At 43.2% G+C, this 72089-nt stretch overlaps 1 protein-coding gene across 1 annotated transcript; it reads left to right on the top strand.

Moving 5' to 3' along the window:
- Window positions 1–34913: 34913 nt before the first annotated feature.
- Window positions 34914–67178, top strand: LOC119772791 (opioid-binding protein/cell adhesion molecule-like; the record flags this gene model as incomplete). The annotated part of the gene is made up of 3 exons (XM_038269435.1): window positions 34914–35235; window positions 64274–64506; window positions 67017–67178. Coding segments are annotated over exons 1-3 (556 nt in total), but the record flags the coding sequence as incomplete, so codon positions are not given.
- Between the last annotated feature and the right edge of the window lie 4911 nt (window positions 67179–72089).

The raw sequence follows: 72089 nt of genomic DNA, 5'->3' as shown, positions 1-72089 counted from the left end.
GGTCAACAGATCCAGCCCAGTGTTTCTAATTCAGTCGACTCCAACGTACCCGTCGTCCCTCTGAGACGCGTTTCCTCGTCAGCCACCATGAGCTTATCTTATTAAGCAGCATCATTTTGAATTTTTAGTTTTAAGTGACTGAATGAGACTGTAAAGATATTAGATTGAAGAAATGAGGGCTAAGCGTGGCGCACCGTTCATAGACTGAATGGAGAGGAGTTTCATCAGTCAATCAGTTCCTTCAGAAAGAAACACAGAGGACAAGTCAAACATATTTACTCTGGACTGAAGCCATTATTGGTGAATAAAAGCATGATTTACATCAGATCCTGGTTTCTTTCTGTTCTCCTCTGTGCAGGGAAACACAGAGACAAACAATCATTCACATTCACACCTAAGGAGAATTTAGAGAAGCCAATTAACCTAACATTCATGTTTTTGGTCTGTGGGAGGAAGCTGGAGTACCCGGAGAGAACCCACGCATGCTCAGGGAGAACATGCAAACTCCATGCAGAAAGACCCTGGATCAGGAATTAAACCTGGAACGTTTTTGCTACAAGGCAGCAGTGCTACCCACTGCTCCACTGAGCAGCCCTCTTATCGAATCCTCTGTCCTCCATTTTCTTCCCTCTGCTCTGCCTCCTTCTGCTGTTTATCTGTCCTGGAAAACCCCAGGGTCCTCTCTGCGATTCCCTGCAGCTTCCTCAGCTTCCTGTAAAAGGGACCAGGAAAAGATTGCTGTGATGTCATTGTGATATTGATGGAACCTGGGGGGGCGTGGCCTTAGCGTCCTCCATGCGTCTGTGGATCCTGGAAAGACTAACCTGGAAATCTGTGTTTACCAGACGACAGACTTAGGGGCCGTTAGGCCTGGACTCATTCAGGTAATATGAACCCCTATCAGAGGGGCAACAGTCAGCGCCACCCCCTAACAAGAAAAAAAAACATGCCCTCAAAAAAAGTAAGAAAAGTTCCCAGTAGTTACAAAAGTTACCATTAATGTGTTCTGGGAAATCATTTAGATTTTTTGGTTATACAGCCAAAAATCCACTTTCTTTACTAATTTTTATTTTTTTTAGGGACTCAAAAGTGCACTTCACCTCCAGGCCAGCAGTTGGCGGTAGTTGGACACCAACAAAATCACCAGCTGTTCAAGGCTTGACCTTGTAGATCACAGAGATTTGAGGTTCAAATAAACCAAACATCACTAGTTAGAAATCACCGGACTTAATATCTGTTTAACTTCCTGTTAGTGATGCTCCTGACGTACTGCGAGTCACGACCGCCGGGTCAGATGACACATGGCAAGGAAAGATGGACACTGGGCCGAACTTTATAATTAATCCACATTTTGATGAACCGAGTAGATGTTTCAGGTTTAAACAGCTACAGTATCAGGTTGGGTGGAGGTTTGAGGACAACCCAAATGTAGAGACTGAAGCTGAAGGAGGTTTCTGGCAGATTTAATGTCTATATGGGCAACAGAAGCAAAAGTCTACTAACAAAATACTTAAATCCAGGAAACAGACATAAAGGTCAAAGAAATTACAACAAACCAGCAAACAGTGAATGAATAGGAGGTGTATATATGGGAGACAGAAACAAAGACCAGGCTAATCAGCAGATTGGGAGCAGGTGTGGACAGAGGAACCTAGAAGGAGCTAGGAGAAGCAGACTGACACAAGAGGGCAGCAGAGAGCAAACAAGAAATACACGTCCTTCTGATAATATTAGCATATTGTGATAAAGTTGATTATTTTCTATAATGTAATGATCAAACTTGAACATTCATATATTTTAGATTCATTACAAACTAACTGAAATATTTCAGGTCTTTTATTGTCTTAATATGGATGATTGTGACAGACAGCTCATGAAAACACAAAATGTCTATCTCACAAAATTAGCATATTTCATTCGACCAATAAAAGAAAAGTGTTCTTAATACAAAAAAGTCAACCTAATTCTGTACATTTATGCCCTCAATACTTGGTGGGGAATCCTTTAGCAGAAATCACTGCTTCAATGCGGCGTGGCATGGAGGCTATCAGCCTGTGGCTTTGCTGAGGTGTCATGGAGGCCCAGGATGCTTCCATAGCGTTTAGCCTTTAGCTCATCCACAGTGTTTGGTCTTGTGTCTCTCAACTTTCTCTTCACAATATGACAGATGGCCGCTCACACTGAGCCTGGTTCTGCTGGAGGTTTTTTCCTGTTAAAAGGGAGTTTTTCCTCTCCACTGTCGCTACAAGCATGCTTAGTGTGAGGGATTGCTGAAGAGTCAATGAGTCGATGATATCAACTGGTTTTCCTTAGATAGAAAACTTTGTATCAATTTGACTGTATGATCTGGTGAACTGGAAAGTGCCTTGAGATGACGTGTTGTGAATTTGGCGCTATATAAATTGAATTGAATATCCCACAGATTCTCTATGGGGTTCAGGTCAGGAGGTTGGCAGGCCAATGAGCCCAGTGATACCAGTAAACCATTTACCAGTGGTTTTGGCTCTGTGAGCAGCTGCCAGGTGGTGCTGAAAAATGAAATCTTCATCTCAATAAAGCTTTTTCAGCAGATGGAAGCATGAAGTGCTCCAAAATCTCCTGGTAGCTGCATTGACCCTGGCCTTGATAAAACCCAGTGGACCAACACCAGCAGCTGACATGGCGCCCCAGACCATCACTGACTGTGGGGACTTGTCACTGGACTTCTTGCATTTTGGCATTTCCTTCTCCCCAGTCTTCCTCCAGACTCTGGCACCTTGATTTCCAAATGACATAAAAACTGAGCAACAGTCCAGAGCTGCTTCTCTGTAGCCCAGGTCAGGCGCCTCTGCTGCTGTTTCTGGTTCTAAAGTGACTGACCTGGGGAATGCGGCACCTGTAGCCCATTTCCTGCACACGCCTGTTCATGGTGGCTCTGGATGTTTCTACTCCAGACTCAGTCCACTGCTTCAGGTCCCCCAAGGTCTGGAATCGAACCTTCTCCACAATCTTCCTCAGGGTCCGCTCACCTCTTCTGGTTGTGCAGCGTTTTCTGCCTCTTTTTCCTTCCCACTGAGGAGCCTTGATGCAGCAGCACTCTGGGAACAGCCTATTGGTTCAGAAACATCTTTCTGTGTCATAGCCTCTGGCGTGAGGGGGTCAATGATGGCCTTCTGGACAGCAGGCAGGTCGGCAGTCTGACCCATGATTGGGGTTCTGAGTGATGAACCAGGCTGGGAGTTTAAAGGCCTCAGGAATCCTCTGCAGGTGTTTAGAGTTAATTAGTTAATCCAGATGATTAGGTGCATAGATCGTTTAGATACCTTTTTCATGATATGCTAATTTTGTGTGTGTTAGTGTGCAATGAATCTAAAATATATGAATGATCAAGTTTGATCATTACATTATGGAAAATAATGAACTTTATCACAATATGCTAATATTTTGAGAAGGACCTGTATATAAGAACTGAAATACAACCAGAAAACACCACAAAATAGAAATCACAGAAAAACTTGAATCAAAGTGAAACGGAAAACTCAAACAGAACCAAAAAGTGCAGGATTGGGACTTACAGTCTGTCTGCAAACATTGGGAGAGATTATTTAGTCACAGAAAGTCAAATCAAACTTTAATCACAGCTGTTCTACTCTTCCACCATTGCACTTTAACGATCCTGGCCCCCACCTGTTGTCCCTCAGAGTATGGACTCTGTAGACGAACATACTTGGTGAAACATGGAGAGGAAACACAGTGAGGGTTTGAGAAGCTTGTGATAATCCTGAACGTTCCTTCAAAGGAAGAGATAATAATAATTCAATCATTAGCAGCTTCAGTAACCAGATAACCTATGTAGTCATGGGAATGTGCAGTGATGAGAGAGGGCTGGTTATGGGGGCAGTTAGCTGCCAGATATCCCACAATGCTTCAGTTTTCAAAGGTGAAACTTTCCCTGAAATCAAACTGCAGATTTATTGAACTACCGTCTCCTGAGGAAGGATTGGTTCCAGATGGACAGTGCACCTGTCCATCTGTCCAAAGGTTTATTTTTTATCTTATGGAATGGTTGCACAGTGAGACATGGTTTCATTGAAGATGACTGCTTGGGGAGTCCTGCAGTTCCTGAGCTTTTTCAGTAACATAAGAGGGATCTGAATGCGTGGCTGAATTTTTTTAAACATCTCCAATGCTTCACTAGCGTTATCTTTGCTCTCATTGTGGACGTTTGTGAGGCTGTGACTCCAGAGTTTGAACAGGACTCTTCCTGCAGCAGCTCACAGGAAGCCGCGAGGCTCTACGCCCAGACGCCATGTTGGGGTTAAGCTTTCAGCTCTGATCTCTGACAGCATCCATCATCACCCTCCAACCACAGAGGGGGTCCAACACATCACCACACACAGGGACAGGGTCTCCTCTTCGCCGATGTATAAAAGGACAATTCTAGTTTTTACGGAAACTGGTCCTTTAGTTTCCGTCTCCTCAGTGATAGTGGAGGCGGCGGTCTATGTAGGCGTTCGAGGCGTCCTGGAGGGGACATTCAAAGCTCAGATGTCACTCTAGGACCCTGAGTAAACCCTTCAGAATAATTAAAATGTATATGAATGGGTGTCATCATTTTGGATTAACTATATTATAAAGTCTTCTATCGAGTAACCCAGTGCAGAAACCCGTTCGATTAGACATGTAAGAACATCAGAACATCCCACTGTCAGTTCTCTGGTCGCTCTTCATCCTTTTGTTCTTTGGTTTGGGGTTTTTCTGCTCATTTTGAGGACTGGATAATAAAACGATCTGATCAATCTGTCAGGATTATAACATCAATTATATAATTATTTTTAGTAATCTAGTGAAGGATGTAACATCTCTCATTTAAATTAGGATAAAGGCTGAGTACTTTCATAAAGAACATGGAACTAATGAAACTCATTTGTATTAATACTGTTTCTCTGGGTTTCCTGATCCATGCTACTCTGTCCTCACTGGGGGAGTCAGGCACTGCAGCTCCTGATGACTTTCTGATTTCCAAACAGTTGTTGCTTTGACTCAGCCTCTGCTGGCCTACAGGGGGACATGCTCACATGTTCAATGGAATTAGACTTTCCTCATCTGCAAGATGCAACCAGTAAGGAGGAGCAGAAGATTCAGCCTCAGAGGTTGGAGGAAACGTCTCTGTTCAGCCCCATAGCTGAAGGAAATCCTCTGCAAAGCAACAGAAGGAGCTTTTTCTGAATGCAGGGTGTGAAATCCCCCCACCCCCACCCCCCGGATGTGAGGCATGATGGTACCTCATTTCAAAGACTAAAACAACCAGAAAATATCTGCAATACTGAGAGAAAAAAACAGCGAATGGGTCAGATGTCAGCTTGAGCTGCTTTAGTTCTGTATTGATTTGAGAGAAGCTGCTCATAACTTCATATGTTTAATTGAGAACCAGCGTGACCTTGTCTGCTTTACATGCAGGAGAGATAAACAGAGAATATAACCATCCAAGGCTGTGGGAAAAATCAGCATTCAGCTCCAGGGGGATGTTTAGAGAAAGGCACAGAGGTCATCCTCCACTATTGTGTGAGGTGTTAAAGGGAGATGTAATGTTCATGTGGCCACTGAGCTCTGACAGACTTAGTTGTGGAAGCCACAGCCATATGTCTCACTCAGATCTGAAAATAAAAAGGTGTCTCATCCATATCTGTTGGGAGCAAACCAAACGGCATCCTGTCTGAGTGGCTGCTTCCTTCACAGTTTTCTCTTTGCCATCTGTTTTTCACATTAAGTATAATATGATAATTGAACTTTATTGATCTCACAATGGAGAAATTTACCTCTGCATTAAACCCATCCACTTGGGGAGCAGTGGGCCCCGGGGAGCAGTGTGGGGTTAAGGGTCTTGCTCAGGGACCCAGTGTCAGTCGGTGGGAGTGGGGCTTAAACTCGGAACCTCAGCATTCCAAACTCTAGGCTGCTGCTCCCCGTCAAAGTGGACAGCTCTGAGTTTATTATGTTTTCTCACAGCTCCGCTGTTGGAAATAGTAGAACTGTGTTCGATCACCGTCCCTTGGTCTAGATCAGATGTTGGTCCTTGGCTGGTCCTTGGCTGGTCCTTGGCTGGCCCTTGGCTGGTTCTTGGCTGATTCCTGGCTGGTCCTCGGCTGGTCCTTGGCTGGTCCTTGGCTGGCTCTTGGCTGGTTCCTGGCTGGTCCTTGGCTGGCCCTTGGCTGGTCCTTGGCTGGACCTTGGCTGGTCCTTGGCTGGTCCTTGGCTGGTCCTTGGCTGGCTCTTGGCTGGTTCCTGGCTGGTCCTCGGCTGGTCCTCGGCTGGTCTTTGGCTGGCCCTTGGCTGGTTCTTGGCTGGTTCTTGGCTGATTCCTGGCTGGTTCTTGGCTGATTCCTGGCTGGTCCTCGGCTGGTCCTTGGCTGGTCCTTGACTGGCTCTTGGCTGGTTCCTGGCTGGTCCTTAGCTGGTCCTTAGCTGGTCCTCGGCTGGCCCTTGGATGGTCCTTGGATGGTCCTACACTGGCCCTTGGCTGGCCCTTGAATGGTCCTAGGCTGGTCCTCGGCTGGTCCTTGGCTGGTCCTCGGCTGGTCCTTGGATGGTCCTTGGCTGACCCTTGGCTGGCCCTTGGCTGGTCCTTGGCTGGTCCTTGGCTGGCGCTTGACTGGTTCCTGGCTGGCCCTTGGCTGTTCCTTGGCTGGTCCTCGGCTGGCCCTTGGCTGGTCCTTGACTGGCCCTTCGCTGGTCCTTGGCTGGCCCTTGGCTGGTCCTTGGCTGGTCCTTGGCTAGTCCTTAGCTGGTCCTCAGCTGGCCCTTGGCTGGTTCTTGGCTGATTCCTGGCTGGTCCTCGGCTGGTCCTTGGCTGGCCCTTGGCTGGTTCTTGGCTGGTTCTTGGCTGATTCCTGGCTGGTTCTTGGCTGATTCCTGGCTGGTCCTTGGCTGGTCCTTGGCTAGTCCTTAGCTGGTCCTCAGCTGGCCCTTGGCTGGTCCTTGGATGGTCCTAGACTGGCCCTTGGATGGTCCTTGGCTGGCCCTTGGCTGGTCCTTGGCTGGTTCCTGGCTGGCGCTTGGCTGGTCCTTGACTGGTCCTCGGCTGGCTCTTGGGTGGTCCTTGACTGGCCCTTGGCTGGCCCTTGGATGCTCTTTGACTGGTCCTTGGCTGGTCCTCGGCTGGCCCTTGGATGGTCCTTGACTGGCCCTTGGCTGGCCCTTGGATGGTCCTTGACTGGTCCTTGGCTGGCCCTTGGATGGTCCTTGACTGGCCCTTGGCTGGTCCTTGGCTGGTCCTTCGCTGGCCCTTGGCTGGTCCTTGGCTGGCGCTTGACTGGTTCCTAGCTGGCCCTTGGCTGGTCCTCGGCTGGCCCTTGGCTGGTCCTTGACTGGCCCTTCGCTGGTCCTTGGCTGGCCCTTGGCTGGTCCTTGGCTGGTCCTTAGCTAGTTCTTAGCTGGTCCTCAGCTGGCCCTTGGCTGGTCCTTGGATGGTCCTAGACTGGCCCTTGGATGGTCCTTGGCTGCTCCTTGGCTGGTTCCTGGCTGGCGCTTGGCTGGTCCTTGACTGGTCCTTGGCTGGCTCTTGGGTGGTCCTTGGATGGTCTTTGACTGGTCCTTGGCTGGTCCTCGGCTGGCCTTTGGATGGTCCTTGACTGGCCCTTGGCTGGCCCTTGGATGGTCCTTGACTGGTCCTTGGCTGGCCCTTGGATGGTCCTTGACTGGCCCTTGGCTGGCCCTTGGATGGTCCTTGGCTGGTCCTTGACTGGCCCTTGGCTGGTCCTTGACTGGCCCTTGGCTGGCCTTTGGATGGTCCTTGGCTGGTCCTTGACTGGCCCTTGGCTGGTCCTTGGCTGGCCCTTGGCTGGCCTTTGGATGGTCCTTGGCTGGTCCTTGACTGGCCCTTGGCTGGTCCTTGACTGGCCCTTGGCTGGCCTTTGGATGGTCCTTGGCTGGTCCTTGACTGGCCCTTGGCTGGTCCTTGGCTGGCGCTTGGCTTGTTCCTGGCTGGCGCTTGGCTGGTCCTTGACTGGTCCTCGGCTGGCCCTTGGCTGGTCCTTGGCTGGCCCTTGGCTGGTCCTTGGCTGGTCCTTGGCTGGCGCTTGGCTTGTTCCTGGCTGGCGCTTGGCTGGTCCTTGACTGGTCCTCGGCTGGCCCTCGGCTGGCCCTTGGATGGTCCTTGGCTGGTCCTCGGTTGGTCTTTGGCTGGTCCTTGGCTAGTCCTCGGCTGGCCCTTGGATGGTCCTTGGCTGGTCCTCGGTTGGTCTTTGGCTGGTCCTTGGCTAGTCCTCGGCTGGCCCTTGGATGGTCCTTGGCTGGTCCCCTACAATTCCTTTTTAAATGTCAACCTTTGTACTAAAATATTATTTCCGTCCTGATTTGTGGACATTAATATTTAAAGAGAAGCTCCATCTCCTGGTCAGACTCTGTAATTCAGTAAAAGGTTGGAGCCAGAGTGAAACATATTGAAGAGGGGGGTCACTCCAGTGGCTGGAAGTTGGAGGGGATTTCGCTGGGAGTTGGATGGAGGTGGGCTGCCATTCGGCACCACTACCCTCAGCAGTGTGGGTATCCTGACTGAGGCCACCAGCTCTGGATACACTGACCTCAGAAACAAGCATTATAGAGGGTTCTAATGATATTGACACCTGTTGCCAAAGCACATAACTGCAGCACATGTCTGCTTGTTCTTGCAGCACACGCTCACACTTGACAATTCCTTTGTTTTTCTTTGAGTTTTTTGAACATTTTTAGTTTCTATTGGTGTCTGCGTTTGGCTGGAGGCCTGTGTTGGTACCAGATCTGCTCGGACCCTGTGAATGCCATTTATGTTACACTCTGTGATTGGCTAAACGTTGCCTCAATCACATAAAACATGGTGGCTGTTCCGGACAATGCTAATAACATAATGAAGATGATAACATAATGTAATTTATAAATGGGAATATCATAAGCCAACCCCGTTAAAACAAAGTGAAATTTGTTTGACCAATGAAAAGTATTTCTAGTTAAACAAATCTATGGCCACAGGCTTTTACATGTCGACAAACACTTCTTAACTGAATAGCTCATCTAACTTTCATTGCATCTAACTAATAATCTAATTTCAATTTGCTCTTATCTTTATTCTAGTCATCACCCTCACTCATACATATCCACTTAAGGTTTTCCACCTGATTGACCCTAACCCTATAGTGATGGTTCTATGAAACCTTTAGTGCTGAACTCACATAGTAAACACTGGAATGAGCATCTGGAGAATACCTGGAAGCTTAGTGAGGATCTGCTCCTCTAACCTCTCAGTTCTTTTAACAACATCCATCCAGAACTTGTGAGAGACCTGTGAGCGGTGGACCATCATCTGTCCCAGAGGACGGTGGACTACCGTCCAAGCTGGTATCCATGGCAATTGAGGACATGAAAGTCTTTGAGCAGATGTTGAAGAATCTGGAGGAAATGGCTGCCCCCTGCTGCCCTGCATGTTGCCCTGCAGAGCAGCAGAAGATGATGTTAACCTGAGACGATTCTATCCAACCCAGAAAACAGCAGAAAACCTTCTCCTGACAGCCGATAAGCAAAATGAATGATAGAGCCGATTCTGAGCTGAAACCAAGCGAGAGCTTCAGTGTTTAGAGTTCGCTTCCATCATTGATTCATTCATTCAGTAAATGTCAGGCTTTGGTTGAGGTTTGAGGAGCCAAATGAAGAGGCAGGGAGGTAGAGAGGAGTTCTTGCAGTTTTAATTGAGTGATCACAGTGAACAGAGGCAGGAATCCAAACATCCAACTTAAAATGTTAAACTAACCAGAACCATGGAGACATCAGGGGTAAACAAACACGAGGAGCCGGGGAGAGACAAGGAGAGACGAGGAACCAGCACTGAGGAACTGCACAGGGAGAGTATTTATGGCTGACTGAACAAAGGGAGGACTAACGAGCTGATTGGGAGCAGGTGTGAGCAGAGGCTTCCAGAAAAGAGCTAAGGAAAAGGAAACAATACAAGAGGGCAACAAAGAAAAACCTAAGAACTCAAATATATATATATAAAAAACAAAATGGCAATTAAATCAATAAAACTAGAAAACAAAGAAAAACACGAATCAGAGTGAAACTGAAAACTTAACAGAACCATAACAGTAAAAACCTGTCCTGTTTGGAAAAAAACAGTCAAAGATTCAATAACCTTGGAAATAAGAATATATATAAAAATGTACTAGCAGTTTGAAAATGACAGAGTTTGATCAAATAAATGTAAATCTTTCTTCTGTAGAGATGGCATCAAAAACGCCTCACGTTTTCTTCTTGTTTAAAGGAATAGTACACCCAAAACATGATTAGCCTTCATTTTCTACTCACCTCCATGCTGAACAACACTCTGAAGTACTTTTTTGATATCTCAAATGCATCTGGAGATCTGGGAGGCTTCTTGCTGTCTGCTGACATTCAAATAATGGAGGTCCATGGCGCCCGAGACAGAAAGGTCCATAAAAGTCCACAAAAACGTGTCAATATTCCTCCATACTGCTCGTCCAATGTAATCCAAGTGTCCTGAGTGGGTAGCATCCAGAATTTACTCGAAACGAAGTCATTTAGAATGTTTTTAGAGCATAAACAGTAGTGTATAGGATTACCTAATAGCGCCCCCATGCGCGCTCGCGATTCTACGGAAGCCGGCAGACCAAACCAGCGCATTCAGCTCGGCAAAGAACTCATGCTCTTCCTCAACACTGAAGTCCTCAGACATTTTTCTTTCGTTGTTTCTTTCTTTGCACAGGTAAACAGCACATTTCTTCTTCTACGCTTGCATTATCGGCAGACCAGACGCTGAATGCGCACTTTCTTCCGGTTTGGTCTGCCGGCTTCCGTAGAATCGTGAGCGCGCATGGGGGCGCTATTAGGAAATCCTATACACTACTGTTTATGCTCTAAAAACATTCTAAATGACTTCGTTTCGAGTAAATTCTGGATGCTACCCACTCAGGACACTTGGATTACATTGGACGAGCAGTATGGAGGAATATTGACACGTTTTTTGTGGACTTTTATGGACCTTTCTGCCTCGGGCGCCATAGACCTCCATTATTTGAATGTCAGCAGACAGCAAGAAGCCTCCCAGATCTCCAGATGCATTTGAGATATCAAAAAAGTACTCCAGAGTGTTGTTCAGCATGGAGGTGAGTAGAAAATGAAGGCTAATCATGTTTTGGGTGTACTATTCCTTTAACCAACTAGAACATTCCATCCACCAACGTCTGTGAGCTGTTATAACCTTTAAAAACATGAGCCATTTTCAAATGGCATATCCAATTATACTCAGTAGTTAATCTTTGCACCATTATTATCAGGTTTTCTAACAGCCTTAATTATGAGGAAAAATACACCACCATGAATCAGATCCTTTCAACACTCCTGTCATGAGGTACGTTTGGTGAGCTGATGGAATAAAACTCATCAAAGCAGTTTATTCAGGTATAAAATGATCAACCAGAGGGAGAATATTAAATATAGAAGAGGCTCAATATGCAGCATGAACAGTTTAAGTCCTTCGATCTCAATGAATGGAGGACTGAAAGGATGAGCTGTGCAGATGTTGAGGAAAAAGAAAAACTGTTATTCTAATGTCCAGCAGGAAAATGTAACCAGATATTCATCAGCAGCTTATTAAGAAAGAAAGAAAAAAATATCGGGCCTCATGGAAGAAGGATTCCTATAGACATATTCATTCTTAAATCATTCATAGGAGTGATTGAGGATAAAAAGCCATTTAATGGGCTGATGACAGAACTATGGGTCCCCCCCCTGCAGCTGGCATGTGGGGATCCAGGGGCCTCTGGTTTCATCAGCTCTCATTCGGTCCAAGCAAAGAACAGCCAGTTAAATGAACTCTGGGTGTTTTTCTGTCTGCCTGCTCATCCAGGAGGAGAGAAACCGTAAAGTCAGTAACTGGATGCAATCAGCTGGATTTTCTTTGATAGAAACATTAAACCTTCAATCTGGCTGGATTATCTGGTTGATTTGGATCTATGAAGTTACCTGAGATGACAGACTGTGTATTGCAGGTGTAAAATGTAAATCCTTTTATTGTCCCAAAATGGGATAAAATCCCTCTCTGCATTTAACCCCTCCCCTTGGGGAGCAGTGGGCTGCCATTGTGCGGCACCCGGGGAGCAGGGTGGGGTAAAGGGTCTTGCTCGGGGACCTCACTCTACTGAGTGTGCCTGTGATAAACCTTACCGACAATAAATTGGCTTTTTAATTTAAAAGCTATTAAAATAAGAAGAAATAATAAAGGGCGATTCAAGAATCACCAATGAAAAGTCACTTAATTACTGCTGGAGGCAGAATTAGCATCTGCCCTGACTAGCAAACTTTTTTTTTCTTTTTCTGAGGAGCAACTCTGAGGCGGGAGTTTTCTGTTCACATCACGTCACGTCTGAAAATGGATAGCTTTTAAATTAAAAAGCCATTTTATTGTCGGTAAGGTTTATCACAGGCACACTCAGTTGAGTTAGACAAGCGCACCCTTTCTGAGGCTGTCGTTCTATTGGCTGGAAAGGTTGCTAGGCGACGATCCGATCCAATCTGAGAGAGAGCAAAAAAAATCGCAAGCAGAGCCTACGGGTTTGCGAGCGTATCTGAGACTCGAGCAGAGCGCGGTTTGTGCGCGAAGAGAAGGAGGCAAGCGAGAGGAGAAAATATCTGTGCAAGAAGCATTAAATCTGAGAGAAGAAAGAAAGATTTGAGAGAGAAGAGAAAATATTTGAGAGAGAGCGCATGTTTGGAGTGTGAGAAGATGAAATTCTTTTCTCAAATTGAAATGATGTGCTCTTGCATTATGGCAGGATAATTCTCCCATAAATAACTCTTAGAAGTGTCCAGGAAAATACCCAAAGCAATTCTACAAACTACCAAACAAGTTTCACAAAAAAAAAAAAAAATATATATAATAATTTTTAGAAAAATATAAACCGGCAAGGATGTAAATGATCATCTTGGAGCAGCACAGTGTAGCCAGTCATTCAATACGCTGTAGAACCTTTAATGAACTTATACTGTCATGTTTATCCAGAAACGACAGAAACGTTGAATTCTGGTCCTGACCTTCAGAGTCCTGCATCGACAGGATCCCTCTGATGTCTACGACTCGATTCAGCCTCACTCTGCTGCTGGCTGTCTGACATCTGCTGAACAGAACCTGTTGATGGCGCCTCCAACCTGTTTTAGGACCAGAGGGGAAAGGTCCTAAAAAATTATTTAAAAACACTCATTTTATCAAAGCCTGCTATGACTGAGTGTGAGAAAGGTGCTATAAATAAACCTTCCTAACTCATTCCTGTTTGGTGAGAATACTGATGTAGAGCTCGGCTGCGCCATATTGCAGTGGCTTTAGAGGAAATGCTCTCAGGCTGATAACATGTGAAAGCCAAGCTTCTTCTGGGAGTGTCTGCGATGGGAACCACACACACGCCTGTGGGGAGCCGGGAATTTCTCTTATCTAACTCACCCAGTCCTAATTCCTCCTCAGCCTAACGAGCCACTTGATCATCCTGCCATCATGTGCTGCCTGATCACTGAGCAGAAGGTTAGAAAACACGCTACCGTTTTCTCTCTGCTGGTCGTGTTTAAAGGGAATTACTGTATCAGACACCGACCCTGGTCTGACCCTGCAGGCCCCTCTGACCCTGGTCTGACCCTGGTCTGACCCTGGTCTGACCCTGGTCTGACCCTGGTCTGACCCTGCAGGCCCCTCTGACCCTGGTCTGACCCTGGTGTGACCCTGGTCTGACCCTGGTCTGACCCTGCAGGCCCCTCTGACCCTGGTGTGACCCTGGTGTGACCCTGGTCTGACCCTGGTCTGACCCTGCAGGCTCCTCTGACCCTGGTGTGACCCTGGTCTGACCCTGCAGGCTCCTCTGACCCTGGTCTGACCCTGCAGGCCGCTCTGACCCTGGTCTGACCCTGGTCTGACCCTGCAGGCCCCTCTGACCCTGGTGTTACCCTGGTGTGACCCTGGTCTGACCCTGCAGGCTCCTCTGACCCTGGTCTGACCCTGGTCTGACCCTGCAGGCCGCTCTGACCCTGGTCTGACCCTGGTCTGACCCTGCAGGCCGCTCTGACCCTGGTCTGACCCTGGTCTGACCCTGCAGGCCCCACAGACCCTGGTCTGACCCTGGTCTGACCCTGCAGGCCCCTCTGACCCTGGTCTGACCCTGGTCTGACCCTGGTCTGACCCTGCAGGCCCCTCTGACCCTGGTCTGACCCTGCAGGCCCCTCTGACCCTGGTCTGACCCTGGTCTGACCCTGCAGGCTCCTCTGACCCTGGTCTGACCTTGCAGGCCGCTCTGACCCTGGTCTGACCCTGGTCTGACCCTGCAGGCTCCTCTGACCCTGGTCTGACCCTGGTCTGACCCTGCAGGCCCGTCTGACCCTGGTCTGACCCTGGTCTGACCCTGCAGGCCCTTATGACCCTGGTCTGACCCTGCAGGCCCCTCTGACCCTGGTGTGACCCTGGTCTGACCCTGCAGGCTCCTCTGACCCTGGTGTGACCCTGGTCTGACCCTGCAGGCTCCTCTGACCCTGGTCTGACCCTGGTCTGACCCTGGTCTGACCCTGGTCTGACCCTGCAGGCCCCTCAGACCCTGGTGTGACCCTGGTGTGACCCTGGTCTGACCCTGCAGGCTCCTCTGACCCTGGTGTGACCCTGGTCTGACCCTGCAGGCTCCTCTGACCCTGGTCTGACCCTGGTCTGACCCTGGTCTGACCCTGCAGGCCCCTCTGACCCTGGTGTGACCCTGGTGTGACCCTGGTCTGACCCTGCAGGCCGCTCTGACCCTGGTCTGACCCTGGTCTGACCCTGCAGGCCCCTCTGACCCTGGTCTGACCCTGGTCTGACCCTGCAGGCCCCTCTGACCCTGGTCTGACCCTGGTCTGAGCCTGGTCTGACCCTGGTCTGACCCTGCAGGCCGCTCTGACCCTGGTCTGACCCTGCAGGTCCCTCTGATCCTGGTCTGACCCTGGTCTGACCCTGCAGGCCGCTCTGACCCTGGTCTGACCCTGGTTTGACCCTGCAGGCCGCTCTGACCCTGGTCTGACCCTGGTCTGACCCTGCAGGCCGCTCTGACCCTGGTCTGACCCTACAGGCCCCTGGTCTGACCCTGGTCTGACCCTGCATGCCCCTCTGACCCTGGTCTTACCCTGGTCTGACCCTGGTCTGACCCTGCGGGCCCCTCTGACCCTGGTCTTACCCTGGTCTGACCCTGGTCTTACCCTGGTCTGACCCTGTAGGCCCCTCTGACCCTGGTCTGACCCTGTCTGACCCTGGTCTGACCCTGCGGGCCCCTCTGACCCTGATCTGACCCTGGTCTGACCCTGGTCTGACCCTGCAGGCCCCTCTGACCCTGGTCTGACCCTGGTCTGAGCCTGGTCTGACCCTGGTCTGACCCTGCAGGCCGCTCTGACACTGGTCTGACCCTGCAGGTCCCTCTGATCCTGGTCTGACCCTGGTCTGACCCTGCAGGCCGCTCTGACCCTGGTCTGACCCTGGTCTGACCCTGCAGGCCGCTCTGACCCTGGTCTGACCCTGGTCTGACCCTGCAGGCCGCTCTGACCCTGGTCTGACCCTACAGGCCCCTGGTCTGACCCTGGTCTGACCCTGCATGCCCCTCTGACCCTGGTCTTACCCTGGTCTGACCCTGTAGGCCCCTCTGACCCTGGTCTGACCCTGTCTGACCCTGGTCTGACCCTGCGGGCCCCTCTGACCCTGATCTGACCCTGGTCTGACCCTGGTCTGACCCTGCAGGCCCCTCTGACCCTGGTCTGACCCTGGTCTGACCCTGGTCTGACCCTGCGGGCCCCTCTGACCCTGATCTGACCCTGGTCTGACCCTGGTCTGACCCTGCAGGCCCCTCTGACCCTGGTCTGACCCTGGTCTGACCCTGGTCTGACCCTGCAGGCCCCTCTGACCCTGGTCTGACCCTGGTCTGACCCTGGTCTGACCCTGCAGGCCCCTCTGACCCTGGTCTGACCCTGGTCTGACCCTGGTCTGACCCTGCGGGCCCCTCTGACCCTGATCTGACCCTGGTCTGACCCTGGTCTGACCCTGCAGGCCCCTCTGACCCTGGTCTGACCCTGGTCTGACCCTGGTCTGACCCTGCAGGCCCCTCTGACCCTGGTCTGACCCTGGTCTGACCCTGGTCTGACCCTGCAGGCCCCTCTGACCCTGGTCTGACCCTGGTCTGACCCTGGTCTGACCCTGCGGGCCCCTCTGACCCTGATCTGACCCTGGTCTGACCCTGGTCTGACCCTGCAGGCCCCTCTGACCCTGGTCTGACCCTGGTCTGACCCTGGTCTGACCCTGGTCTGACCCTGCAGGCCCCTCCCTGATGGGAAGCTTTTACTCAGTAAGCAGCAGCGCCATGTTGTTCTTAGTTTCATTATGTAAATAAAATGAAAGACCCTGAAGAACCTCAGCATATGAGCTTTTATCGCTCCAGAAAACGATGTTGGCCTTGCAAACATTTGATGTTGGTTATAGTTTAATTTAAGGAGGTGGTTTTGCTGTGAGCGAGCTTTTATTCTCAGTTTTCAGCCTTGAATATGCTCATTTCCTTTAACTCAGAGCTATTCTGTTGGTCATTAAAAGTCCTGGTCCCGCGCAGCACAGCATGGACCTTTTTGTTCTTCAGAACCGAGGTTAGCGTCCCATTGGGAGGCTTTGTCATTTATCAGAGCACAATGGAGTCCAATAAGGAGGTCAGATGAAAGGCCTGCTTTGAAAGTTTAAAGAGAGACGCGTATTAATGTGTGCCTCGCATGGAACGACCTCCTGAGACGCTCTGCTTTGTGTTTTTTTAATAAATCCTGAAAAGAAGCAGCTAATGAAGATAGTTTGTTGTTTCTGTCATATCCAGTCACGCTCCACTTCTTTCCTTTGATGAATTGTTTGCAGTCGGTTTAACAAAGGTGCTTCACTCTGCGTTTAGTAAAGTTTTGTTTGCTCAGGTAATTACTCAGAAGTATTTTAGGGATAATGAAGAGAGATGATGGGATTATGGGAGCTTAGTCTAAATAAATAACCAGAAAAATGATGTAGATGCTGCAGAAACAGGATATGTAGAACTTTGGCTGTTTTTTTTTCTTAGCAGGAAGAGACCAACCAGGCTGCTTTGTGTGAGTTTTGCTAATCAGAAAACAGGTTTCCTCTCAGGATTAATGACCATTTCCTCTTTATTTTCCTTTCATAATCTGTCCCTTCTTCTTGTCCTCAAAGGAAAGCATCATAGTTGAGGCCGTCTAGACGCCATTCGGCTGGTTTAATGTCTTACGGTGAACATAGTTTACATTTAGAAGGCCTAAAGGTAAACAATGTAACTTTATTGTAGGTTTAAAGATTTTATTTTTCAACTAACCTTCCTGGGGGCAACAGTGGCGTCAGATGTAGGAGTTTGCCCTGTAAACCATTGGTTGTTGGTTCAAGCCCTGGCTCCGGCTTACACTGTCGTTCTGCCCTTGGGCAAGGCACTTCCCCCCCATTATCTACCGATGGCGGTCAGAGGCTGCTGTCCATGGCAGCCCTGCTTCTGTCAGTGAGCCCCAGGGCAGCTGTGGCTACAAGCTCACCACCATCAGCGAGTGACTGAATGAATGTCTGTAATTCTGAGTTAATTTGCTGTTTTCTACATGACTGTCTGTTCTGATATTCTATATCTGACTGGAAACTAGATTACTGTCAGCCTGCAAACAACACCAGGTTCTCTAACTATCTCTATCTCTACCTGAGCTCTATCTCTGTGATGTTGGAGCTTGGCCTGTTTTCCAGTGTAGTCCTGTTTCTCTGACTGTGACTAACTGGATGTGCTCTCTTCATCCTCTGACATGGGAGCTGGCTCGGAGCTCGTCTGCCTGGCTGTGTGTTTCCTGGACGGGGCCGCCTGTGGAGCTGGTTGACAGTTGCCTTTTGTATCTATGCTTCTTTTTCTATGTCTGCTTCTGTCTCCTTGAACCCCAGTGGGCCTCAGCAGATGGCCGCTCACACTGAGCCTGGTTCTGCTGGAGGTTTCTTCCTGTTCAAAGGGAGTTTTTCCTCTCCACTGTCACTACAAGCATGCTTAGTGTGAGGGATTGCTGAAGAGTCAATGAGTCGATGCAATCAGCTGGTTTTCCTTAGATAGAAAACTTTGAATCAATCTGACTGGATGATCTGGTGAACTGGAAAGTGACCTGAGATGACATGATGTGAGTTGGAGCTATAGAAATAAACTGAATAGAATTGAATTGAATCTCTAGCTGAGGTCTATCTATATCTGAGGTATCTCTGTAGCTGAGGTTTTTATGCCTTTTATCATCATTTTGTATCAAATTAAATACTGGGTGCAGTTTACCGTCCTGCTCATAAAAACATTGTTGCATTAATCAGGTTTTATTCTCTGCAGAAAGGAATCGGACTCAAACAGGTCAGTGAATGAAATGAATTTTGAGGCAGACCTGTTTGCTGTTTTTAAAACCTCACCTAAAACGGAGCCCTAAATAAATAGACTGATTCCTGATCCAGCCTAATGATGGAAGCTCTACTTTCAGCTTCTGCATGTAGAGCAGACAGAAATATCTCCAGGGGTCAGAGAACCTTCAGACTTTCAAAGTAATGTCCTTTATAGGGGACTGCAGTGATATTGGACTAGCCCTCATTAGCCAGGCCTTATTTTGAAGACTAATGATCCTTTACGTCTTTAAGCTGTCTGTGAGACAGGAGGCATTTCTTGGTGGAAAATTGCTCCAATCTGCAGATAATAACCGAGTCTCTGAAGGGTGACAGGTTTCTGTCCAACCAAAGATTCATTTCTAGGATTTCTCTGTCAGATTCTCATCTTCCGCCTACAGATCCTTCACTGCTGCTTTATGTCTCAACCCACCGTCACTGTTTGCTGCTCATGTCTGTTCCCATGATCAAGTCATCACTGATTCCCAGGTGAAGCACCAATCAGAATCTCCTCCCTCCATCAAACGAACATTGGTCAATTATGCTCATAAAATGATTTGATCATCATTTATTAATTAAAATAATGTTTGTAGATGTTCTATGGATGAGTTGCATGGTTTAGATGAAGACGTGTTTCTCTGAGCTTTAGAACATTTACTACATTAACTGGAACTCATGCCTGTTAGAAAATAATAAACAGAATAAACAGGATGATGATGCATTAATTAAGCAGCAGATGAAAGAAGAAACCACCAGTTAGGATGAGGTGTGTGCAAACCGCCCCTTTCTGTCCAGGATGGACCCCCCCTCTCACCTGTAAAAAGCTGGAGAAGCCTCACCACCCCAGCAGGGATAAACATGAAGGAAAATGGATGGATGCTGTGTGAGGGATTGCTGAAGAGTCAATGAGTCGATGCAATCAGCTGGTTTTCCTTAGATAGAAAACTTTGAATCAATCTGACTGGATGATCTGGTGAACTGGAAAGTGACATGATGTGAATTGGAGCTATAGAAATAAAGTGAATAGAAGTGACTGGGCGTGAACGAGTCGCTGAGATCAGGTGAGTCATGGTGAACCTTCCAGAAGGTGGGGGCTCCTCCACCTCAGCAGTAATAAACTTTGAGATGATTAACAGTTTAAGTAGAGGTGAATGTTTCTTTCCTTTTGCAGAGGATCTTCTCTGTTGGTGTTTTAAGCGTTTAATTCTCTCCTTTTATGATTTGCTACAGAATTCCCACAGTGGGGGTGGGGGTTGGGGGGGTAGGTGTATTGTGAAATTGACTGCAGCTGTATTTGACCTTCCCTGGTTATTGCTGAGGGGCCGGGGGACGCCGGCAGCCTTAGCTGCTCATATTCAGATTGCATCTATTAGGCTGATAGAAAAACTGATGCTCTTGCAGGTCCTGTGATGTATAGTTATTGTTGCTCGGGGATTAGTCCTCTGCAAGCATCTGAGCGATCAAAGGCCAAGGACAGATCCAGCCTGATGAAAAGATGAGCTCCTCAGCGTAAACTGTGACCCGGCTCCTCGCCGTGATGCTGGGAGAGTTATTGAAGCGAGGAGGGAAGGAAAGCAGCTGAGGCTGAAGCTTAGTGGGAATATTCTAACCCAAACCAGTTGCTCCACGCTGTGTGTAATTCAGCCCACAGATGATGGCTTTTACAGCCGCTCTGCATTCATTTTGTCCACAGCAGATCTGTAAATCTGTCAGCGAACCAGTCGGCTCCATTTCCCTCAGTAATCTCATTTGCCTCCGCTGGCGGTGGAGCGGCGAACGCCGGCAGCGGCTCCTGTGGTTGGATGAGGCGGCTGTCTGTCTGCCTGAGTTTAGCCTTGGAATAAATCCCACCTGTCCCACATGAGGCGCTCCATCAACCACAGAAATCCATTATCCCAGAATGTGTTAAAGGGGTAATGGAATCCTTATCTTTATTTTGCACTCAGAGAATTTAATTACATGCTGTAATAAAAAGCCCTGCTGGTCCGTCGCTGTATGAATATCTCTTCTCTTTCTTGGGCCTCATGTTGATGTTCCTGGGATGATGTCTGTGTTTCCAGACGGCTGCCAATCACCGGCCGCCGTCCTGATGCCGCATCATCTGTGGCTCCATTCTCTGCAGAGCTCGTTCCACAGATAAGATAAGATGAGGCCTCGTTTCTTTGGGCATATGCTTAGCAAACATTACCTGGCATTGCCTGCAAAGCTGTTGTAAGCTATTAAGATGAAATGAGCTGAAGCTGAGCGCGTCTCATGAAGGAGATGAAAGTAAATATTTAATCATCCTGATGCTTTCTGCATCCTCACATCCCAAAGCTCTGAGGAGTGTTTGGATGTTATGTAACCTTTGATTCTTCACACATTCAGTGACACGCAGGAAGCTGTTCAACAATCATGGAGAAAAGGAAGAATGTGAAGAGAAACAGGTTGATTGACAATAAATCGAGGAGAAGATCAACAGATGTGAGCAAAACGATGAACTGCCTGCATGGAGGAGTTTTCTCTGACGATCAGGCTGCAGCCACCAAAGTTTAGGAAAGTCTCCTGCTGTCAGTTTATTAGCAAATTAGATAAAAAAAAATAAAAAAACCTTAACAAATATAAACTGCAGAAAGCAAAATAAAATTCAATATGTGAATTTTCCCTTATTCTGATTAATAAACCAACCTGCCGTGAAGATCAGGAGATTTTGACCCTAACCTCATCGGCTCACTGAGGTCAGGGTTCTTCTCTCATCCGGACCTTATTTTTTCTGCTGACTGATTATTTATTTGAACTTTGGCATCTTATAATGTTTTCCTTAGTATTTGTATCTTTACGGTGATTATTGTTATTTGCATTAAATGTTTCTCATTGATTTATCATATTTAGCGAACATGGAGCTCCATGAATATTTAAACTGGACTTTTATAAAGTTTTAGTAGAATATTTGGAAAACGATCAGAGTCAAAGCTAAACTCTCTCTAAAGGATGCAGAAAATTTGAAAACTTTTTATAAATGTGTCAAAAACCTGAAGAGGTTTGAATAAAGGAGCAAAGATCTTTGATCTTCTGGTCTGTAGATGATCGTTTTCATCGATGAATCATATCGACGGGTTTAAAGTAATATTCCTGCATCCATCCTTCCATGAATGAATGATCTGCTCTCATCCTGGATAAAATATTTCAAAATGAACGTAGAACCAGACTCTACAGATGCCACCATCTTTGATGACAGGAAGGAGGGAATTGCTGGAAATATTCTGACAGCCGGATGCAAATAAAACAAGTCATGCGTTAAACTGAAGGCCGGCTGCAGTCAGACCCTTGATCTGACTGGATCAACTGGTTGGTTGGTCTCTGTGTTAAACTGGAGCTCCAGAAATAAACTGAATAGAACTGCTGGAGCAGCAGGAGCCTCCAGCATCCCACCAAAACGCTTCGACCGGGATGACTTTAATACCACCGAATGGGTCATAGTCTGAAAAACATCAGTTCCCCTTCATTAATCGTTTGATTTAAAGTTGTTTCAACTAAAATATATTCCAATAAAAGTTAAAAACAATCCACTGGACTTCGTTTCCAAGTTGGACGACATTTCGCTTCCCATCCAGGAAGCTTCTTCAATAAAATTAATAAATAAAACAAATAATAACTATAATAATAAAGAACAATAACAGGATCACTGCAAACCTATGAAGTAAAACTTAGTGAGTTAACCTTTAATCTGAGTCGGTAAAGAAGATAATTTAGCCTTAAATAATTCAATAATATGCACTGAAGATAAGAGGCCGCTGCTAATGTTGATTTTCTTATTTTAAATGTTAATTGTTTTATTACGTCGCCAAAGTGTATTATTATTATTCTAAGAAAGACTGAGGTTTAGGTTTTTGAAACATGTTTGAAACTGATGACAGAAAAAGAAACGTTCTGAAAGAAGCTCCTGTTCTCTTTGGTTCCTGCCGCTGTGAACGCAGAGCAAACCGTTTTCTATCGTCATCAATCCTCTCAGACTTCCTGTCAGGCAGCAGCGTCAATATGGCCGCCATTCTTTAGGTTTCTGCAGACTGAGAGGATCTGTTGCTACAAATCAGTTTTATTCCAGCTGATGCTGATTCCCTTCCTGGTAAAAGCTGCTAGCAAAGAAACAGGCCTGGAAGTCAGAGATTATCATTTGCAAACAATAACACCAGTTTTCATCCAAACAGATGTTTTCTCTCATCATCAGAAAGTGAAGTGAAAACCTAAAAGAATTCAAATATCTTCATAAATAGAACCTGAGAACAAATGTAGGCGGGACTTAGTGTCTGTGATGAACCAGGGGGCGGAGCTTCTCCTGCTCAGCTGATCAGTTCATGTTTGATCAGACGCTTTTATCACATCTAGTTGTGATAAAAAGGGGGGTGTGGGGGGTGTACACTGAAAAATATTAAGCAACTTTTGTTTTGGCATTTACTTAATTATATTTAATTACTTTAAATGATTGTTTCATGTCCTGCTAACAGGATGTTAACGTAACTGAATAATTCAGTAAATGTCAAAATAGTTGCATTATTTTTCTCAGTGCAAAATGTTATAGAAATTATTACAGTAGAACCGAATCAGAAGTAACTTTAGAGCACTGTTATCAAGAAAAATTATGATCTAATTCTTAAATTCCTGAAATACTTTTTTTTTCTAAAATGCTTTAATTTTTTTTTTCTCATCATAGCACAGAATACTTTCCCATCTTTCTTTATTTTATTCTATTCTTTCCTTTTATTTAGCAGTTTGAACTTAGTTTGAACTTGAGCACTCCTTGTTGACCTCTGACCTTCTGTGTCACCTCCAGGATGAGTCATGCTGCATTCTTTGAGTGAAGGTCACTGATTTGCAGTTTTTTTTCTGCAGCCATCTTTTAATGTCGATGGAAAACGTTTCTATACTCAACTGTTTCTCCCCGTTTCTCTACTTCCTGTTGACTGCAGCCGTGCGTCATGGCAACCTCTGAGGATCTTATGCTTCTCACTGCCTGCTTCATTTGGTCAAAACTAGTAAATGGAAACATGTCTGAATTAAATTGTCTTTTTTCTTTGCAAGATTTTAAAAGTTAGCTTAAATTTTGCATGAAAATTATTCAGAAAGATAAAAAGGATTTTATTCTTTTTTGTTCCGATTTAAGGCAGTGAACAGAAACAACCAATCAGAAGAGGCGGTCTGGATCTCCTCAGGCTGCACATAAGTTCTGCTTTTATCTGAGTTATCATCACAGTGTCAGCTGTCCGTCGGCTTCAGCGAAATACTGAATAAGATACCAAAGACCTCATTTATAAATAAATACAAATTCATTTGGAAAAAAAAACATAAAAATCTTATTAGCGGGCCAACCTTTAAATTGCAGAAAGCTGAAACCATAACGGCATCGACTGCGTCCTTATCGGAGGATAAACAGGGATTTTTCCAGCACTGGTTCTCAGAAATCCCTTGCTCAAGGGTGAGGAAGAGAATTTCACCGGCAGCAATCTCTCCATGTATATTCAGGGTTTCTAACCTTAAAGTATTGATTGCTGAAGCCCACAGTAATAAAGTCTCTGCAAACACTGTCTGTGAGGTTTAAAGACGATTATGAGGAACAGAGCAACTTAGAGCGACTCTCCTCTGGACAACAGCCAGTTGCCATGGCAACCGTTTCAAACAGAGCCTGGCCTCATGTCACTGCGGCGGTTTGTTTCTCAGTCATTTTTCATTTGGTACATGAGCCAAAACACAAGTGAAGCACTTTCAGACTCCGCATACGTGAAATTACTTCCAAAATGACTGGAATACAATAAAAATGTAGAAACTGCAGAAGACAGACAGAAATGTGGTGTATCCCTGCAGGCCTTCAGGTGTAAAGGCTCCCTCCACTCAGCTGCTTTCCTGAGTCACTGACCTAATATTTCACTAAGATCTCATCCCATAATAGTTCTCTGAGGACAAAGAGAGACTTAAAGAGGAGGGAGGCCATCAGGAAGTCATCAGGATGAGATCAAGCTGCAGAGAACAGGCAGTCAGTCTAAAAACAAGTATTAGATTTTTCATTGAGTGTAAACAACAAACAGTGCGGTTCAAAAAACCTCTCAGGACTTCATCTGTATGTCACAAAGCCTCCAGTTTGATTTAGTTTTCTGTAGGTTATGTTGCTGCAGCAGAATCAGATGAAAAAGATCATAAATCATCATGATACGTTTTAGGGTCTAACTCTGATAGAAGAGACCAGACGGCTGCAATTCAATTCAATTCAATTCAATTCAGTTTATTTATATAGCGCCAAATTCACAACACATGTCATCTCAAGGCACTTTACAGTTCAACCAGATCATACAGTCAAATTGATACAAAGTTTTCTATCTAAGGAAAACCAGTTGATTGCATTGACTCATTGACTCAAATACAATCCCCCACACTAAGCATGCTTGTAGACTTAGACTTAGACTTAGACTTCTTTATTTGTCATTTTGTATGCACAGGGTGCATACAGAACGAAATTGCGTTACATACAGCTTATGAACGTTGCATTGATATTTCAATTGGCACGAGTCATAGAAAAATACAAAAAGTGCAGCAGTGGTCAAAGTGTGAACAGCGCAGAGGACAAGAGACAGTGTGCAAGCTGCAGTGGTTCAGTGCAAAATGGCATCTGTGCAAAAAATGCGTTATTGAAAAATACAATGAGATGAACAATTTAAAGGGCTAAAAGTTAAAAGTTCAGCAGCATTTGATGCCCGATAATGTGCAATAGGCGCAGAGTTCGGACTGTGGATCAAAGGTTCAACAGTCTGATGGCAGTGGGGAAGAAGCTGTTGCACAACCTGGTGGATCTGCAGCGGATGCTGCGGAACCTCTTTCCAGAGGGCAGCAGGGAGAACAGTCCATGGTGGGGGTGTGAGGGGTCTTTGATGATATTACGGGCTCGGGACACACAGCGCTGTGATGAAATGTCCTTAATGGAGGGAAGAGGAGCCCCAATGATTCCTTCCGCTGTCCTCACCACCCTCCTCACATTCTTCCAGTCAGAAGCTCTGCAGCCTCCACACCACAGAGAGAGACAGCTGGTCAGAACGCTCTCTATGGTGCTTCTGTAGAAGGTTGTGAGGATGGGCGGGGGCAGGCGGGCTCTCCTCATCCTCCGCAGAAAGTACAAGCGCTTCTGTGCCCTCTTCACTAGAGATGAAGTGTTTACAGTCCAGGTGAGGTTGTCCGTGATGTGCACCCCCAGGAACTTTGTGCTGCTGACCACCTCCACAGCTGAGCTGTTGATGAGCAGTGGAGCATGGTGGGGGCGGTTTTTCCTGAAGTCGACGATGATCTCCTTCGTCTTCTCCACGTTCAGGATCAGACTGTTTTCACTGCACCAGTCCACCAGCTGCTCCACCTCCTCTCTGTAGTCCCGGTCGTTGTCGTCCCTGATGAGGCCCACCACCGTGGTGTCGTCCGCAAACTTCACGATGTGATTGGTGGTGAACCTGGGGACGCAGTCATATGTCATCAGGGTGAACAGCAGGGGGCTCAGGACGCAGCCCTGAGGGGAGCCCGTGCTGAGGGTGATGACATCAGAGGTGTTCTGACCGACCCGGACTGACTGAGGTCTGTTGGTGAGGAAGTCCAGCAGCCAGTTTCGAAGGGGTGTGTTGAAGCCCAGATGTTCCAGCTTTCCCACCAGGTGCTGTGGGATGATGGTGTTAAACGCTGAACTGAAGTCCAGGAACAGCATCCGCACGTGGGTGTTCTTCTCCTCCAGGTGGGCCAGGCTCAGGTGAAGAGCAGAGGAGATGGCGTCCTCAGTGGAGCGGTTTCGCCGGTAGGCAAACTGGAACGGGTCGAGTGTTGGGGGGAGACTGGAGATGATGTGTTCCTTTACCAGCCTTTCAAAGCACTTCATCATGATGGGAGTCAGTGCGACGGGCCGGTAGTCGTTGTAGCAGGTGACTTGAGGTTTCTTTGGCACTGGGATGATGGAGGCAGACTTGAAGCATGCTGGCACTGTGGCTTGCTCCAGCGAGGTGTTAAAAATGTCCGTGAGGACACCAGCTAGCTGACCTGCACACTCCTTGAGCACCCGCCCAGGTATGTTGTCGGGACCTGGGGCCTTCCGCGGGTTGACCCTCCTCAGAGTCTTCCACACGTCGGCTGTGTCAAGGCAGAGAACCTCCTCTTCCTGATGTGGGACAGCCTTCACTGCTGGAGTGCGATTTAGTGCCTCAAACCTCCCAAAGAAGTTATTTAGTCCGTTTAGGAAGTCAGCATCAACTTCATCCACCGGGGCAGGGGGCGTGTTGTAGTCTGTGATCGCCCGTATGCCTTGCCACATGCTCCTGGTGTTGTTGGCGTCGTGGAACAGATGCTGGATTTTCTGGTTATGGTTCCGCTTTGCTAACCTGATGGCACGGTTCAGGGTGGCTCTAGCTGTCCTCAGTGCCTCCTTGTCACCAGACTTGAAGGCTGAGTTCCGTGCTTTTAGCGCGTGGCGGACCTCCTCAGTCATCCAGGGCCGTTGGTTGGCTCGGGTGGTGATGGTCTTTGTTGTGCTGATGTCCTCGATGCAGTGGTTGATGTAGGCTGAAACAGTCATGGCGTACTCATCAACATTGATCTTGTTGTCATATGTTGCTGCTGATTTGAACATGTCCCATTCAGAGCATTCAAAGCAGTCCTGGAGTGCATCCATGGCCCCCTCCGTCCAGACCCTCACCTGCTTCACTGTAGGTTTTGCTCTGATCAGCAGGGGTCTGTATGCAGGAATTAGCATCACAGAAAGGTGGTCTGAGGAGCCGATGTGGGGGCGGGGGGCTGCTCTGAATGCGTCTTTTATGTTTGTATAAACTAAGTCCAGAGTGTTCTCTCCACGAGTAGCAAAATCCACGTGTTGATAAAAATGAGGGAGAACAGTTTTCATATTCGCCTGATTAAAATCTCCAGCAATGATGAAAACGCCCTCTGTGTGTGTAGATTGCAGCTCAGAGACAGTCCGATAGAGAACACTCATGGCCTCCTTTGTATCAGCGCTGGGGGGGACATACACCGCTGTGATGGTAACAACAGTGAACTCTCTGGGCAGGTAAAAGGGTCTGCAGCTAACAGTCAGAAGCTCTATGTCCGGAGAGCAAAAACTTGTGACTATTCTAGCATTTTTACACCAGTTGTTATTGATGTAAACACAGAGTCCGCCTCCTCGGCTCTTACCGCTGAGTTCTTTGTTTCTGTGGGCGCGGAAAGTAAGCAGCCCCTCCAGGCAAAATGGCGTTGCCCCGGGGTTGATGATGTGAGCCACGTCTCTGGTCAGAATGAGAGCGCAACGCCCCAAAACTCCCTCTTGCTGAGAGCTCAGTTGAAGTTTGGTCATTTTTTGTTATCCATAACGTAGTTGGAGAGAAAGGATGGATGGAAGCGATGGTTTTGGGGGGGTTTAAACCTTTGGGCTTGGCTGCTAAACCTCCGCGACAGCCGCGTTTCCCCTCGGCCCCCCTCCCACCGCTTTCCTTTGGCTCTCCTCCGCGGGGAGCCGCCGAGGGGGGTCCGCTGCATCGCAGGGCCCCGGGCTTGATCCCGGAGCACCCCGGAGTCACGTAAACGGGGGGGTCGGCTTTTAAGGGGGTGGTTAAACAAGTTCCCCAAAATCCCACGGGAATTGATTGGGTAATTTCCAAAAGGCGCTTGGCGGTCCAGGTGGTTGGATCGGGGGCAAATAGAAAAAAAAACCGGCAAGTTTGGGGAAAGCGGTTTTAATTTGGTATATTTTTAAAAATAAAATCCTCCGCAAGTTGGGCGGACCCTGTATGGCCGGGCCCCCCGGGGCCCCCCCAAAGGGCCCCGCCCATTTTTTATTAACCTATTGTAGCACAGTGGAGAGGAAAAACTCCCTTTTTAACGGGAAAGGGAAACCCCAAAGCAGAACCGGCCCCAGTGTGACTTTCCATCGCCGGGGAGGCCCGGACGGGGGGGGGGGGGGGGGGGGGGGGGGGGGGGGTTCCCAAGGAGACAGAAGCAGAGATACAAAAAGAGCTGTAAAAGGGGGGGCCCGCCCCGCCAGGAAAAAACACAGCCAGGCAACGACCCCAAAGGCAGTTTCCCCAAGCCAAAAAAAAAACGAAGAGAGCACATCCACTCATTCCCCGGGTCAAAAAACCCGGAACCACATGGAAAACAGGCCGATCCCCAAAAATTCTATAAACAAGGTGTTGTTAGAAGCAGCACAGCTGATGTTTCCAGGATGACGTCACAGCCAAACAGGAACAGACGAGGCAAAGCTACTCTGAGGAAAAGCAGAGAGAGCAGAAGGTTAGAGATTGAACTAACAGATTCTGCAGAATAGGAGAACAGAGAGAGAATGAAGCAGAATGATGAAATGGGGGTCCCTATGTCCTCCAAAAGTCTAAGCCTATAGCAGCATAACTATAGAGATAGCTCAGGATAACCTGAGCCACTCTAACTATAAGCTTTATCAAAAAGGAAAGTTTTAAGCCTAGCCTTAAAAGTAGACAGGGTGTCTGCCTCACGGACTAAAACTGGTAGTTGGTTCCACAGGAGAGGAGCCTGAGAACTAAAAGATCTGCCTCCCATTCTACTTTTAGAAATTCTAGGAACCACTAGTAAACCTGCAGATTGAGAGCGAAGTGCTCTGTTAGGAACATAAGGAACAATCAGATCTCTGATATAAGATGGAGCTTGGCCATTTAAGGCTTTATATGTGAGAAGGAAGATTTTAAATTCTATTCTTGATTTAACAGGAAGCCAATGAAGAGAAGCCAGGATAGGAGAGATATGATCTCTCTTTTTCATTTTCATTAGAACTCTGGCTGCAGCATTTTGGATCAGCTGAAGGCTTTTAACTACAGTTTGTGGACTTCCTGATAGTAAAGAATTACAATAGTCCAGCCTTGAAGTAACAAATGCATGGACTAGTTTCTCAGCATCACCCCTGGACAGGATATTTCTAATTTTTGCAATGTTCCTCAGATGAAAGAAGGAAATTCTAGAACCCTCTTTGATATGGGATTTAAATGACAGGTCCTGATCAAAAACAACACCAAGATTTTTTACTTTATTATCTGAAATCAGTTTAATCCCATCCAAATGAAGTGACTGGCTAATCAGCTTCTTTTTCAGAGACTCTGGTCCAAAGACTATAACTTCTGTTTTGTCTGCATTCAGAAGCAGAAAGTTAAGAGTCATCCAGGTTTTTATGTCTTCAAGACATGCCTGTAATCTATGTAATGGGTTAGCTTCATCTGGATTTATAGACAGATATAGCTGGGTATCATCAGCATAACAGTGGAAATTAATCCCATGCTGTCTAATAACTCTACCAATTGGGAGCATGTATAAAGTAAAGAGAATTGGTCCTAGCACTGATCCCTGTGGTACTCCACAGGTAACCTTTGAGCGTGTTGAAGATCTATCATTAACATGAACAAACTGAATTCGATCAGATAGATAAGATTTAAACCAGTCTAGTGCTGTTCCTTTAATTCCAACAAAATATTCAAGTCTTTCTAAAAGAATATTATGGTCAACTGTATCAAATGCAGCACTAAGATCCAACAGGACGAGCACAGATACAAGTCCATTATCTGAGGCCATGAGAATATCATTAGTGACTTTCACCAGAGCTGTTTCAGTGCTATGATGAGCTCTAAAGCCAGACTGAAACTCTTCAAAAAGTTCATTATGGTGGAAGTGATCGCAAACTTGTTTGGCAACTACTTTCTCAAGAATTTTGGATAAGAAAGGAAGATTGGATATAGGTCTATAATTGACCAAGTCATCTGGGTCAAGAGACGGTTTCTTAAGCAGAGGTTTAATTACAGCAACCTTAAAAGCTTTAGGTACATATCCCTGTAACAGAGATAGATTAATCACATCTAAAATGGAGGAGGAGATCAAAGGGAATACCTCCTTAAATAACCTGGTTGGAACTGGATCTAACATACAAGTTGAAGGCTTAGATGAAGACAATAATTTTGCTAATTCAGAGAGTTCAACTGGATCAAAGCAGTCTAAACCCGGTTCAGATTCCATGACTACCTCAGGTACAATCGCGGATAGAGGAGTGCTTATGATCTTATTTTTAATAAGATCAATCTTATTTATAAAGAATCCCATAAAGTCATTGCTGCTAAGAGCAGGTGGAATGGACGGTTCAACAGAGCTATGGCTCTGGGTGAGTTTGGCAACTGTATTAAAAAGAAATCTAGGATTATTCTTATTCTCCTCTATTAATGAGGAGAAGTATGCTGCTCTTGCTTTACAAAGGGTCCTCTTATACAGCAGTAAACCATTTTTCCAGACTAGGAAGGACTCTCGCAGGCCTGTGGAGCGATATTTTCTCTCCAGTTTCCTAGCATTTTGCTTCAAAGTACGCAGCTCTGCATTAAACCAAGGAGCAAGCTTTCTATTTTTAACGGTTTTCATTTTCAAAGGAGCGTTGTCTAAGGCAATACGCAAAGAACTAGCAACCCCATCAACAAAATCATCAACCTGTGAAGGGGAATAAGCTAAGCTTTTGCACTCTGCAGCACTGCTCAGTGACACAGAGCAGAGAGAAAGTGAAGCAGATTCTTTAAAATTTATAACTGCACTATCTGATAAAGATCTACTAAAATTGAACCTTCTTTTGGGGGAGGAGAACTCTGTTAAAGTAATCCTGAAGGTTATTAGAAAGTGGTCAGAGAGGACAGGGTTGTGAGGAAATACTGTTATTTCTTCACATTCTATGCCGTATGTCAGCACAAGATCCAAAGTATGAAGATGAGAATGCGTGGGACTATTCACATTTTGAACAAAGCCAATAGTGTCTAAGATAGCATTAAAGGCTGCTCTTAAGCTATCGCCTTCAATGTCAGCATGGATGTTAAAATCTCCCACTATGATGACCCTGTCAGTATTTAATACCAAATCAGAAAGGAACTCTGAAAACTCATCTAAAAATTCAGAGTAAGGACCTGGTGGACGATACAAAGTTACAAAAAGAAGAGGTTTTCTTGCCTTGAAATTTGGATCAGGGAAATTAAGGGTTAAATGTTCAAAAGAGTTGTAGGTATTAACTGTTTTGGGAGTAATCAGTAAGTCAGACTGGAAGATTGTTGCTACTCCTCCTCCTCGCCCAGAACTTCTGGGGATGTGAAAATTTAAATAGCTTGAAGGAGTTGCCTCATTTATGCTCACATAATCCTCTTGCTGCAGCCAGGTTTCTGTAAGGCAAAACAAGTCAATGTGATTATCACAAATCAAGTCATTAACTAGTAGACTTTTAGAGGAAAACAGGACCACATTCGTTTAATCAGAAACGTCTCCAGCCTGAACGCCTCTCATTGCAGGTCATCTTTTTACGCCTTCAACCACTTTAAGACTTATTTTAGGTGTAAACTTCCAAAGCTCCTAAATTAGTTCTAACTTAGCCCTGATAGGTGTCTATAAGCTGAATACTATGACTCATCTCCATGGGCTTTATAAACTAATAATAATAATAATGAAACCAATGAAAACAGCTTTTTCAGAAGAACATTTCTGACTTCTTTGTTTGAGGTTTTTGGGGTTTTTTTTTACATTTATTTGGGTTTTTCTTATTAACCAGGTGACCTTGTTCTTAATTTCCGCTCTGCACTGAAGGAGCTTTTATCCAGACTTAGATTATACATTCATGCTAACAGCATGGCAGCGTTTTATGAGACATCTAAGTGCTGCAGGTTTTATTTCTACATCCTTGTAGGTGAATAGGTTGGAGAGACTCAGCAGGGGCCTGTCATCTCTGCTGATGCTTATTGTTGCGCTGGCATATGGGAGCACTTAAAAGCATAGGAGGAAAGCACTTTTATTTATACGACGTAGCGATGTATCATTGTGATCATGTGCACCTTGATGGGGTGGCCGAAACCTTCACGGCACAAATCGATTTCACCTGCAAATGTCATCTCCAGGAACAAAGCTGCTGAAACAGATGTTTGAATAGCTTTCTGCTTAAAACCTAACGCTGCTCTGAGGCCAAAACTTTAACATTAAAGAAAATATTTAACGGCGTGTTCTGGTGGTTCATAGTGACCTGATCAATCAAAGTAGGAACCGAGCACCAATTCTAAGAAATACAACTATTGCTGTGAACGAAGACGATAAAATAAAACTGAGAAGCAAGTGAAAATAATTTTTTAACCTTGAATTTCTCTAAAGGGTCATCAATTCTATTCAATTCTCTTATATTCAGTTTATTTCTATTGATTCACATCATGTCATCTCAGGTCACTTTCCAGTTCACCAGATCATCCAGTCAGATTGATTCAAAGTTTTCTATCTAAGGAAAACCAGCTGATTGCATCGACTCATTGACTCTTCAGCAATCCCTCACACTAAGCATGCTTGTAGCGACAGTGGAGAGGAAAAACTCCCTTTGAACAGGAAGAAACCTCCAGCAGAACCAGGCTCAGTGTGAGCGGCCATCTGCTGAGGCCGACTGGGGTTCAAGGAGACAGAAGCAGACATAGAAAAAGAAGCATAGATACAAAAGGCAACTGTTTCTTCCTGTTTAAAATATTTCATCTCTTTCTAAATACATATTTTAAATACATAAAAACACTGTTGTTCCATGATCCCATAGTTTGATCCATAAGAGCCAATACTGAGAAGTAGGAGGTGGAGAATAGAGCAATGAGCAGCAACTGATCAGATTCATGGATGGGATTTGGGTCCAGAAATGTTCACTAAAGGTCAGATACTTCAGCTTCCAGAGATGACGCCAAGAGCAACATGTTGTCCTGGTTTTCCAGAACAGACGTTGCCTCCACCACAGAGGAGACTAACTTTGCTGCTCTGCTATAGATGTTTCAGGAGCTTCTGAGCAACTCAGGAATATTTTCCAAAGTAAAACCCATCCTGGAACCACAGCCTGAACACAGTGGAGGGTATCAGTGCTTAAACGCATCTGATAGGGCCTCTCAAGGCAAACTAGCCAGATAAAGATCGGTTCGACGGAGCCCGGGCCCCCCGGGGGCCCACAACCAGCTGGTGGGAACCATGAAGGACTGGTGCTAAAAGTTCCCCCTAAAGTAGACCAGAATATTAGATAGAATATTGTAGGAGCTAAAGCAGTGTTGGTGCATCAGACCTAAAACAGCGCCTGGTGTCTAGGCTCTTGAACATGAGGAATTGATGGAGTTAATTATGGGCTAACGTGTGAGAGGCTTTAGCTTTTACCTTGCTATGAAACTCAGTTTCCTGTCAGAGGCTGGACTCTCCTGAGTTGGTCTTCATCCCAGTGGACAATAAAGACTCTGGTTGTATTTGGCCCATGGGCATCAGGTCTTCTTAGCTTTCCAGACAGGGTGCTAGATAGGTGATGCCTAGTGGGGGGTGAATGGGAGGAACACCCACCTCATTCTGAACCGACTGGGTTTCATTATTGGACTTGTGGGCAGGTCAGTGATCGTCCATCACTAACAACATAAAATTGAACTTTCAGTGGGTCATTTAGCAACACGACATCCTAGGCCAAAGGTCAGAGATCAACTCAGCTCCTCTCTTGGATGCTCGGGTGGAGGGAGGGGCAGAGCGGTCCATCGATCTCCACCTGGTAGCGAGTAGTCAGGGTCTACTTGGAATGATTGGCAGATCTTTGGTCAGGGAAAGCTAGCAGCAAACACTGTCTGAGATTATTGGGGATCCTGAGGACATAGAGTGGACCATCTTCTCTGCCTCACTGTCCATCCATAGCTCTGCACTGTCTGTTATGGTGATAGCAGCCAACCCAGCGCTGCATTCTGACAGGAAGTGATGTCGCCAAGCTGAAGGAGCCTGGTCCATTTGTTAACACCTGATGTTACAGACAGGTAACCCTCCTGTTATACCTTCCATGGTGGAAGTTGGCCTGTTTACTTCTCAGCCTGAAGTCCCTGAGGTGGTAAAAAAAAACTCACTATAAGCTCCACGGTGGAAAGGCTTCCTCTCTGCCTACTTTTAAAACTTTCATTTTTTAATAAAGTTTATTGTTAAAAACAGAGTAATGTTAGTCGCTGGATGAGTAAGAAAGTAGAAGCACGTGAGGTGAACTTCTTGGCTCTACCTTCCCCATCTCATCCTTAAAAGTTCTGTTACTTATTATTATTACTATTTTATTATTATTATTATTTTATTATTATTATATACATAGATAGATATATGATAGATGGATATAAATAGATTATTGTTCATCTTAAGTCCTTTTTTTTACTTTTTTTTCCATTTTTCTTGTTTTTTTTCTTTTTCAGTTTCAGTTCCTTTTCAGTAAAAATTCAGATGTTTTAAACTCCAGTTTAGCCTAATTTGTTTATAAAAGACACGATGTATATATTAGGTTTTAATCCCATTTAGGCACAGAAAGTGTTCAGAAAGGTGAACCAGCAGCAGGTTAATCTGCTCTCAGTATCAGATTATCAATCTGCTGTCCGCTCTGACATCACCGCCGCTTTTTAACACTTTTTTTTTATTGAAGACTAAATAAATAAATAAAGGAAGTGAGGAAGTGGCGCCTGCTGGCAGCTCAGTGAGCCTCTGTGAGCGCAGCGCGCGGCGCGGCTACCTGCGCTCAGATTGGGATTAGGATTGATGAAGGGCTTGAATTAGAGACGGCTGCTGGTCTCGCTGCGGGACGTTTAGGATTTGACGCCTCAGGGGCTGCAGACGATGCCTGTCCGGGGATATTCAGCCGCTTTTCTTCCTGTGTCTCTGAGGGTATTGCTTCTTGTGCTCGCAGGGTCTCCGGTCCAAAGCCAGGAGGATTCTCAATCCGACAACAAAGTGATGGACAACATCACCGCCCGGCAAGGAGAGACGGTCTTCCTCAGGTAGGAGTCCATGCATGTCTCTGCATTGCTCCCTGCATGCTGAAGGCAGCGCAGAGCTGCACGGAGGGACATGCACCCCCCACCCCCCCATCTACTAACCTGACATGCAGAGTGGAAGCAACCCCCCCCCCCCCCCCCCCCCCAACCTGGGTTTACTGGGGTGATGGGATTAGAGCCAGAAAGAACAGTAGCCTGCTGCTAATCCCAGACAGCTGTCAGCAACATGCTGCATGTGTCACTATGCAGAGGGGGGGGGGGGCGGGGTCATTATTTCTAAGAAGATAATGGGAGGGGGGGCTGACCTTTCCCCTCCTCCCACCCTGAGCCTTGCTGAACTGATTTAGTTTCCCTTCAGAGCTGCTGCTGATCAGGAGCAATAATCACTGCAGCTATAAGGAAACAATATCAAAAATAAAATAACATTTAAGAATTTAATCTAAAAACTCAGAGGAAGCTTTAAATCAAACGGTTCATTTCCTTAATTCTGGGGAAATGGCTCCATGTTGTAACTCAGCTTCACTTTATTCATAGAGCAGCTCTGGGTTTTTATTGCATCTGAGATTAATTAATCTTGAAAGTAAAAAACTTTAAATTTTGCTTGTTTCAGCTGAATTATGTCTAAACCAAGTCTCTGTGCGTTAATCTGGATAAAGATCAGATGAGAAATGAGGAGGAGGAACATTGCTATTCCTCTTATAATTATCAAATCATCTTATTCCTGCTCTTCATAATTCATCCTCACTGGCATGCAGCTGTTAAACCATTTATAGATTAAAGTTTTTATTTTCTCTGCAGCCCTCAGTCTGTCAGTTTGTCCTCAGCTGGAAGCTAAAGCGCTAAAGAGGCTCGTTGTTTATTTGGTTCACGATGCTGAAGCCTGGAAACTCGTCTGACCTGCATGTTTCACAGTAGTTCAGATTAGAGCTGGAACTGTTCATCAGATTAATCGATTATTCAAATAATTGTAACTAATTCAGTAATTGATTAATCGTTACCTGGAATATAAAGACTTTAATACTGACAGAGCGACCCGCTGAGAGCTAGCCTGGGTGCCAGTCAGAACTTAGTCCCGCCCACAAAGTTTGAGGTCGGGGAAGTTCGGTCTGGCTCTGCTCCATAGTAGCGCGAGTATTAAAGCCCACTGTCAGGCGATCCAATCCAATTGTCAGGGCGGGCTTTATACGATGATGGACAGATGATCAACAGTAACGTAATCAACCACGTGACCAATGCGCGCTTGGGTGACAACAACAATGGCTGCCGCTGGAGATTTGAGGTGAGTAGATTCTGCTATTAGGTCTGTTCTAGAAGATATCGACAGCAAATTCATTTTAAAAGAGGAACAGAGAAACGCGATCAAGGCTCATCTTCTTATTCTAGGCGTGCAACTGCACGCTTTGATTTTTGTGGACAACAACTATGCGTCGCTTAACATACGTCACGCACTCCGTTGCTCTTATTGGTTGTAGGTCTATCCAATTGAGTGCAGAGGCATTTTTTTTCCTGGTTCGTTCGAAACACGCCCCATAATCACAGCTCTATAGAGCAGCATCAGACTCATTCTGACTAGAATTGAGTTGGACTAGTCAGGCTAGCTGAGAGCAGGAATTATAGCAAATATGTTAAACTAATGTGTAAACATTTTGCATTTAGAATAAAAATATTTTCCATCTATAAATATGATCTATAATCCAGAACTCCTTAGTGGAAAAGTTTCAGATTTCTTAAATTTCTTAGATTTCTTAACAAACCTTCTTTAAGGAGCTTTTTGTTCACTGATTATTAATTGAAAAAATAACGCATTAGCAGGCGTTTAGCTGCGAAAGCTACCGGCTAGCTATGCTAATTAGCGTTAGCTCGACTTTGAATAATTAGAAAATTCACATTCTGTTTGTGTTTGTTTCTTTGTTTATTAAAACCATCGCTATGGAAACGGGACCAAAAACCTGAGCCACAGTGCAACTCTCACTGTGATTGGTCAAGCCCGTTGCCATGACAATGCCAGCCCAGTTACTGAGAGAGGAGGAGTTGTGCTCCTGCAGCAGATGGAAAGGAAAATATTGAATGAATGAATGTTTGAGTAAAAATGTCTGCTGGTAGAAATTTCACACGAACTCAGATAGATCTACGTCAGAAAGATCTTTATTTCCACAGTTTCTCACATCATAGATGTTCACACCCAAAACACAAGCTGGGATATTTTCAATCATATCAGCCTTTCATCAAAAAAAAAAAAACTCCTCGAGGTGTCGTGCCACCTGAGGCCTGTAGCTGGCGCCGTGCGCTGAGTACAAACCAACCGTGATGAAGAAGCTCAGAGCCGCGATCTGGGAGTTCATTCAGAGTTTGCTTCAACAAACATCAACCATCATCTCTATATTTCAGTCAGATGGAGAGACGAGACCTGATGTGTTATCAGCATAAGAAAGGATTTTATCAGCCAGACGGCCCAGAGGAATATTACTGGTTATGCAGAATCGGATTATTTCTATCGCATCTCTCTGTTATGCTTCCAGTCTTTCCAGTGTTTGTCAGCTGCTCTACCAGAGAAACGTTGGATTTGTTTAAAGCAAAATGGCTTCTGGGCAAATCTGATCACAGCCTTGTTTTCTTTGCGTGCAGAATAAAGCTAACAGAAAACCTGAAATACAGAAAGCTGAGCAGATGCTGACGGGATGGGGGGGCTAAGCTTTATCAAAAAGGAAAGTTTTAAGCCTGGCCTTAATTGCCTCACAGACTAAAACTGACTGGGCAGAGAAACAGGACTACACTGGAAAACAGGCCAAGCTCCAACATCTAGAAACAAAGGTGTTGATGGCAGCAGCACAGCTGATATTTCTCTCCAGGATGGAGTCACAGCCAAACAGGAACAGACCAGATGAAGCTACTATGAGAAAAAGCAGAGAGAGCAGAACGTTAGAGATTGAACTAACAGATTCTGCAGAGTGGGAGAATAGAGATAGAATGAAGCAGAATGATGAAAAAGGGGTCCCTATGTCCTCCAGCAGTCTAAGCCTATAGCAGCAGAACTGTAGAGATAGATCAGGATAACCTGAGCCACTCTAACTAGCTTTATCAAAAAGGAAAGTTTTAAGCCTAGCCTTAAAAGTAGACAGGGTGTCTGCCTCACGGACTAAAACTGGTAGTTGGTTCCACAGGAGAGGAGCCTGAGAACTAAAAGATCTGCCTCCCATTCTACTTTTAGAAATTCTAGGAACCACTAGTCTCTTTTTCATTTTCATCAGAACTCTGGCTGCAGCATTTTGGATCAGCTGAAGGTGTTTTACTGAATTTATCAAACTTCCTGATTCTTTTATTACCAGAAGGTCATTTAATGTCACCTAGACAGACTTTTTTTAACAACTGCGAGATGAACAAGTTGTTTTTATGGTTGTTTCTAACTTTCCTCAGGATTCATGGAGAAATCTGCTTTATTAAATAATAACTTCAGGCAGAAAGCAGAACTGGTGTTCTGAACTAAAAATGGGGAAATAATTTTAAATGAAATAAATCTAAAGAGTAAATGTGTGGTTTTGATTGGTATAGAAATAGTTTTGTAGACCGAGGAAACAACCAAATTCCTCCAAGGACGGCGTATAATGAATGTGGCCCCCTGGCCAACGTTGGCCCTCAGCCTCAGCAGACACTTATCAGGCAGCGCAGACCGAGCTGCAGCTAAAAGCCTCACAATGCTAACAATGAGTGGCCTGATCAGCCTGTTGCTTTTCAGGCTGAATGCTTCGTAGCTTTGCTCCCATGAGCAACAGGCTTTTCTTTGCTCTGATATTTCCTTTGTTTCTTTGCATTCATGGGTCTGTGTTCTCATTGTGAGCGCGCAGTCCATCAGACAGGCAGGGTTTTCAGGTGCCGTCTTACAGCTGAAGCGTCAGGAGGGAATGTGTTTAATGTCGCCGTGAGTCAGGAGCTGAGATTGCAGAGGCAGCCCTCTGCGTTTGCAGAAGAAGTGGAATCTGTAATTCCATTATTCCTCTACTTCCTGTGACTCTGAAGCCGTTTATTTTGGGCGTTTTAACCAATAATGAGTTAATTTCTGTCTGATTTAGATCACATTCTTCCCGTTCTGAGTTTCCTCCTCAGCAAACCTGGAGGAGCTGCTCTGATCATCCACTGGATCAGGTTTCATTCATCTTGGTTCTCTTTTTGTTCCCTAACTGTCGAGGGCAGAGATGACCACCACTGTTGGAGGCTCCCCTGGATGTTTGGGGAGCTGCTGTGATGGAGGGGAAGAGGCCAGCCCCTCCACCGGGGATGAGGCAGAAACTAGAAACATAGTCATCGTCTAGTAGTCAGTGTGCTAAAGTATTAATAACAAATTTCACTAATTTATTCGATTATTGACAACTAGTAACCCCATCAACAAAATCATCAACGTGTGAAGGGGAATAAGCTAAGCTTTTGCACTCTGCAGCACTGCTCAGCGACACAGAGGAGAGAGAAAGTGAAGCAGATTCTTTAAAATGTATAACTTCACTATCTGATAAAGATCTACTAAAATTGAACCTTCTTTTGGGGGAGGAGAACTCTGTTAAAGTAATCCTGAAGGTTATTAGAAAGTGGTCAGAGAGGACAGGGTTGTGAGGAAATACTGTTATTTCTTCACATTCTATGCCGTATGTCAGCACAAGATCCAAAGTATGAAGATGAGAATGCGTGGGACTATTCACATTTTGAACAAAGCCAATAGTGTCTAAGATAGCATTAAAGGCTGCTCTTAAGCTATCGCCTTCAATGTCAGCATGGGTGTTAAAATCTCCCACTATGATGACTCTGTTAATGTTCAGGAAAGCTCTGTTTCTCCACCTTGAAGCTTTCTCTCTCTTCGGGTCTTTTCCAAACAACAGATCACTCGGGAAAAACTCTTTAAATACGTCTTTATAGTGTATATTTATTAAATCAAGACCTCGTAAAATTAGTTTTTACCTGAGAGAAAATTAGAATCTCCTGCTTCTACCTGCTTTTCCAGGAGGAGCAAATCCTACAAGTTCAACGACTGGTTGATCTGATTAAATTGTTTCTAGAAAGTTCCTTTAGATGAAACCTGTTGTGATTTGGAGCTATAAAAATAAACTGAATTGAGTTTAATGGTGAATATCTGATCATATAATTTCTAACGTTACTTTAGTCTCAGTCCTTTCATTTCTGATCCAGAGTGGAGCTGTCCTCGGTGCTGAATTGTTGGTAGCATCCATCCATCTTCTCCCTCTTATTCTCTCAGTGTGGCTGTGGAGCCGGTGCCTATCCTTGTCAGTTTATGGGTCAGAGTCCATCATGCACAGGTCGCCAGTCTGTCACAGGGCAACACAGAGACACACGGAGACAAACAACTATACACACGCATTCACACTTAAGGACAAGTTACCAGAGAGAACCCACGCATGCTCAGGGAGAACATCCCAACTCCATGCAGAGAGACCCCTGGAGTCAAACCCAGAAACTTCTTCCTGCACGGCAGCAGTGCTACCCACTGCATCGCTGTGCAGATCTGTGAATATTAGAGTGGTTGGGGTTTAGTCTTCTAAAGCTGAGTCATTTCTAACTTTCTAACCAAATGTCTTTCAATCTTATTTTACACCAAGCGACTGCATAACAGGGCTTCCACAGGAATTTGAATTATTTTGTAAATGGATAAGAAGGATTGTTGCTCCCAGATAAACAGATGTGAATTCTGCTCCATCCCGCCGTCTGGAAGGAGCTGTTAGATGTTTTCCTTCCTGCTTTAGAAGTAAGTTGGGAAATAAGGATGTATTGAGCTCTGAGAGCTCATTATGGCTGTGAAAGGTTCACAAGTTTGATTGGTCAGAATTGGAAATCCATGACGACTTTACCCTGAAATAAACAATCGAATCAAATCCTGCAGCTATTAAGTGTCTCTCAGATTATACTTAATGCCTCAATAACAGGACTTGCATCTGCAGCAAACTGAACATAATAACCCAACCCGTTTTCTGATAGATATTCACCCCACATCATTATGTTTGGAGTCTTTCTTCTGTTCAGCTTCCTTATTTTCTTTGGACCACTGCTTCCAGCTCATCATGAGCTGATCTGGAGTCCCAATAAACTGAACCTCAGCATCAAAGATCATCAGACATGACAAGGAAACAACCTGGCTGCCTGGACTTGGGTTAGATGCACAGACCTTCTGCAGGAAAACAGAAAAAACAAACATGAGAGAATAAAAGACCATAAAGAAACAAACAGTTTAACTGATAAATTAAACATGAAATAAGTGTGAACAAGTGATTGTGCAAATCAATACATCGAAACAAAAATAGACAATAAAAAGAGAAGGTGCAGGACAGAACGCCAAAGGATCGGATTTCTGTGAGCGGCCACTAGGATGTTCAGCAATGAGAAATATCTGGATATTGTCACAGTTTTGGTTTTGTTAAGATTTCTTTTGAGTTTTTTGTTTCACTTTCATCCATGTTTTTCTTTGTTTTCTAGTTTTATAGGTTTAATTCCTATTTTGTTGTGTTTTCCGGATGTGTTTGAGTTATTAGGTTTTTCTTGGTTGCCCTCTTGTGTTGGTCTCCTTCTAGAATCCTCTCTTCACACCTGCTCCCAGTCAGCTCATTGGTCCAGTCTGTGTTCAGTCTCCCTTATATACTCCCCCTGTGCAGTTCCTCAGTGCTGCTTCCTCGTCTTTTACATGTGAGTTTTCCCATGAAGTCGTCTGTTTTTTTTTTTTGGTTCCATGTATTGTGTACTTTGGTTTTTGGATTTTTTCCTCAGTTATTTGATTAAGTCTACAAGAACTCACCTCTGCATTTGGGTCTTTAAAAGCCCAACCAGACCCTTCCCTTCAGTCCTTCCTTCAGCTGCATACGTTTCTGGAGGCGTTGAGTAGATGACGATGTTTTCCTCGAACAGCTCATGATACTAAGCTTTCAGTTTTAGTCCTTAGTTTAAATTTTCATGACTGGTGCAGTTATGATGCAGCTAAACTGCTCAGAGGATTATTTAAGAAATTAACGAACACAGACGTCAATTCAATTTAAATTCTGTTAAGTTTATTTCTATAGCGCCAATTCACATCATGTCATTTCAGGTCGGTGTATAGATCCAGATCAACTAGATCATCCATTCAGGTTGATTTAAAGTTTTCTATCTAAGGAAAACCAGCTGATTGCATCGACTCATTGACTCTTCAGCAATCCCTCACACTAAGCATGCTTGTAGCGACAGTGGAGAGGAAAAACTCCCTTTGAACAGGAAGAAACCTCCAGCAGAACCAGGCTCAGTGTGAGCGGCCATCTGCTGAGGCCCACTGGGGTTCAAGGAGACAGAAGCAGACATAGAAAAAGAAGCATAGAAGCACTGATCAATAAAAATGTCTATGTTAGATGAGGTAACTGCTAACTAGCTCCACAGGTGACTCTGTCCAGGAAAGAAACAGCCAATGAAAATAAAAAAAACATTCCTTGGATGATTCCCGAGTGGAATTATCCCAGCTCCACCTCCCGACCTCTGTGACAGAGACCCCAGTCTGTGACAGACTCCGCCTCCATCCAATAACTACGTCAGGCTGACGCTGCTGACAGACGCGCAGCCAGATGACGTTTTTAATGGATCAGGACTTCTTCCCCTTTTTCAAACAGGGACAGAAAATGAAAGTGTTGGAGCTGTCCAGTCAGTCTGACTTTAATCTACCAGAAAATCTAAATAAAGAACAGAAAGCAGCTCCAGAAAAGGTTTGTCCTTCCAGGAGACAGTTTAAAGCTGTGTTTACCAGGCAAGGCTTCTCTGTAAATGTTCTGCATTCACATTCTGTTGGATCCGTTTCTACATCTTTGGACTAATCGGCTTTGAACTCCTGGGTTTTCCTTCATATTGGGTCAAAACTGTATGGAAATAAATCAAACCAGAGGAGCAGTTTTAAGTTCGAATCAAAGTGCTCTACCTCGGACGCCAACAGCGTTATCAGGAAGAAGCTGTCTGAACTTCTTTTCCTGTCACTCATCATGCAGATTATAACAGATGATAAAAGCTATCTGCCCTTTAAAGCTCAGCGGCCATATCTCTGTAGCAGCGCCTGTGGAGCCGAGCCTTGCAGCAGGCTGGATGGTGTCTCCCATCTGGAAGGTCTAACATTGAATCATTGAATCTGGCATAGAACAGAATGAAGCTGCAGCTGGAGGTAGCCTGACTTAGAGGAGGGAGGGTTTTAAGCAGGGAATGTTGGGAAGAGCATCTAGTTAACCTGGAGTTCATTCTCCATACCTTCTGCTTTGATATAGCTGTAGCTTGGTGTAACCCCCTGACTCCTTTTCTTCACATTGTCGGCTCTTATCATTTCTTTGTAAAATAGGCCAGCATGAGCTGCTGCAGTTTTAATTTCAAGCTTATTAAAAAAGAAGGATGAAATTGAGGGAGAGTATTAAAGGGTAGAATTAGCATGTAGAGACAATCCTCTGTGAAATTACTGCAGCAAAGGCCAGCTGATGTTACCTTTAAACCTGATCCACTGTTTACCTGTTTCCCTTCAGCATTAATTAACCCGCCGCTCGTTTCTCATCTGTGTCCAATCATAGGAGAATCTGTGGGACGCGTCATCCTGTTGGTTTTCCACATTTGCTCCTGATGGCAGCAGCCACTCAGCCTGCTGTGGCAGTTTGCTCAATAAGGCGCTCTGTGTTTGTTAGAGATTAATTTCTCTTCAGAGCTTCCATCCATGAAGCATTGCACTTCCAGCTGTGCTCGCTAAAAGTTTCCATAGGAGCCGTGCTGTAATGTACGTTCCATACATTTAGATGAAATATTTATCCATGTTGTAGGAGAAAAGTATTCAACAATGTAACCCAGTGAAATCAAACCTGCCATATAAATAACAGGAATATTTCAGTAACACGGATGCAGAGAGCAATAGCTCCTCTTTCCGATTAGAAACTTTTTCATTTTAATAAGCTATTTATAAAAACACTTAAGAAGAAATAATAATCCAGCTAATAAAACTCAATTTTAAAGCTATTTTAAATGGATCTTTGGGGAATTCTGTTTTTAGACGATGTGTCGCTGCTCTTTAGACCCTTACAGGATTCTGATCCTTTCTCAGACTCCCCTCTATGATAGCACCATCTCTCTCTCTGTGGTGTCTGTTCTGAAGCCTACAGGTCAATATGGATTATTATCTGTTATTATGTGGTTATTATTAATATCTCGTTGCTGATGATACTCTGATAAGGATCCATGTATAAAGAGAGAAACAGCTGATGCTCCAGAAGGGAGTCCATCCAAAGATGGTAAAAATTAATTAATTAATAACCCTGAACCTAAATGGTTTTTAATTAGACATTTTTAGCATATAGAAAGCTTAGAGTTCATTACAAGATTTACTATTCTGCATTTTCATTTGTTTTGCAGCTAATCGTAAGTGATCAGTTATTTTGGATTAACAGCGCTGGATGCTAGCAGAGGATATCAGGAGCACGTTGATAAGATCTCATTACTGTTCTCAAGCATCCTTCCTGCGCTGCAGGGAGAGAGAATAATGGATGACCTTTGAACTTTCGGTGTAGTCAAGCTACGCTTCCCTGGCTGCGCTGGAAGGCCGTCCTCAGGGCGTTTAGACTGGGAGACTCTCTGTGGGCTGGTTGACCTCCAGGGCTTTAACTAACCTTCCAAACATCAGCCGAGCTGTCAAGGTTCAGTCTGATGGAAATAAAACTCTGAATGTGAGGATTCCTCACACATCCTCACAATGTTTGCTCAAATGTTAAAATAGTGATTTTATTAAAAGTCTTTCAATTTACTGTCCAGAGATAAAACAAAAAAAGAGAGATTAAAAAAAGAAGATTACTCCCATGTTTTAATCTCTGAAGAGTTAAAAAAGGAAAGAAACAGTGGTGAGTTTTCTTTTTGCTCCTGGATGCAGGCGGTGCTTCCAGCAGGTCAGAAACCTGCAAACCTGCTCCCTAAATGAAACCTCACATTATTAAAATAAACTATTTCTCTTTCAATACCTTTTAAAACACAGATGTGTGTTAACAGTGAATTACAGGCCAAGTCGATTATATAGTTTACTTTTCTTATTAAAGGAATAGTACACCCAAAACATGATTAGCCTTCATTTTCTACTCACCCCCATGCTGAACAACACTCTGGAGTACTTTTTTGATATCTCAAATGCATCTGGAGATCTGGGAGGCTTCTTGCTGTCTGCTGACATTCAAATAATGGAGGTCCATGGCGCCCGAGGCAGAAAGGTCCATAAAAGTCCACAAAAAACGTGTCAATATTCCTCCATACTGCTCGTCCAATGTATTCCAAGTGTCCTGAGTGGGTAGCATCCAGAATTTACTCGAAACGAAGTCATTTAGAATGTTTTTAGCGCATAAACAGTAGTGTATAGGATTTCCTGAAAGCGCGCGCTGGCGCGTTCATGACGCTACGGAAGCCGGCAGACCAAACCAGCGCATTCAGCTCGGCAAAGAACTCATGCTCTTCCTCAACACTGAAGTCCTCAGACATTTTTCTTTCGTTGTTTCTTTCTTTGCACAGGTAAACAGCACATTTCTTCTTCTACGCTTGCATTATCGGCAGAGCAGACGCTGAATGCGCACTTTTATCTGGTTTGTTCTGCCGCGGTTTCCGTAGCGTCGTGAACGCGCATGTGCGCGCTTTCAGGAAATCCTATACACTACTGTTTATGCTCTAAAAACATTCTAAATGACTTCGTTCCGAGTAAATTCTGGACGCTACCCACTCAAGACACTTGGAATACATTGGACGAGCAGTATGGAGGAATATTGACACGTTTTTTGTGGACTTTTATGGACCTTTCTGTCTCGGGCGCCATAGACCTCCATTATTTGAATGTCAGCAGACAGCAAGAAGCCTCCCAGATCTCCAGATGCATTTGAGATATCAAAAAAGTACTCCAGAGTGTTGTTCAGCATGGGGGTGAGCAGAAAATGAAGGCTAATCATGTTTTGGGTGTACTATTCCTTTAAGTTTGAAAGTTTGTATGTATTTAGTCCAGCCTGTTTTCTTCTTTAAACACATTTCAGTGAGTTAACCTCCAACCACACCTCCAGCTGAGCCCACATTTCTAAACCGCCTCCCTAGTTTTCATAGTTTTCCATTGACTGAAAATATTCTTAATGTTTAAACTGGAGTGTTGGTGAGGAGACCGTCCAGCCTGAAAGACTGGGAGCTCATTAGCAAACCCTCCAACTACCAGTGGAACCATTAGAACCAGTGGAACCAGTGGAACATGTAAAACAGATGGGCAGCAGGTTCCTTCCATCACAGCAAAGATTTACAAAAAAACATTTACTGCTTTATAAATCAAATACATTTCATGTAATAAAACCTACATTTACAATAATAATATTATATTTATATGCCTTTTAAATTGTTTCGTTATCTCTCTGGAGACATGCGTTATTATTTCAAGGATTTTTTTTCATAATCTCTTTATTAGAAGAGAGGAAATAATTCCCCAAAAGAGACACAATGTCTCGTTTTGATCTGGGCTCAAACTTTGATAAATGCAGGGAATGTCACAGAAAGATCCGGCTTAAACCTTCAGACAAATTTACCATGACAATTATTTATTAAATCTATGAAACTGAAAATATTTCACTGAGAAGAATGACGATGCACGTTTTTCGGTTCTTACTTTCTGAGTCCCCCTGAAGTTGTTTACTTGCAATAAAAACGTTTCCGGGGTCAGACAATAAAAAATAAATCTAAAGCTCATTATCTGTTTTTTTCCATTTTCTTTTAGTGAAAAAGAATCAGAAACTGTTTAAGCATTTTAGTGTTTGAGTCAATAAATGAAAGAGTAAAAATCAAATGTTTTTCATTTTCAAACTGTGTGAATAAGCAGGGATGGTCTGGATCCCTGGTAGGTCTACCTGCCAGACCTCCGCTCTACCAACACTGGAGTCTTCCTATTAACACTCACATTTTCCGGCTTTCTGAAACAAGACGGAAATCACACTAAACTGCTGATCACAAACCCGCTGGCCTGAGGGACATGATTCATTTACAAGGTTTCCTGAATCAATGTTGAATTCAGAAAAACTCAGTTTAATTATATCATTCATAAATTGAATCAGTATTTGTTCCTTGGGGACTGTCAGTTATTACAGGCTATTTGTTAGACTTTGTATTGCTTTTTATTCAAGGCAGACAGACAGAGGAGGCTTTTTAAATAAAAAAAACACATCTGCAGTAGCAGCGGCTAGGACGTCTATGGCAGGAACCTCTGAAGAAAGGAAACACAGGTTAGTGACCTCGTACTTCCTGTGGAGGAAGATTATAAACATGAGTCACTAACCTGGTTTAACAGTTCAATCTGTGACCAGAGAACCAGGTTCTTTCCAGCCGATGGGCTGCTAATAAGATGTGGCGGTGCACCGCCAAGAGTGTCCCAGACGCTGTAGTCCCAGAGAATGGAAAACAAGCAGGAGACCAGATTCTGGCAGATGAAGGAAGGCTGGACAATCCAGAGGGTGAAGCCAAAGCCAAGGCGGAGGACATGCTCAGCAGTCAGAATCAGGAAATCAAAGATCTGAATAGGTTCCAGAGGAAACAGCTCCAAGTTCAGTAAACAGGCAGAATCCAGCAGTAGTCCAAAGACAGGTCAGGCAAACAGATCAGCCAGGATCAGCCAGGCTCAGTGATTGAGAGGCAGAACAGGATCAGGTAATCAGAAATATACCTTTTTTTTTAGACTCAGACAACTTTTATTGTCTTTTTGTATACACAACTAAATTTCGTTCTGTATACACTTTGTTTATACAAAATGACAATAAAAGTGTATACAAAGTGAAATTGCATTTATACAGCTCTCATGACATTTCTTAAAGTGCAGCAGTGATCAAATATAAACAGTGTGGGAGAAAAAACATGGCGCAAAAAACACATTAATATGGTCCGTTTGATTCAGAGTCTGTGACACTCACCACTGACTCAAGAATGATCTGGCCCTGATGACTGGTTAGAGAGCCGGTTAAATAGAGGCCAGAGCAGGTGGATTAGATGAACAGTAATGAGAAAACGGGCAAAGTTGAACAGGTGAATGAAATTCCAACAAAGTTGAAATGTTAAAACGTTTCGCTTCCCATCCAGGAAGCTTTCTCGATTCAAAATCTCTGGAGTAGTCCAGTGGTTTGTTCTTTAACTTTTTTAACTTTGTTGGAATGACTGACCTGGATGACTGAGAATATTCACCAGCAGGAGAAATAAATGAGTAATTAAACCATTCATCAGTGTCAAGATCATTACAATAGCCTTAGACAATGCAAGGCTTTCTTTAAAGTTGCTTTATTCCAGCTGGAAGCTCCTTTGCATGTCTGAAGTGTTCTGAAGAAAAATCTTTCTATTCTTTTAGTGCCTTCAGACGTATGAATGCATGTAAATCATTGCTTTCTGTCTGTGATGGACAGAGGGACAGTCCTGCTGTGACCTCCCTTTGTTCCGGCGGAACCTAATGGTTCTTCCACTGTGACCCAGAAAGTTGTCAAACTGAATGTTATACTGTTATATAATTATGTGTTTCTAATGTTTTATTCTGAAAATTCAGTAAAAGAAGCACAATACTGTTTTTCAATGGAATAAAAGAACCAAGAAGGTAAAGTGGTTTTCTGTCTGCCTCGGGATTCACTTTAACTCAACTTCATCCGTGTTGATTTGATTCAGTGAACGTGATTCAGTTTGATCCATTTTAGTTTGAGGCTTTGGCTTTTCTCTGCGCGGTTGTTGATCATCTAAAGCCCTCAGGTTCCCCTACTGATGCTTCTCCTCCATTGTTTAAAGAGATTATCTCTGATCTGCTGCAGTACGGCCTCAGGTGGACTTCCTAAAATGTTTAGGCAGGTAACAGTGCCTATATTTGGCCCTGATCTCAATTTCACATCAAACTATAGACCTATTTCATATCTTACCTGATATCCTTTTTGGAAACATTGTTTATAAATGGGATTCCTTGCATCTTTCAACGTTCCTTCAAATGTTTTCAAATCCCACAAGCATTTTTTTACGTCCTCCTAATGACTGATTTAACAAACCATGCGATCCTGGTTCTCCTTGGTTCATCTGGCTTCTACAACATCGACCATAACGCTCTATTTTACTACGTAGAACGTTGTGTAGGCATGGGGTCCTGCAGGGCTTGATACTTAGACCTCTTCTATTTTTCTTTCAGTTCTTGGCATCATTTTGATAAAATATAAGTTTTCTTTCATTCACACATTGGATATTTGTCAGATTCGTGAAACGTATCGACACTAACCTTGGTTGTAAATAGTGACTTTAAACTGGATGGTCAGATCAATGCAGTGAATGAATCCAGTGGCTAAAATTCAAAACTGTCAAACAATAATCCATGTGTTTGTTATATAGCTGGAAATAAATACTGTCATTATTTGTTCCTTGGACTGATTAAGTTATTCTTCCTGCAGTTTGAGCGAAACTGCCGCAAACACAGAGGAGAGCTTATAATTCTAATTTTACCATCTCTACACTGGTTTTCTTTCCATTTAGGAGTTCATTTTGAAGGAAAAGTTCCAACTTTTGAGTTGGAACCCTTTTATCATGACGGGAACTAAAGCTGTAATGCCTTGGTGGAAAAAATTATCTGAAAGAGATCATAGAATAAATACTGATTCAGTCACTTGATTTATTTAGTTGCAGCATAAGATGGTTTGGATTCAGGAGCTGAGAACGATAACCTGGAAAATAAAAATGATTCATCTGCATTTTAATTGACCAAAAGTTCCAGTTTTCAGATTGATCCCTGATAGAATGTCCCTCCAATTAAACAGAAGTAGCAATTAAAGGCGAAATAAAGGATTTCATTAAGTCTTATTGACAAGTTTTTGATCATTCCTAGAAATAATTCCTAACTGCAAAATGTGTTTTTTCTGAGAAAAGAAAAATTAAACCTATTTTTTTTTTTTTGTCTCACTGCTCCATAAGCACGAACTGAATAAATATGTTATTTTTTTTTCGTTTGAGAAATCCTTTTGATTATGAACTTGGATATTCTCTTGGCTTTTTTAGGACAGGATGTTGCTTTTATTTCAACTGATGTTAAAATGTAAAATAAATTAATATTTATAGTTTCATTTATTAACCTGCTGCCAGGTTTTTTTCTTTCTCTTTACATTTTCTCTCCTCCTGTTCACATTATCAGCTCCTTGCACACCCAGACCCTCTTAACTAATTCCCACTGCCAATTATCAGCAGGCAGACAGCGGCCTGCCCTCCATCCAAGGACCCTGAGGCTCTGAGTGTAACTGGCCTCTCTATCTGAATCAGTCCCTGAAGGTGACAGCAGCACCGTACGCTCCAGTTAAAGACCCGACAACATGATGATAACAGAGCGGTCACCGCTCGGATGCCAGCAATACCTCCTCAGAAATCCTTCCCATTGTGACCAGCAGACAGGTTCTGACTACGGGAAAATTAAGACGGATTTTCTAGAACTTGTTGAAATGGCTGATTTATTGGATTTACTGGGTACATTAAAACATTTTATAAACATTAAAAATGATGTATTTTAGGTGGAGCATATTAGTTTTGTATAAAAGATTTAATAAGTAGCAAAAAACGGCCTCTGGAGGTTTTGGCCAATTAAAAAGGTTCGCTTTGAGGCTAGCTAAGTTTAAAGACTGTTTATCTGAATCTAATTTGTATTTTTGACATTTTACAACATGTATTACTGTGGGTCTACTGAAGCCTCTTTATCTGAAGCATCTTAAAAGTTTAATATTCTCTGCATCATTAAAAATCTCAGCCATGAATAAACTTTTGGTTAAAAAAAGGAGTGAAATAGGGAAATAGCAGGGATGATGTTGAACGTCTTAACATGCAGCTCTAAGCTGATAAATGAATGCATGAAAAAGGAGAAAGTCTGACGTTGAAGCAGCACTGATGGCCAAATAAAACCAACATACAGACTCCTTTCTCTGACTGAAGCTTCTGGGATTTTCTCATCCCTCTGTGTTTTGATGCTGATGTTAATCAACATTATTTAATAATTAATGCCAGCTTTAAGGCCCTGGTTTACCTTTTTAGTCACCATCTCTTATTTATTGAAGTGTAACTCGTTTGTCGGCTTAATTTGGATAAATTCAATAATTCTGCAGACATTTTAAATTTGCTGATTACAATTAAAGTCTGCTTTTATTCTTTCAAAGAATTTTTTAATGTTGTTGCTGCTTTTCCAGCCTTCATGTTTGCTGTTTGGTTTTCTTAAAGTCTGCTAATAAGATCAGGTGGACAGAAAGTATCATTCTAGTCTAGAATAGTATTTACAGTCCGTGGATCTGATCAGTTGGACATGCTTCTGCTTCATGTAGATGTTTAAGTTCTAGATTTCTGCTCATTTTGGACCATATTGTGTTTGTTCCTTATGGAAGGAAGATTGCTGCTTTCTGCAGCCACAGGTTCTATCATTGCCCTCATTAGTCCCTGATTCATAGAACAGAGTCAGAGGAAGATGGTTGGATGTTGCATTGATTGTTCTTCAGCATTTAGTAGCTGTCAGATGGAAAAGTTTCCTGAATGAATTCATACCTGCTGTAAGTAACTAGCATCACAATGGAGCTACCATAAGGAAATTAATTTGCTCATTAAAATGTTCTGTCCTGTTTATACTTTGGCTGTTATTTTACCCACTCCAGATTTCATTTCTCTTCTTCCGTCGTTTTTTTTATGCACTTGTTTCTGAAACCTCAGCAGTAGAGGCTGGGCAGTGCTTGTTGCTGATAGGCGGAGCGGCGTGTGAGCGTCAGCTGAGAGCTGGATAATTACAGCAGAGAGCTGTGGATTCCCTGGCCATAGCCGCTGGCAGCAGCCTCTTTGTTTTCTTGTTTGTCTGAAATCTGTGCCTGTAATGGAGTGGTGGGTAATCAGATCATGATGGAAAAGTGCTTCTTTCAGGGATCAGATCGAGTCAAATGGCTCTAAGTTCTGAGTTTGATCCTAGAAGAACTAAAATTCAAAGGATCACCAGGGAGAAATACAACAAAATGGCATAGATTAACAACTGGCCGAAGTAAGAAGGTTTGCCTCATTGCTTATTAAATGCTGTTTTCTGGGTATTCTTCAATCAGTTTCTTTTTTAAGATGTAGGTTTAATAAATAAGAAAATGTGGATCAGCTTATTTCATGCTGGAACTGAATTACCACATTTTGTTCATTTATACCCGTTCCTGCACCTGTGAAACTATGGGGGGGGGGGGGGGGGGGGGGGGGGGGGGGGGGGTTCTATCTGAAGATGTACATTTTATACGGGTCTGACCATCTGCCCTAACCCCTAGATCCCTACTTCACTATATACAGCATTGGATTAATCGTGAACTTTATAGTGAACTCAGCTAATTGACTGAATGCAGACAAAACAGAAGTTATAGTCTTTGGACCAGAGACTCTGAAAAAGAAACTGATTAGCCAGTCACTTCATTTGGATGGGATTAAACTGATTTCAGATAATAAAGTAAAAAATCTTGGTGTTATTTTTGATCAGGACCTGTCATTTAAATCTCATATCAAAGAGGTTTCTAGAATTTCCTTCTTTCACCGTCAGCTTCTTTTTCAAAGACTCTGGTCCAAAGACTATAACTTCTGTTTTGTCTGCATTCAGAAGCAGAAAGTTAAGAGTCATCCAGGTTTTTATGTCTTCAAGACATGCCTGTAATCTATGTAATGGGTTAGCTTCATCTGGATTATAGACAGATATAGCTGGGTATCATCAGCATAACAGTGGAAATTAATCCCATGCTGTCTAATAACTCTACCAATTGGGAGCATGTATAAAGTAAAGAGAATTGGTCCTAGCACTGATCCCTGTGGTACTCCACAGGTAACCTTTGAGCGTGTTGAAGATCTATCATTAACATGAACAAACTGAATTCGATCAGATAGATCAGATTTAAACCAGTCTAGTGCTGTTCCTTTAATTCCAACAAAATATTCAAGTCTTTCTAAAAGAATATTATGGTCAACTGTATCAAATGCAGCACTGAGATCCAACAGGACGAGCACAGATACAAGTCCATTATCTGAGGCCATGAGAATATCATTAGTGACTTTCACCAGAGCTGTTTCAGTGCTATGATGAGCTCTAAAGCCAGACTGAAACTCTTCAAAAAGTTCATTATTATCATACTTGTTTGGCAACTACTTTCTCAAGAATTTTACATAAGAAAGGACATTTCATTTGCCCAGAAACAATTTTTACTTGCCCAGTATAATGTTTGATAAATATAGTTCCTAATATCCATTTTTGTATATATATCAATGAGACATGTTTGTTTTTTGGATGTTTAGTGAATGGATGAGGATGGGTGGTGGGTAAAGAGAATCTCCGATGCTATGTGGGTGGTGGATGAAATGGGTGGAGGGTAAAACAGGTGGTGGGTGTGTTACTGTACTTACATTTTTTTGCCTTGTTGTTGTTTTTTAGCCTGCCAAGTTGAATAAAATGTGTCTGATTCGCGCCAATTCCCGGACAAAAATCATGCGGCTTTTTCAAATCACGCGAGAATGTGTACGAAACAACAAAAATAGCGCGGACGTCGCTTTTGGGTAGTTTTCTTCGAATGTAGGTGATTTTTGAGTGATTATGCGAATAAAATTATACAGAAACACAGGTACAATAGCGCTTTCTATCTTGTTTGTCGTTTTGGTAACTACATCAAAATTACTGCTAGATGGACAAAAATCACGCCATCTGGCGGAAAATCACCTGACTTTTTCAATGAGAATGTTTACAAACCAACAAAAATGGTGCTGGCAACAGTTCTGGGTCGTTTTCATCGAATGTCGGGATTTTAAACTAATTTTGAGTGATAAATAATTTTTTTGAGGATCATTGCACTTGCCTGGTGGGCAAATGCTATGAAATTTGTACTCTCCCAACAATAAAAACTACTTGGCCCGGGCGATCAGGCCAGTGTTGGGAAAGTTCTCTTTCTACGTGAACTAGTTCAAAGTTCAGTTCACACATTTTAAAACGAACTAGTTCAGTTCATAGTTCATAATTCAAATTTTTGAACTAAGTTCACAGTTCCAAAAAATGAACTAGTTCATAGTTCTTTTTTTTTCATATATTGCTCAATTACACCATAGCCTACTGTAGAACCACAGACAGCAATTATTTTATCAGTTGTAACTCTGAAACTGTGTCAGATTTCATCTTCATATCCAGTTTTGAATCCTTATCCAACCAGGGTTTACATTAGCATTGAGGGGACAGATTTCCCCATTGTTGCTTTAATGCTTTGTTGCTGTCCATTCACTTCACACTAGTAGCAGCTGCAGCTTTCACCCCTACAGTAGATTCTCAAAAACATCAGGAAAAATGTGCTGCTTGAATGGTCTTTTTTATGAGGAATTATTAAAAGAAAAACAGGAAAGTAGTCTTTAAGGTGCAAATGTTTTTTTTTTTATTTTAATAATTTTTCCATTTTAAATTTCATTTCAGTACATACTAAAAAGGAATCCTGGAATCCTGGAAAATGATACCAGGCTGGTTTAAGTGTGGATTTTTTCACTGAAAGCCGGCGGGCAAAGTTTGCAGAGAAATGTAAGATTGTTGCCATCATCCTCACCGACCACCTGGTCATAAACCTGTTTTAAGTGATCATACTACTGCTTTGTCGCCTCCATGCTGCTGTGGCTTCCACGCTGCATTTTGTTTTGATGACGCACGCGGCTGTAGGCTACGACGCTGGTAGCTGCTGTTGCCAGATTAGGTGTTTTTCCCACTACATATTAAGGCTTGTTTACGGTGTGATTTAGCTGGGGTTTCGCCTGGAGGGCTCTATAGAAATCTGGCAACCTATTGAACGGAGTTGAACTGAGAGAGCGTGCCGTTCACAGACACCAGAATGAACGAGTTCACAATAACGTTCATCAGGCAGTAATGCAGTACGTTCAGTTCACGTTCGCCCAAAACATGAACGAGTTCATGAACTTTAGTTCCATGAACGCGTTCAGGCACAACACTGGATCAGGCGATGGTTAACATCGAGACCTGTATTTTATAAAAGGGATAGAAATATATAAGTAGATCTAAACAATGTATGTTTAAAAATATATCTGCAAAATCTCTAATCAAAAACAAAAAATACTTAGTTAAGCATATTGTGCAAAACAACAATAAAAAAATTTAACTCCTATCAGATTTATAGTCCCCACCCTGCAGATATATTAGAATCTGTCCTTAAATTACAGCCAAACCTATTTACACAGTAACAGATAAAAACCTTTAGATAAACCAAACATTACCGCCACATATCTGACTCTATAACCATTAAAACAACTATTTTCATTCATTTCAGACGGAACTATTCACAGACTGGATTATATTAAACTGAACTTCCAATTTTCACCACTGTTAGGCGCCAAGTAACATTTCCTCTGAGTACGGAGCAGCCAGCTTGCTTAGTCTCACAATGAATCATGAGATACCCAACGCTATCGAAGGATACAGCGGACCTGTCCAAACGGACAGAGAGAAGGACGTTTTTGTAGGCCGCATAACGAGGACTCTTGAAATCCGACCAGACTTCTGCGCCTCGCTATGATGTCATCGGCCTTCAAATCTGGCCTTCGGAGGATGCAGACCATAAATTCAAACAGAGCCCATGGATGATCACTACTTTTCAAGGTGCATTGTGGGTAATTTTGAGTCCACTTCTTTTTCGTCCACTAGAAGTTCAGCCGCTCATTTAAAATGGCGTAACAATAACGTTAAAAGTAATCGAGTTTATGGAGGAAAACCTGATGATCGGGTTAGCTCTGAGGAAGATGTTACTATGGCAACAGAAAGGTGGAGGAAACTCTCTTCATGACACAGAAAACTGAGAATGTTTGTTAGTTATTGAAGTGAAATCATCACGGAAAAAGGTGAGAGCATCATCATCATCATCATCATCACCATCTATACCAGTGGGCATAGAAGGTATTTGCCGCCATTTCACCAGAGCTGCTTTATGTTAAGAAGAAACTTCAAAATCAAGTTATTTGGATGATTCAACTTTTGACTTTATCATTGTTTCTCACACATCCAGTATAACACAGACTCAGCAATGCTCCTGGATGTTTACTTTTGAAGGGTTTTAGTTTAAAAAATGTGTATAAGTGAATAATTCCTTGATTTAGCTGAATTGATCCCAGTGGGGGGGGGATATGGGAATAGATACAGAATAAAAGAGTGATGGTTCATTGATGGCCGCCACTTCAGCTCCTGCTTTATAAACAGCGTTCTGGATAATTATAAATATGATGAGGTAAAGTTTGCTTTAACAGTTATGTTTTTAAAAAGATCCCATTTGGGAACAAGCATTAAAGTTTAAAATGTCTCCAGCTCTAGAGAGAGCTATAGATCACTATACAGTGATCTGGGTGATCCACCATCAAAGGCTGTGGGCCGGATTAATGTTTAGCTTCCTGACAGATTAAACTTCCTCCAGAATCAGATTTTAATCTTAGGTTTTAGACAGTTAGTGTTTTATAATAATGCACTGAATAGATCGTGTCAAGAATCAGCAGCGTCTTTATAAATGCCCTGTAAGCGACCATTTCCATGGCAACCAATGGATAACGTTTTTCCCTCGGTTTGTATAATTTATTTTAAATGAGAAATATATCTATATTTAAAAGTTGAGTTGTGGAAAAAGAAAACATTAGGTGAAGAATTTGACACCAGATATTTTGATTAAATCAGATTTTCCAAGATGATGACAGAAGAGCTTCATTTAGATTAAGGTTAACTACATTAACCACTTTATTATAACCTGTTTACTAATTCTGCAGCTTGTTTCTCTCAATCATTATCTGAAGGTATCAGAGTAAAACTTAATAAAAACTTTTGCATATTTTTTTAGTCTTATTTGTTAAAGTTTTAAACTAAAATAATTTTTTCTCCATTTCAGTGTTTTGGGCTAATCAACCAAGATGGCAGCAGATGTTTGTCAGCAGATACTGCGGTGTATAAATCTATATATATAAATCATATATATATATATATATATATATATATATATATATATATATAGTACTTGACCACTGGATGAAGGTCGATGAGCTCTAAAAGCAAAAACATAATGAAGCTGAAATGAAAATAATGAGCCTCAGACTGAACAAACACTCAGATTTCTGTCGTTTCTCTTTGGATTATAAGGCAGCAAGTTGGTTTGACCTCTGAGTTAGTGGACCTCCTTTGACCTCTGGAAATTATCCCAGAATAATTAGCTATATTGGTGAAAGTGTGGAGGTTGTTATCAGAAATGATGACTTCATCCACCAGCTTCTGTCCTTTCTGTCTTTTGGGGACTGATACCCCACATTAAACCCTGGGCTGCCTGTGTGAGGAAACGTTTTGGCTGTTATCTTGTGACTGTTGCTCTGAACCCAAAGTGTTTCCATGGGGACCAATAATATCCTCTCCAGGGAGTGTTTGCGGCTCTCATTGAAGGGGCCCCCCAGTGAGGGGCAGGGGGCCACATTTGACTCAGCCGCTGGGTGATGAAGTGGAGCAGAGTGTCTGTGGAGCAGTCAGGAAACAAGGAGCTCAGTGCATGAAGAAAAACTCAAATCATTCCGTAAAAATTCAAAAAATATCCACTGGACTTGGTTTTCAAGATTTGAAGACGTTTCGCCATCTCTCCAAATCTTTTTTCAAATCTTGAAAACCAAGTCCAGTGGATATTTTTTTAATTTTTACAGAATGACTATGACCTGGATGACTGAGAACCTTCATCAGCATCAAAACTCAAATCCAATCCCTTCATTTACAGTTAATCACCAAAGATGGTGGAGATGTTTTTATTTTAAAGGCTTTTAGTGGTGGGATTTGATTTTATCCAAATTAAAATGCTTTTCTCTAAGCACTATATATTTGCTATATTCAGATTTCAAATGATCCCTCAGCGGGTGTTTGCATCCTGGAACTTTATAATTATTTATCAAAGTGCGATCTGGAGACATCAGACTGGAAGGTCTGATGGATCTTCTGGTGACCAAGACGGGTTTAAAATCCAGACTTTCATTCAGTTTTTCTGAAGATGTTTCCTCAGCTGTCCAGGAGTCATTTTCTCAGCTCCACCACAGCAGTCTGTAGTTGGAGCACTGATGCTTTAAACAACATGGCCGCCCTTCCTGCTGAGCTCAGATGTAAATCAAACTCCCACCGAATCGTCCTCCTGTGTGTTTGAATCATAATTGTCTTTTATTCATTTCTTTGGAAAGAGTTTCAGAAACAAGTTGTTGCTGCTTGAAGCTGAAGTTCACCTCATTGTGGATTTCTGTTTATTTGGAATTATTTGGAATTTGATTAAATTAAATATTAACTAATATGAAGCAGCTGAAATATTTCCAAACCATCCGAAATGCAAATGCAAGAGCTAATAAAAAATAAAATATAATATGGTAAAAACGGCCTTAGTTAAATTATTTCCTCAAGCAGGAATAAATAAACTTTAGTTAATTAATTGATTAACCTTTTCTATGTCTGCTTCTGTCTCCTTGAACCCCAGTGGGCCTCAGCAGATGGCCGCTCACACTGAGCCTGGTTCTGCTGGAGGTTTCTTCCTGTTCAAAGGGAGTTTTTCCTCTCCACTGTCGCTACAAGCATGCTTAGTGTGAGGGATTGCTGAAGAGTCAATGAGTCGATGCAATCAGCTGGTTTTCCTTAGATAGAAAACTTTGAATCAATCTGACTGGATGATCTGGTTGAACTGGAAAGTGACCTGAGATGACATGATGGGAATTGAAGGTATAGAAATAAACTGAATAGAATTAAATTAAGTCACTCTAAGCCTTCTGTGACTTAGCTAATAGCTAGCAGACATAGGAGACTCCCACATTTGGGGAAACATAATAGCAGTAACTTTATATTAGCGTAAGCTCTGAAGTTAGCTAGCAGGTCCACTGGCTGCTGATTGTGGCCCTCAGGGTTTCTGTGAGGGGGCCTCTTTGATGTGGATGGACCAAGATCGGCCCCGAAAGAGGATGAGAAAAGGAAGAAGCAAATGCTTTCCTCAAAGCACCATGGGGGCCAGGATTACGTATCCTATAGGAGGGTCTTGCAGAGGGGGGGTGGGGGGTTGTTCCAGCAACTAGAAAGGAGTATAATTTTTGCTGTATATGACTATGAAATTTATTGATTTAAAATGTCCTACTTCTGTTTCTGAAATAAAGAATATAATGATCTGATAAAGCAGTGACTGCTTGGAGGATAAACTGATTTAAGACATAATAAAGATCCTTTCAGAGATTTTATTAGAAAGTTTAACTAGAATCTGTCTAATGACACGAAGGATAAAGAAACTCTTTCAAACTTATTAACCAACAAATATTTTTAAAATTAGGTGAACTTAAAGCTTCCAACTGACCTCTTTTCTTTTAAAAATGTAGGATGAATTATTAAATCTACGACTTTCAGCTAATATCCAGATATGATTTAGCATTTCTGCTATTTTATGGGGTCTGGCTGCCAGGATCTCAAACAAGCTTGGCTCCATTACAGGATCAGGTGAGGACAGGAAATAGTCAGGGTCAATGTGAGCAATCTATTTAATGTATATCCTCTGCCTGACCCTCACAGAACAAGGCCACAGAATTCAGCTGAGCTAAGCCTTTTCATTCCTCTGTTGTTGCTCTACAGCATCAGGAGAAAAACGATTGACTCAGAATATAGAAAGTATCTGATTACAGAGCTTAGTGTTCAGAAAAAATAATCAAATTATATTTTATAATTATTCTATTTTCCAATTACAACTCTTATCAATGTAAGATTTAAGCTTTTTTTGGTGATTGTAAAAGAGGTGACCAATATTGGTAGATGATGGAACTTCTGTGGTTTCCTGATGATTGGTGCCATCGGCGTCGCCAGACCCCATTTATACTGGGGCACGTGCCCCAGTATAAATAAGCTGTGCCCCAGTATAAATGCGCTGTGCCCCAGTATAAATCTCATGAATATTTGCAACAGTAATACATTTTTTTAATGCATCAATTTAGATAATTCCAACGGGAGGAGACGTCTATTTCTACTCAAATGCAACTGTTAATTTTGGTAGGAATGTATCAGGGTGGGGCAGTGTGCTTGTCTGTATTTGTGTATGGAAGAAGGGGCATATGCAGTAGGGGGCCAGTTCCCCAGTAAAGCTTTGTTCCTAGAAACGCCCCTGTTGGAGGCCTTAAATCCAGAGGGCTTTAGGAGCAACTTCTACAGGAATAACCTTTCTGATTAAATCAAGTGTTGCTCCAAAGTTATAAACTGGAAATGTTTGACACAAAGTCATTAAAGAATATTTTTCAATTTGAGCCAATACTGTTAAACTCACATTTTCTGATTTATTGGTGATTAAAACAGAAAAAATATCACACATTTTAAGCTTCACCTAATTCGAAGCAAAAAGCTTCAGACTATAGATCTTCATCATGACCATAACTGCAGCAAAGTTGGACTGAATCATGGAAGTGTCATGTCTGTTGGACTGAAGCTGAAGGTGGTTACTTGCAGATTTAAGAACAAAAAAAAGGTAACAGAAAAATCCAAAAATATAAATCCACAAATACTGGAAACCAAGAATCTTCACAACAATGGGGCAAAGAAATGATGAAAAACCAGCCGCAGTGACTGAGCAGGAGGTGCATATATGGGAGACAGAAACAAACAGTAGGCTAACCAGCAGATTGGGAGCAGGTGTGAACAGAGGAGTCTAGAAGGGAGCTAAGGGAAGGAGAAGGACACAAGAGGGCAGCAGAGAGCAAACAAGAAACACCTAAGAACTCAAATACAATAAAAAGACAGACGTTCCAAATGTGTTTTCTAGCTGGTAAAAAGGAATGTGGTCAAAAGAAAGAGCTGATTTTCACACTATGGCGAATTCTGCATAAACCAAAGTGCTTTTTCATAAGATTGATTTACCCTAATTTTCATCCAAATGTTGCCTAATATCAGTGAAATGAAGAATAAATCAGCTAAATTCTGTTCTTTTGTCGTAAACAAGAAGAATTTTACTGAGAAAAGACAATAATACAATTAAATTAAAGATAAAACAATCAGTTAGAAGAAAGAACCTGTCAATACAATGTATAAATATATAAATAATAAATCTGCAATAAAAAGCCAGCAGTAAAAACAATGTAAACAGTAAAAATGAATGTAAAGAATCTTGAAGAAACAGTTATTAAATATAACCCTGTAAAATAGTGCAGTAACCAGATATCAATATTAATATAGTAAAAGGCTTCGAAGTAAAAACAAACAAAAGTGCAAAAATATAAACATGAAGCACTAACACTGGATGTTCTCTCTGAAGCAGTTGTTGGTAGTGATGTTATGAGATGAGCCGAGGCTTCGAGGCGTGTGTCGAGTAATGGAGGGGGCGTTTCCCCGAAGCGCGTGTCGAGGCGTGATTCATTTAGAGGAGGGGCCAAAATTGATGACGTCCGAGGCCTCGCTACCGTGAAACCACGTGACCGCTTCGGAATGTGGTTCGGGAAGCCCAAGAATTTTGACAGGCATCTAAACAGCCTCAGTGTTCAGTCAAGATGTGGGAGTTTGGAGGAGAGCTGCTGTCAGCTGGATAAAGTTTGGATAGATTCTAAGAATAAATTGGTTGTTTTTCCAACCAATGTAGTTTCTTAAAGCTAATTTGGTTTGAATAAACAATGTAACAATCAAAATCTGAGCAAACCACCGAACAAAGTCAGTGTTAACACGTTAGTATTAACTAGGATTTTCTCCTAGGTTGGACTGTATGCAAGAGTGGTGTTGTCTGTAAGAGACAGACTCTCACCTTAGAGGTTGGTGGTTCAAGACCTGTCTTTCTCTTATGAAAGTTGCGATTAAACTTAATTATTTTGGCTGATGAGACTAATTTGCATAGTTTTGCCTGAGTAAAAATATAGATTGGGAAAATTAGGTCGGTTTAGTCAAAAAATTGGTTGAACACAACTTCCAACCTGATAAAAAAAAAAAAAAAAAGTTTATTTCACTAAAATGGCAGAAAAACGGTGCACCTTAAATGACTGTTCTAGGAAATTTTACACTTAAAAAAAAAACTTACAAAAGATTTTATTATACACACCAACCATTAAAAATTTCAAGGGAACTTAAAAGGGGAAAGAAGAAAAACAATTGCAAAAAAAATCACTGATTTTATTACTAACTGTAGTTCTGCTGTCCACCAGTAGGTGGTGACATGTTCACTTGAAGCCTCATGAACTGTGGGGATCGTTGAAGCAATTTGGCCAAACGGTTCAATGAGGCTTCATCTCACCATCACTACTTGTTGGTGTTCCTGCAAGGGGGTGGAGCAACCATTATTGTGCAGCAGGTGGGCGGGGGGGGGGGCGTCAATTATGACCTACAGATATCTGCTCCAAGAAAAGAGAAATACCTTCTGTCATGAACGGTGTTTGTGTGGAGGACCCAAACGCAGAGACCAGTAGGCAGAGGTGAATAAAGCCTGTTTATTCTGGTTCACAGAACCAGGGGCAGGAATCAGAGTCCAACAGAAAAACAGCAAATGAACCTGAACCAAGGAGACATCAGGGGTAAATCAAAACTAGAAGCCAGGGAGAGACGAGACAGGGCAGGCAGATAACAGACAGGAAGCCAGACGGGATGTTTGACGAGGATCCAGCAAACAGGAACTGAACAGGGAGGGCTTTTAAAGGGGACAGAGACAGAGAGAGAGCTGACGAGGAAATTGGCAGCAGGTGCTGGCAGGACAGAGAAACAGAGGAAGGGAGGACACAAGAGGGCAGCAGAGGACAACAAATGGATAACTAAGGAAAACAGGAACAATCAGACCAGGACCATGACAACTTTTCACTCCAATTAACTCAGACGGCACTTTATTTTTTATCTTTGCAAAAAGAAAACAGTCCATCATACAGCCCTTATGCACGGTAATCAGCCCTGTTCTGATCAGGGCAGCATTGGTTCCCCTTTATTTACAATAATAGAAAGTAGTCAGAGTCAAAATAAATTACAGACACTTTGGTTAACCTCTCAAAACCCACCGGGTCGCCGGCGGCCGCCGTTTTATAGCGTTACTCAGAATGCATAAAAATTACACCAGTAATATGTTTACCAATATGAACATGTTACACGTTGTTGGAAAACAGATTCTCCACAATTCAACCACCAAGTTGATTTTATGGTCATAGTGGTCATGGTCAAAGCACAATTAACCCAGATATAAAAGCATGTCAAAATGTAAACATGATATAGTCGCCACAACAAGCAAGCATGGCTTTATTACTACTGTTCAAAAAAGATCTATTATTTTTCAGAATAAAAAAAACGACTTTGATTCATTCATGTTTGAACTGAACAGCTCTGGCTTTGTTTTATTCTCCCAATTTTCATTAAAATATATTCAGAAACTAAAGGGTGTTAACTTTCAAATAATGTATCACACATGTAATTTGGGCTTACAGTTCCGTAGTTTGCTTTTCCATTCGGGTGAGCAAAATATAGCCGAGAATTTCCCAAAATGAGGTGGAACATGTTATGAATAAATGGGAATAGAAGCAAACACTCCTCACTCAGACGGTTTGTGGCCTTGCAGGTGAAACAGATTGAAAACATTTTTCATTGGATAAATGGCTTAACTCAATATTTGAAATAAGAGAAATGTAAATTTTCAGCACAGTGAACACGATGCAGACGTCACCAGTCTGACCAACGACTTGTTCCAGTCCTTTAGGCCAGGCGTCCTGCAACCTTCAGACGTGTCTCTGCTTTAACAGACCTTAGTGAATAATTAGCAGGACTCTGAGTCTGCTGGGGAGGTAGCTCCGCCATGGGATTCAGGGACTGTCTAAAAACTGCAGGTCATCCCCCCTCCCCCACCCCGGGCGTTAATTAGGGCTGAATGGGATTAAAACAGGTCTGTTTGAGGCAGAAGGTGCTTTTTGTCATTAAACTTGCTGATAGTAGTTTAGTGTCTGTTGACCTGATGAAAGATTCTGTGACTGAGGGGAATCATTTCCTCTCCTTTCTTATCTGCATGTCGTTGTGTTTGCTTTGCAGGTGTGAACAGGAGGACGTTGTGACACACGCAGCATGGCTGAACCGCTCCAGTATACTTTACGCCGGCGAGGACAAATGGTCGGTTGACCCCAGAGTGAGTCTGGTGACCCTGAACCAAGAGGAGTTCACCATTAAGATCGAAAACGTGGACATGGCAGATGAAGGACAGTACGTGTGTGCAGTCCAGACCAGCAGACGGCCCAGAACAACTTCAGTTCATGTTTTAGTCCAAGGTAAACCCAGATCTGACAGCCACCTGGCTGCTGAATGTGGCATTAAACCATTAGAGGTTCTTTAACAGTGTTTAGAGGATGATTAGAGTTTATTAGTTAATATAAACTGCATCTAAATTACTGTGTGGATCTTAGTGTTTCTACAGATCAGGATTAATCAATGGAAAACCTTTAGCTTTATTTAAACTTTATTTAAACTCTATAAAACTGTCAGGACCTCACGACCTTTGACCTGATATTCAAAGCAGACAGATCTGGACAATTTTCAAACAAGCTTTTATTTAATATAATACAGTTAGTGACTAGAATAATGGGCTGATGAGCAAAACTTTGCTTATTCAGAGTTGAGTCTGATCCAAGTGCCGCTATCAGAGTTCAGAGTGATCAGCAGAGCTGACGCCAGCCGACGCTGAGGAACAGCAGTGTCAGTGGCAGAGTCGAAGCAGAACCTGTTAACAGACCAGAAGATCAGAGGAGAACCCAAGCCGGAAGAACCGTCCAAGTTCGCGTAACCAGCAGAATCCAGGAATCAGTCCAGAATAAACGATACTGACAGAGCAGGAAAAAAGAAAAACTCTGGTATCTAAAGGTGGAAACAGGCCAGAATCAGAATCTCAAAACAATATAAAGAGCTCTAGATAAACAGCTGGAATGATCTGGCTCTGATGGAAGGCAAACAGGCAGCATAAGAGGAGCAGGAACCAGGAGGACACCATGAGCGCAATGAGTCACTGCGCCAATTAGACGTGCAGCCTGGAGCCGGACGCTCCGGAGGGCTTTACCGTATTAACAGGAGAAGAGGCGCAAGAGAAATTAAACACTGTCGTCTGACATCATGCAGTCATTTATAAATGTTTTAAATCGGGTTGGGTCTGGATCCGTGCCCTCTGATCTAGACATTCAACCTGGTTGGTCTTTGCAGAGGCAGAGACTTTTGGACATGAACTTTAAAAACTCCTGGTTTACTTAAAGGAAAGTAGATTTAAATGAATTCATAGCTGTTTGCTGTTATGTAGAAGGAGAATGGCTGTCATGTAATCTATGGAGTGTAAAATGAGCAGGTAGACGGTTAGCAGAAGGTTCTGGAATCATGACTCATTTACACTATATTGCCAAAAGTATTTGCTCACCTGCCTTGACTCACATATGAGCTTAAGTGACATCCCGTTCCTAATCCATAGGGTTCAATATGACGTCGGTCCACCCTTTGCAGCTAGAACAGCTTCAACTCTTCTGGGAAGGCTGTCCACAAGGTTTAGGAGTGTGTTTATGGGAATTTTTGACCATTCTTCCAGAAGCGCATTTGTGAGGTCGCACACTGATGTTGGACGAGAAGGCCTGGCTCTCAGTCTCCGCTCTAATTCATCCCAAAGGTGTTCTATCGGGTTGAGGTCAGGACTCTGTGCAGGCCAGTCAAGTTCATCCACACCAGACTCTGTCATCCATGTCTTTATGGACCTTGCTTTGTGCACTGGTGCACAGTCATGTTGGAAGAGGAAGGGGCCAGCTCCAAACTGTTCCCACAAAGTTGGGAGCATGGAATTGTCCAAAATGTCTTGGTATGCTGAAGCATTCAGAGTTCCTTTCACTGGAACTAAGGGGCCAAGCCCAGCTCCTGAAAAACAACCCCACACCATAATCCCCCCTCCACCAAACTTTACACTTGGCACAATGCAGTCAGACAAGTACCGTTCTCCTGGCAACCGCCAAACCCAGACCCGTCCATCAGATTGCCAGATGGAGAAGCGCGATTCGTCACTCCAGAGAACGCGTCTCCACTGCTCTAGAGTCCAGTGGCGGCGTGCTTTACACCACCGCATCCGACGCTTTGCATTGCACTTGGTGATGTATGGCTTGGATGCAGCTGCTCGACCATGGAAACCCATTCCATGAAGCTCTCTGCGCACTGTTCTTGAGCTAATCTGAAGGCCACATGAAGTTTGGAGGTCTGTAGTGATTGACTCTGCAGAAAGTTGGCGACCTCTTCGCACTATGCGCGTCAGCATCCGCTGACCCCGCTCCGTCAGTTTACGTGGCCTACCACTTCGTGGCTGAGTTGCTGTCGTTCCCAAACACTTCCATTTTCTTATAATACAGCTGACAGTTGACTGTGGAATATTTAGGAGCGAGGAAATTTCACGACTGGATTTGTTGCACAGGTGGCATCCTATCACAGTTCCACGCTGGAATTCACTGAGCTCCTGAGAGCGACCCATTCTTTCACAAATGTTTGTAAAAACAGTCTGCATGCCTAGGTGCTTGAATTTATACACCTGTGGCCATGGAAGTGATTGGAACACCTGATTCCAATAATTTGGATGGGTGAGCAAATACTTTTGGCAATATAGTGTATGTTTACCATTAAACAACATTTTAACCAAAGGAAATGCTCCATTAAATCAGCTTTCCCCAAAGAACTCGTTCCACCTGCGTTGAAAAATAAAAAAAACTAGATTTATAAACTCATGTGTGTTTATTTAAATCTTTTCCTTTCTCTCTTTCTAACTTAGTGCCTCCAAAAATCATCAATCTTTCGAGGGATCTTGTGGTGAATGAAGGATCTAATGTGACCCTGCTGTGCCAAGCCGGCGGGAAACCGGAACCTTCCATCAGCTGGAAGTTTATCTCCAGTCCAGGTGAGGCTTTGGTCCTGCTCATCATTACTGCTGGAAGTTTCCGCTGCTTCTCCCTCCTTCTTTTGTTCCACCTGTTTCCTGCTTCTGTCTGTGACTTCCTCTCTCCTGCTGGATTTCTCGCTTCACTAACTCCCATCCTTACCTGTTCCAGATCATCACTGCGGTGTCATCATTTACTGCTAAATAAATTGCTCTCTTGTAATTGGGCTAATTAATTAGGAGAACTAATGGACAGAAATATCGTACGTGCATTTTGGCTGATAGCACGTTATTCCCAGTAGCGGGCAATTCCCAAACCTTTTTCATTCCACTTTATGTATTTTCAGCCGGTTTGTTTCTTTATTAGCATTAAAACAGTGAAGCAAACAGAGAATCTGCTGCTATTTCTGTAAGCCTGTGCAGCCATGCATGGCCTAATTAGGAAAGACATGCATTTGAATGTGCTTAAAGGGCCCGACCTCTGGTGTCATTGTTACCGGGGTTTATTAAAGCTCTGGTTTGTGTGCTGAGATCCAGTGTAAATGTGAGCGACCCGCCTGTGAGGAGATAAGCTGGGAGAGGAACAGTAATTGTTTCTGTGCAGAAACAGAAAGCGTGTTCCTGCTGTTTCCCTGGAAATCACAGCCGCTTCCTTCTTTCCTGGGGGTAAAGCCACGGTTGACTTGATTGCTTATTATATCATTTCCATTTTTCCAAAAGGACTCAAACGTTACATTAATGAAGCTGGTGAGCTAGTAGAGCATTACTTTGGATGGTAGGCTTACAAATGACCTGACTTTGGAAAAGCTGTTTGGTTCTGTTTATACAGCAGAAACCATTTGGAATAAGATGGTTTATTTTTGTGCACCTTTAAGAAAACAAGGATCAGTGGCAGCATGTTTGGCCGCTTGAAGTTTCCCCGCTATGTTCAAACAAGTCAGTATTGACTTAGTTTTTTTGTTTGTTTTTTTTTTTATACCTGCACATGTTCAGAAAGGTCCAAACAGACAGCAGCAAACCATTTAAAAAACAAACCATGCAAAGAGCAGTGTTGCCAACTTAGCGCTTTAGTCGCTATATTTAGCCACTTTTCAGACCCCTCTAGCACTTTGATTTCTAAAAAGCTCCTAGCGCCAAATCTAGAGACTTTTTTCTGCTACTGGAGACTTTGGAGACAACATCTAAAAGCAGCGAACTCTGCTCTCCAGAGCGAGTAGATTGGTAACCCCGCCTCCTGCTCTCCTCTATCTTGTCTGCTGTCATGATTCATGCAGCTATTATTTCATCCAAATGAAAAATGGAGAACAGATAAGCAGATCATGGCTTGTCTACAGTGAAAAGAAGGACTGGGTTATTTACTTTGGCCTTTTTGGAAACACAGGAAGGAGCAATCAGCTAAGTGAGCTTAGTGCTTGGAAAAAATCTTTCATTCCTTTAGAGACAGCATGAAAAGTCAGCTGAGTACAAAACATAGAGAGGAAAACAAGAAGAAAAGGGACAAGAAGAGAGGGACACAACCTAGAACAGATAATGGATGTCTATTCTATTAACATTTCTACATCTGGAGAATGGGGCTGTTCTATGTGTTGTCTTCTATATTGAGACGGCCCCCTGCCTGTCCTTGCCTAGGGCCCAGAATTTCCTAAATCTTCCCCTAGTCACAGGTTCCTTATGATTTTAGGTTTTCTACGCTTCCTTTGCATAAACCCGGCTGGTTTGATTTCTTCCTATAAAAGGAAACTAGATGGTTGATGCTGATCACTTTGCATCAGAAATCATTTTACTTCCAACATTCAGAGTTTGAATGCAAACCGAGTCAATAATTCGTCAAGAAGAGGAGAGGACCTCTCTCTCTCTCTCTCTCTCTCTCTCTATATATATATATATACGTATATACAGAGAGAGAGAGAGAGAGAGAGAGAGAGTATAGTATCAATTGTTTTAGCTGCTCTGATCCAGAATTCTGACATCCAACCATTTTTTGTTGCCCCTCATTACAGAGACTTTCCTGTTTCTGTTCTCCCCACCAGCTCCTAGCATCCCGCTAGCCTTCCCGCAGCCTGCATCATGTCTTAAGGTTGTTTCGGGGTCAGAGGTCACGTTTAGGACTGAGGTGTGAACTGAGTTTAGGCTGGGCTTAGGTTTAGGTCTGAACCCCTAACGGTCAGAGGTCAGAGGTTTTAGGCTGTAGAACTGAATGGAAGTCAATGGAAAGACCCCGCAAAGATGGTGAGACCCGTTTGTAAAATTCAGCTTGATTAAAAGCAGATCTCAAAAATATTAAAGGGGGATTCTGTCACAGGAATACAGGCAAAATATGTTACATTTTAAATTTGAGACGAAAGAAAAAAATATCCAACCACTTAGTAGGATTTTGTTGATTTTTAGCAACAAAGATAAAAAAAAAAAAAAAAAAAAAAAAACGCAATACTAACAGGAATCCAAAGTTTCATTCAATAATAATTCAGTATCAATAGATCGATAACCCAAAAACCTTCACTACCATTTTATAAGTAAACTCAACGTCTCAATTTATATCTGCAAAAAACAAAACAAAACAACCCTAATAACTGAAAGTCCAAAATTATCCGTTCTTTTTATTTTTTAATATTAAATAAATAAAATCCTGGAAGTCCAAATTCTGTTTCAAAACGAAAAATCCCAAAATTCCACCTCCTTGCTGCTTTACAGAGATGTTGCTGCATCTCAGCGGGACATCCTGTTGGGATGGAAAGGCTCCTAAATCATTGTGAAATTCCCAGAGGGAGCCTTGGAGCAGAGCTGCGTTAGCACTGAAGGAAATCCAGCTTTTTAACAACAATCAGGCTGCAGCTTCTAATCCGCTCAAACTAACAGACATCATGTTTTAAACCAGCTGTCTGTTGAAAAGCTGATCTAAACCCATCTGCATATGTTTATTTATTCTTTTTCTTTATTGGTCAGATAAAGCAGCATAATGACGCCTGTTCCCAAACAATCGAAGCAATGGAATCATCTGGAAATAAAACTTCAAAGCTGCAGGAAGCACTCAGACACAGCAGAGATCAATGGAAGCTCTGATTTCCAGAGCAACAGCAGGAGCCGCTGATAATATGCAACTTATTGACATTCAGATGGAGACTTTAGTTAAGCTTAAATGCTGCTTTAATCTTCTGCTGAGGAACAGAGAAATCCCTCCGCTATGTTCACCTCCCAACGATACAATATATAACCATAAACAGCAATAAACATGAAGAATGAATAAACCTAATGCCACCCTGTAAACATGTGGAGTGGGGGTGGGGGTGGGGGGTTATTAAATTTACCTCAAATCGTAAAATTTTAAAAACAGGATTCTTTTATCCAGAAGTTTTTCTTTCTCGCTTGAGTTGTCCCTGAACATGAAGTGAAAATGAAATCTCTTTAAGTCTGATCGTACTTTCTCTGTTTCTCTAAAAGGTTTTTTTTTTTTATTGCATTTAGGAAATTTCCAGCTCTGAAAAGCAATTAGGAAAAGAAACAAAGGAAAGCTCCGTTCTGTTTTTACTCAAGAGGCCCTGAAGTAAAAAAAAAACCTTTAAGGATATTTTAAATGAGAGGATTTTAAAGAACAAACATCTGAAACATGATCAATAACAGATCAAACATGAGCTGTTAGAGGCGCTGGGAATTACGCCACTGAATACAGAAGCTTCTATTCATGGGAACGGATGAAGGAGTCTGAGTGAATCGGGGGTCAGAGGTCAGCTGTCCGTACTAAGCAATCATTTTCATCAATAATGCTGGATTTTAACATGATTATTAATGTACCAGCATGGTTAGGACTACCAATGCTGAAAACACAAGTTTGAGTCAAATCTTTAGAAAATCATTTCACAAAAAAATAAATAAATAAAAAGATTCATCATGTTGGAAAACAATCCAAATGAAAAGTGATTTATTCTTCACGGCGTCGTAGCGATGCTGCATAACCTGCAGACGGACGGTCGGTGCTTCAGCTATGAGGGAACGATCTGCATTCATCAGCTGTTCCTGCAGGCTGAACAATAACAGCTGGATCCAAACGCAGGCAGACAGGTCCGCCATTTTTAGCTGAAAAAGCTCAGTATGTAACAAACTGAGTTTTCGATGGAATCGCAAATTTTTTTTAACCAACTATTCTCCTAACTTTTACTGAAACACCAAAGTAGCTGCTGGTTAATATTCACTGAGTGCTGCTGTGTCTCTCTTCTCTCCTCCATGCAGCGAATCTGACCGCAGTGAATAACAACCCCAAATAATATTATGTCTCAAAGCGACAGATTCCACGATATTTCACCGAATGGAGGGACTGGAGAGCAGTGGGAGAGCGAGGAGAAAACACGGACTGAAACAATCTGAACACAGACAGCTGCAGCCAGTTACTGTTGGCTGAATTAGAATCAGCAGAAAGCGGAAATTATTGGTGGGGACATTTCCCCTCCATGCCCAAAGTGGGTGGGGACATGTCCACACCAGTCCTTCAGAGAGTTACGCCAGTGGGGCAGTGTATTCTCATTATGAGTTCGTATGAAATTGTACGAAAAGTTATGCACTGTAATTTCGTACGTTTTGGACGTTTTTTTCATCGCATGCGCATCTGACGCACCATTCAAGAACAAGAAATTTAAAAAACAATTAGCCCTAACCCTGACCCTGACTCTGACCCTAAGATATAAAACACTTATAGCACATATCACCTTACCAGACCAATTAGCTACTGACCCTTATATTAGTGGAATCCATGCCTAAACCTAACACCTGACCCTTGCCTTAAAATTACACTTAGCCGATCCCTAGCCTTGACACTTGCCCTAAACCTAATTTTAAGCCTTGCCTTAACCCTAAAACCTAGCCTTTACTTTAAAAGCTAACCCTAGTTCTCCAACTTCTACAAACTGGCTTGGCTATGGATCTGAGAGATACCAACGAACGTGCGTCGGCCCGTGCATTGCCTTTGATCCCCTAACT

Source organism: Cyprinodon tularosa, unplaced genomic scaffold, assembly GCF_016077235.1.
Source record: "Cyprinodon tularosa strain WSP-4 unplaced genomic scaffold, ASM1607723v1 ctg1197, whole genome shotgun sequence".
Lineage (NCBI taxonomy): Eukaryota > Metazoa > Chordata > Actinopteri > Cyprinodontiformes > Cyprinodontidae > Cyprinodon > Cyprinodon tularosa.
The sequence above is the reverse complement of the archived record's forward strand: the minus strand, read 5'-3'. Positions and strand labels throughout refer to the sequence as shown.